This window comes from Fukomys damarensis, unplaced genomic scaffold (genome assembly GCF_012274545.1).
Source record: "Fukomys damarensis isolate Sample0158 unplaced genomic scaffold, DMR_v1.0_HiC HiC_scaffold_2, whole genome shotgun sequence".
NCBI classification, from domain to species: Eukaryota; Metazoa; Chordata; class Mammalia; order Rodentia; family Bathyergidae; genus Fukomys; species Fukomys damarensis.
In genome coordinates, this window is record NW_022900914.1 from 62,306,891 (window position 1) to 62,378,979 (window position 72,089).

General features: G+C 37.6%; 1 pseudogene and 3 gene segments (V, D, J or C); all 4 read right to left on the reverse strand.

Annotated features, from left to right (window-relative positions):
• Positions 1–2,934: 2,934 nt before the first annotated feature.
• Positions 2,935–3,457, reverse strand: LOC104872568. The segment is given in 2 exon segments: positions 2,935–3,257; positions 3,383–3,457. Coding segments are annotated over 2 exon segments (378 nt in total).
• Positions 3,458–8,585: 5,128 nt separating this feature from the next.
• On the reverse strand, positions 8,586–9,367 carry LOC104872569 (annotated as a pseudogene).
• Positions 9,368–22,418: 13,051 nt separating this feature from the next.
• LOC104872570 lies at positions 22,419–23,032 on the reverse strand. The segment is given in 2 exon segments: positions 22,419–22,789; positions 22,984–23,032. Coding segments are annotated over 2 exon segments (420 nt in total).
• A 30,535-nt stretch (positions 23,033–53,567) lies between these two features.
• On the reverse strand, positions 53,568–54,085 carry LOC104872561. The segment is given in 2 exon segments: positions 53,568–53,893; positions 54,016–54,085. Coding segments are annotated over 2 exon segments (378 nt in total).
• Between the last annotated feature and the right edge of the window lie 18,004 nt (positions 54,086–72,089).

A 72,089-nucleotide genomic window follows, 5' to 3' on the forward strand; every position in this document is an offset into this window, starting at 1 on the left:
CTTTGAGTTGCATTTTCTGATTCTGAATCTCATTTCCTCTAAATCTGCTGATTTCCACAAAGAAGTTATACTTTTTCTTTTCTTTCTTTTTTCAGCATCCCAGTGACATAGATTCATTAACACTCCTCTTTGTTCTTGGAAAATCTCTCCATAATCAGGGAATAATCATCATTCCTATCCATAGTCCACCTACAATCACGTAGGCCATCTCGTGAAAGTTTTTGGTTTGGAGAAGCTAGCTCCTACCCACTGGTTGCATCACATCAGTAAAATCCCCTAAGCTTTCTTTGCTTTAGTTTCCGCAGATGTGAAACTGTGTAAGCAGTGATACTAACTTCAGAGCATGTTTCTGTGTGTTTCAAGCATCTTTCATCAACAGCAACAGCAGGTCCCAGGGTTGATTTGTCACTCCCATGTGCACAAGCGCACTTGTGTTTTGGCTCAGTCTATACCATATCCCTCGAACCATCAATCGTGCCCACACTGACATTTCTGATGTATTCATTCCTCTAGCCATTACTGAAATGTTGTCCTAACAAAGGCAAGAGTATCACGGCATTGTCTTTTCTTGTATACTCCTGACTCAGGCTTTTGTTTTCACCTTTTTGCTTTTTCCCCAATCTCATGCCATGCCTTGAAATACAGAAAATTTACAACTATCATTCTGGAATCTGCTTCAGAAAAAATTTTTCAGGATAAGGTATTACTTTCGCAGAATATCTTTGTGAGAGGCATCTTCTGTAGGCCAGTGTTTTGCAACATGGGTTTTTACTATTGATTAGTCAACAAATTAATTTGCTCAGTCACAATAACATACTTAAATGAAATAAACTAAAATAGTAGAAAATAGAGTAAAATAGAATAGAATAGAAAATCATAGGATGGACAAATGGACTAGCAGTGTTGCTTTGTGGACATATGTACAGGTGAGTGGGTACCTGTGTACTGGCATTCCCAGAATTTGAGAATCTCTTGTTTAAGAAACATCTCCATTATTGTGAGTTGTGATCACTTTTCTTATTATGAAAAGAAAGCTTCAGCATTATTTTTATCATGTCAGTTTCTAAGTGTCACAGATTAAGTTGGGGAAGACTCACAGACAAAAGCATTAGAAGCAGTTGTGACTGCTAGTCTGTGTTTCTGCAGATGTTGCTGGTAGGGAGGACAGAGGAAGCAAAGATGCTAGATTTCCAAGCTCTACTCTTCTCCATAGTTAGCTTCACACTAAAGATGTGCAGATGAGAACATAAGGATCTATGACACAGCTGAAGGGAAATTGTATTTGTTTTATTCAATATGTGTTTCCTGACATGGAGTCAGTTGACAGCATATTAGATAGGGCGGAAATATCGAAGAATCAATAACAAATTTTTCATTTCTCTCCCTCTCTCTGTTTTTCTCCCTTCTCTCAAGTAATCATCATGATCAAATTAAATATGTTCCATAAGTTCAAGATTATTTAATCTTAGATAACTATAGTAATCATTGTCCCATCCCTGGGCACAATACTCAACACGCGAAACTTAAAGAAGGTGAAATTTAATTTGGATTTTAGTCTTGAGGGATTCAGTCCATAGTTACTTTCTCCAAGGGAAAAATATGATGGAGGAAGGGCATGGTAGAAGAAAACTGCCCACCTCATGGTACCCAGAAAGTGGAGTGAGAAGGGATTCAAGGACAAGAATTCACCCTTCCAGGTTATGACCCAGTGACCCTCTTCCTCAATCCAGGCCCTACCTCCCACAACATATCTGCACCCCCCTTGACCCAATCACCTTACAAACGCCCCACCTTCTGAATAGTAAGTCTGTTGGGGAACATTTTAGATCTAAACTACAGTAATAAGTGATTCATATGATCCATCATTCTGACTAAATTAAGAAGAAAAACTAATTATCTCAGTTGTAGCTGAAAATTCATTTCTGAAATAGTCAGAAATTATGATCAAACTTTCAGCAATCCATAAATGATGAAAAAATACCTATGCTTATAAAGTGTTCATAAATCTCTATAGAAAATATCATATTTATTTTACCTCTCAATTTCTAGAAAAAAACTAAAATGTCCACTATTACAATATCTATCCAAAATTATACTGAATTTCCTAAAACATGTAATAAGGTAAAACAAAATAATAAAAAAAGAAAGGCATGAAGTCTAGAAATGAAGGAGCAAAATATTTTTATTTGCCAATAAAATCTGTACAGAAATTCTTAGGCTCTGAAAGTAAATAACAGAAAGAATAACTTGCTAATATACCAGCATACAATGCACATTCTTGAATGTCTGTATCTATTCTCATGGTATTTGCAACATCTAAGATCTGGAGTGGGCCTACACCCCGCAATAGATTAGTGGATAAAGAAAACATGGTACACATTCAAAACTGAGTACTACTCAGCTATAAAACAGAATAAATTCTTGTCATTTGGAGAGAAATGAATGGAACTGTAGGACACTACAAAAATGAAATGAACCCTCTAAAATACAAGTATCAATTGTCCTGACACATATAGAAACTGTAACAATAAAGCTAATTAGAAATAATAGTGATTAATAGAGATAAGGAATGATGTTAGGTGTAAGGGAGAAGAGTACAACGTAGAAGAAAGGTAGATGTGTGTGATCAATGTATGCTGTGATCATGTGTGGGAAACCCCAGTGAATCCCATGAATATGTATAATTATTGTCAATAAAATATATCAAAAATTTGATGCATAAAGTACCTTAGGTACTATTCCCTGCATTTGAGACAGTTCCTGTGCAGAATTTCTATAGTGACTTCTATTATGCTGTATGAATCTCAACTGATGTCATGATCACAACCCACCAGGAGTAGGCTTGCTGCATCTGAGAAACACTCTCAGCTGACTGTGACCTCAAGAGGAGCAGCTGGGGCAGCCCAGGCTCACACTTCTGCTTTCCTAGGGGGTTTATGTCATGGCTTGTATCACTGTGGGAGGGTAACTATCATACTGCTGACAGTGATAAATTCCAACATCTTCAGGCTCCAAGCTGGCGATGGTGAGAGTGAAATCTGTCCCAGATCCACTGCCACTGAACCTCGATGGAACCCCACTTTCTAAGCTGGATGCCCTATAGATGAGGAGTTTAGGAGCTTTCCCTGGTTTCTGCTGATACCAGTTTAAGTAATCACTAATGCTTTGACTGGCCTTGCAAGTGATGGTGACTCTGTTTCCTTGAGAAGCAGACAGGGAGGATGGAGACTGGGTCACCTGGATGTCACATCTGGCACCTGATATTGGGAACACAAATACAAATATCCACATGATTACTCATGTTACAAGAGCACTTTCCTAAAGACCTAGGCAACACTGACCATACTGGACTGAGCATAATTCCAGTTTTTTCCTTCCTTACCTGGGAACAAGAGCAGCAGGAGCCCCAGGAGCTGAGCAGGGGCCCTCATGTCCATGCTGTGTCCTGACTTGCTCTGACTCCTGCACAGGCTGTGAGCAGCCTATGAAGAAGTCCTCTGGGGAGTGGGCTGTGCTCTGGGCACATGCAAATCAGTAGGGGTTGCATAAGGTGAACTGTTCATTTTCACTCTCTTAACAAGGAAACAAAATCTCAGACACTGTGTCCATCCACTACTCTACTCTCTCAGATTATTTCTGAGCCAACTAAATGCACCCATAATCCCTGATCTTGTCCTGGAGTGGAAGAGGCTCACCTGTCCTTACCATTCACAGCAGGATAAAGCTTGTGGTAAATAAACCATAAAAGGTGACTGACTGCTGTGTAGGTCTCAAGAGTTTTACCAATTTTTGAATTAATTAATATTTTTAAGTGAAGGTGTATGATGAAGGAAGATATCAGAGCATCTTTATCTGGTAGAGCTGGAAAAATCCCAGTTTGTGAAGATTACAATGAGGTAAAATTTCTAATTACCTGGGTGACATTTGTGGCTTTGGAAAGTGTGAAAATATAGCCTGTGAATTTAGTGTCAGTACAGACTTTCAGGTACTATAATAACTGTCCAGAGTTTGGAACATTGGCCTCAAACCCCGGCTGAGAGTAGAAAAACTCTTGAGTACTGCACCTGAGGACCTGGGGGGACCAGACGCTCTGCCCATGGGGCTACTTGGCAGGGCATCCGGGGAAGTAAATTGCTTACCACACATGGGCACTGAAGCAAGCCAAGAGTCTGGAGCCACAGTGAGAGTCTGAGGGACTAAACCACAGGGCTGGTCCTGCTTCTGTGGGTCCAGGTGTTCTCAGTAATCTTTTCATTGATTCTCAGAAGCCAAGATCTTGTTAGCGCCAAAGAGGAGTGTTAGCAGATGTCCCACCCAGACCCTTGTCTTAGAAAGAAACTAAGAACATTTAAGATAAATCATTTTCATAGTTCTATGAGCTGCATGTTAAATAATGCATATAATATTTTATGTTTTATTGATATAACTATGGATAGTGCATCAATATTAGGAATAAATAATATATACATATATATTTATGTGTTAATAGATATATAGTCATACGCTGGTACTTGACTGCATACATAGCATTTGGTATTCCACAAAGTTTGATGTGAAAATTTTGTCCTAGCATTTGTTACTACTCTTTGCAGCTCAAACAATCTGTTTAATGCTCATCAACTTTGGTACTCATCATGTCTTCATAAAGCCAGTTAAAGGTGAATACAAAGTGTAATTTGAATTAACAGTATAATGTATGCTTTAAAGCTTTGATAAATTGAACCTGAAGCTTTAAAACTCAGACTTGTTGCACCACACTGGGATCCCTTTTCTAAACTCAGGACCCACCTCTGTCCTCATAGAGCCAAGTTGTAGCCTGTCCCAAGTAGATGGATGGCACTTACTGGCCCAGGGGAATCTGTGAACAAATAGCAGTAAATGATAGGGAGATGGACAGATGCTCTGTGGATGAAGAGGAGACAAACTTTATGTCTAAAACTTGCTCAGTGTCAGCAACTTCTCTCCTACTGTCTCCCCTCAAACAGGGCAGCATCTTCTGCTTGGTAGTTGGATGGTCAAAGCACAAAGCACTCCACAGCCTGCTGGCAGCCTCTCTTCTGACCAAGAGTGACATTGGAGTCTCTCTGTCCAGATTTCCTGGTTCACATGGCTATTGGGAGTCTGTTCATGGTGAGTCAACTTTGCCACATGTACACATTTCTGAAAATTTGTCGTGTTTCTTTCTAGTCTCCAAAACACCACAACTTACTACCAGTGACCCCTCTACAAGTATTCATAGAACAAAATCAAAACTCTGGGTTAATGATGATGTGTGTTAGAAACAACTCTGGAGGCATAAACTGCCACCTACTGAGCCTGAAGAAACTGATGACTGATTTCATAGCAGAGATTTTAAAATCATCTACTGTATGATCCAATAGATGCTACAGAACAGATACACTAGAGGTGCTGAGGGGTAAAGAGTGTGGAGGAAGAACAGATAATAAGATTTGATTTCACAACTGTCTTCCAGCCTAGCCTGAGACCTTTAGCAGCTGCCACAGGTTGAAGCAGCAACCGGGGGGAGATTATCACCCCATGGTGACAGCAAGAGAAGCACATGTCTCAATGGCAATTCCATTACTGATAGTCAGAATGACATTAGTCTGTTATCCATGAAAGCATCATGTCCAAGAAGGAGCATGAGTGAGCAGGACCCTAGGAACTGTGCCTGAGTTCTGGTGCCAGCCTGTGATGCTGTTGACACTTGGATGAATCCTAGATTGGATGGTGACCCTGTCTCCTGAGCATAAGGAACAAGGCTAGAGATGGAGGACAGCACAAGGTTCCTACTGGCATCTAAGTTGGAAACTGTGTGAATATAAATGACAAGAAATTCTCATTCAAGTGTACATGGTTTTAAGCTGCAAGGAAAATGGGGGCAACAACCAAGTTTCCAAGGAAACAATGGTAGTAAATGCAAACATAGTGAGAATGAGTCCTTCTTTCTCTGCAGCCATGATAGTAGGAGAAAGAGGAGAAAAGCTTTGTCCTCAAGCCCATGAAGGATCTGCTGAAGCATTCTGGTAAGGGAGAGTCAAGCTGATGTAAGTGTCTCCTTGGACTCCCAAGTGAACCAAACTTTACTGTGCTCCCTGTCTTAAACAAGAAACGTTTCTTTTCTTCTAGTTCTGGAGACTAGGAATTCCTGTACCAAGCTCTAGAAGTGATTGTTCTCTGACTCTGGCTCTCCTCTAGGCTTGGAGGTCACCTTTTTTCTGTGTCTTCTCCTGACCCTGTGTCTTATATTTCTGAGCACTGCTCTGTAAATCATTCAAAATATTCCCTCCCTCCAGTAAGAGAACTCTCTTCTATATTCTGTGAACAGGGTCAGTAAGTGGGAATATACATGCATTTCCCTAATTTGTGGAAGCTAATAAAAGCCACAAATATTGAAGAGATGTTGTTATTATATAAGAAGAAGGAAATAAGTAGGTGGAGAAAAGAGGGAGGTTAATGGGATGAAATATGTGATCAAGATGTGTTTTATGCACAGATGAAATTATGCCACTAAAACAACATGAACCCCATTAAATTGCTTAAAGAAATACAAAATTTCAGTAAGATAAAGAGAACAATTTGAAAATATCTATTGCACAACATGGTGACTATCATTAATAATAATGTGTTGTATTTCAAAAATTACTAACAGTTGACTTTAATTGTTCTCATCACAAAAAATAAGTACATGAGGTAATCTATGTACTACTTAATTAGAGTCATTCAACAATGCACACATTTTTCAAAATAAGATGCTTGCACAATAAATATTTAAAATGTTTGTTAATTAAGAAACATAAAATAAGATATTTGTATAGTGGGCTGGTGTGTGTAAGAAAAGGAAGGAAGTATCTTGGCATGGTGTAGATTACATATAGGCACACGTGCACAAACATATGAATGAGTAAAAGAGCTGCATGTAAACACACAATAAATCTACTGGAATTTAAGATGGATGGGCTGTATCAATATTGATTTCCTCTTGTGATAATGTGCTATGACATGCAAGATGTGATCTGTAGGAGAAATTATTTGATGGGTATATGAGATCTTTCTTTGTCACCTTTAAAATTGCATTTGAATCTACAAATATTTCAAAAAGTTTAAAAAAGAAAAAACTGCACAGCTGTATATTAGTGGCAGCAGAAAACAATGGCAGAAATGAGAATTATGTGATCTAAATTTCCAGAATAGGAAACCTGTCTTATTTGAGCTGAAGTCCACCTGGCATTTTGTTCTCCTCTCATATTTATCAAATTTGAAACTCTAAAACATTTTTCACTTGGCATGGAATAAGAAAGCCAACTGGGAAAAGAAATCTCCTAGTGCAGTCTGTTTTTACAGAGGACATTTCCTGAGATCTGATGCAGAAGACAGAATGGATATGCTGGGGTAAAAAGATAGAAGTCTACATGTACAATGAGTATTCATCAAAGCTGTGCATATAGTCATTCATATATATGAATATCTCTCTCATATGTGTGTGTGTGTGTGTGCGTGTGTGTGCTTCAACATGTCATTGCAGCTTATATCTTCTCTGACACCACCACGTGGTCTCTGCTGGGTGACTTTATTGGGGCAGAATGAGTTTCAGAAATTTCCTATGGCTACCTTGGGTTGAATAGGAAAATAGTGACATAATCTCAGTTTTCTGGAGAGGAATTTTAGACAGATGCGTCTAAGGATGAACAATTCAGAATGTGACCTCTACTATCTTTATGAAAAGAGACATGCATAGAAAACAGAAGAACTTAGGATCATAAAAAATACCTGGTTCAAAATATTATGATAGTAAAAATATATCAAGGTTGATATATCCAGCTTGATGGTGTACATCCGTACCCCAGACTTATGGGAGGCTGAAGCAGAAAGATTACAAATTCAAGGCTAGCATGGGCAACATAGAAACTTAGGGATTGTTTCAAAGTGAAAATTAAAATAGGCTTTTCAGAATCAAAAAACATAAATGGAATTAATTAACTAATTAATTCTTTAATAAAGATTGAGAAGCCTCAGGTGGGTGTGGTGGCAAGTAGCTATAATACCAGTATTCTGAAAGGTTGAGGCAGGAAGTTCAAAAGTTTGAGCCCAGCCTCAGCAACTAAGTGTTTACTGACATTTAATCTTAAAGTAAACAATGGAAAAAAGGACTAGGTGTTTTGCTCAGAGTAAAGACCTGGCACCAGAAAAAAGAACCCTAGTAGCAATACAAAACAGTATTTTGATAAACCTAAAGATATACTCAACAAATCTTGCACAAATTTGGATGGCATTTGTGGAGATTATATTTAATTCACAAGTTTTTAAAATTCATACAAGACTGGGGTTGGCTTTTATTCAATTCTATCATCATTAGCGGGATAGCTACTCCCATTCTCCATTGGCCTGTGGCATGCTAATTCTCTTTCAGCTGCCAGGTCAATAAACAGATGGTGTTTGAGGTTTAACTGAGTCACTCTGGTCCACAGCTCTCAAGAGCAATCTATTTCCCTCTTTCTGTTACAGACTTGAGATTCTGCTGTGCTGTTCCCAAGACAAGAAACACATGAAGGCAGCTGGGCTTCCTTGGTCAAGAAGGTTTGTGTTCAAGAATGTATCACTGTGGGAGGATATTTTAGACTTTGCATGCAGTAATAAACTCCAGCATCCTCAGCTTCCACCCTGCTGATTTTGAGTGTGAAATCTGTCCTTGATCCACTGCCACTGAATCTTTCTTGGGACTCCAGCAGCCCGGTTGGAAACCTCATAGATCAGAAGCTGTGGGGATTGGCCTGCCTTCTGCAGGTACCAATGCAAATAGGTACCATAGCTACCTTCAACACTCTGACTGGTCCTGCAGGAGATGGATGCTGGCTCTCCAGGGGTGATGGACAGGGAGAGTGGACTCTGGGTCATCAAAATATCCTCACAAGATACTGAAATAATGAGAGAAAATTTTATTTATATTCACAATAATCCTTTTTTGTGGTGTTTTTACATTATGTAATTTTTGTGATTTTGATGTACACCCTAGAAATATTTAATTTTTAAAAAGAATTAAAAATTTCAAGACACTTAGTTCATCTCCTACCATTCCTCTCTGTATCAGAGTCTTCATCAGTGTTAAAGTCTTAGCTTCTATTCTTTTTATTTTTTTTTCCTCACTTTCACAGATGGAAACAGCATATGCACTGTCCTGTAGGGTAAGCAGCTCATCTCACTAATGCACAGAACACACGTGGGCAGCAGTCAGGCCCCAGACCTCACCTCTCGCCCCATCTCTTCCCTCATCTCCCCTGTCCTTACCAGGGATGCAGAACATCAGCAGCCCCAGGAGCTGAGCAGAGATCCTCATTTTGAGCTGAACTGAGGAATCTTGGTGAATAAAGGCAAGAGTACCGTTGAGTTTTTATCTCAGTCTTGCAGAGCAGGTCCTCCCTGGGGGACACTATGCAAATCCCCAAGTGGTGCAGCTGTGTGAGAAACAAAAAAACGGTGTAAAAGTGGAAAGGGACAATAGAAGGGCCTCTCCTGTGAGCAAAGGGAGCATGTGCGTGGATTAAAACAAGCAACTTTTCAACAAAGCCACTTTTCACTGATACCTACACCCTCAGGTTAAGGAAAAGCATACTCCCAAACAAATTTTGAAATTTAACACCTCAATTTCTTATTCTCAGAGATAGTCACTTACAATTTTCAAACTCCCTTACATATAATCTAGGATTTAACAAAGAAATAAATACACCCTAGATAGTGGATCCAAGATTTTTGTTAATGAGAATTTTAAAGAAAGAATGAAAGAAAATTTGAATACTAACAGTGAAATTATTAAGAGCTCATGCACTTTTGTGTTTATATTATTTGTCTATTTGAAGTAACTTTAAATAGTTTTAGCATTATAAATTATTCCCAAACTAGCAATGTTTGTTTTAATATACCTTTCCTCAGCATTTCTTTGATGTTATCTTATATAACCATAATATAATAATCAAAATCCAAAAATTAGAATTGATGCAATGTTTAGATGGCACTGCTTTCTCAATACTGCATTTTTAAGTTTTGGGATCATTTCCAAGATCCTATATTAGAATTGCCATCTCCCCTTTATCGCCTCCAATCTGTGACAGTTCTGTTTGTGTGTCTTTCATGACCTTTATACTTTAAAACTATAGTGAAGAAATCCTTTTAGTTTTTTTAAAGTACCTTCTGCTATATTTTACTGATTACATTCAAATTGCATATTTTGGATAAGAACATTACAAAAGGAATAGTCCTCGATGTGCTATATCTGGAATCAGACATAGTCAATGTACTAATTTAATGAAAATGAAAAATGACAAATGATTCTCTAGTAGCCATTTATCACTTCAAGGTAGACATTTCAAAAAAGAAAAACAGGAATAAGATTATTAAAGCATAGAAATATATATCAATGGAAAGTTGTTATTAAAAATTTGGATAAATGAATGCAATTTTTCTAGCAGTTAGAAAGCAACAGAAATTGAATAAATGAGTAAAAGCATGGAAACATTTCAAACTGGGGAATTTGAAATCTTTTGGTGGCATATTAGAATTCACGCAGTTGAGACATAACTTCCAACTATAAAATTCTGGGTCCATATTTAAAGATATGTGCCTCACCTTATCTTCAACAAAAGGACCAAAAACTTTCCCTGGAAGAAAGATAGCCTCTTTAATAAATGGTTCTGGATTCTAATAAGATTACTGACATTTAGAAATTTGAAGAAAGGAGCTAAAGGTGTAGGGAAGGTGTGATGTGTAGGGAAAGAACAAAAAGGGAAAAGAAAAAAATGTGAGAGAATGAAAAGAGGAAAATAAAGTGTTTGTAGATGGGGAGGGGAGGAGGGGGTGAAGGGAGGGCAGAGGTAAGGGGAAAAAATGAGAATCAAGACTTGCCATGTAAAGGTACATGATCCCAACAATGAATGTAACTGTACTGTATCCCTAAAATGTACCAATAAACTCAATAAAATTTAAATTAAAAAAAAATGGTTCTGAAAAAACTGGCTTTCTATATTCTAAAGACTAAATCTAGACTCATGTCGCTCACAATATACTAAACTAAAATAAAAATGGATCATAGATCTAAATATTTGTGTGTAGGCTTTTTTTTTCTTGGTACTGAGGTTCAAACTAAATATTAAAACAGAAACACTAAATCTTCTGGAAGATAGATAGGTAGAATTCTTGAAGACATAGGTATAGGCAAAACTTTATGAATAAAACCTTGATCCCATAGGAAATTTTACAAATTATCAACATCTGGGATCTCATATTATTAAAAAGCTTTCAAACAGCAAAAGAAATCAACAATATAGTAAAAATGCAACCCACACAGTGGAAAAAAATTTTGATAGCTGTTCCTCAGACAAAGGACTAATATCTAGACTATATTAAGAACTAAAAAAAAAAACCCCAAATTTAAAGACCCAATCCAAAAATGGACACCTGAAATGAATATACACTTCTCAGATGAAATAGAAATTTCAAATAAATGTATGAAAAAAAATGTTCACCATCATTGGTCAATCGAGAGATGTAAATTAAAACAACACTGAGATTCCATCTAACTCCAGAAAGAATGGCTATTATCAAGAAATCAATCAATAACAAATGTTGGTGGGGCTGTAGGGAAAAATGGAAGCATTCCCCACTTTGGTGAGAGTGCAGACTGGTGCAATCACTGTAGAAATCAGTGTGGAGACTCCTCAAAAAACTGTAGTTAGAGGTTCCATTGGGCCAAGTTATTTCTTTTCATGGTATTTTCCACAACGAATTAAAAGAATAATACCACAGTGATACATGCACACTTATATTTATAACACCACAGTTTTTAATAGCTAAATTTTGGAAACAGCCCAAATTGCCATGAATAGATAAAGAAGATGTGGGATTTTTTTATACAATGGAGTACTGCTCAGCCGTAAAGAAAGATAAACTTGAGACATTTGTAGGTCAATGGATGTACCCTGAAACCATACTCTTAAGTTAAATAAAACACATGTGTTTTGTAAATAATGCATTATATGAATTTAATTAATAATAGATTAATAAACAAACAATGCATTGTGTATAAATAATAAATCATTTCATGGTAAATGAGAAACCAAAAGTGTAAATAAGGACAAAAATGTATAATACATAATGTGAAATAGGAAGAAAATATTCAAATGGGAGGAGTACTGTGGGGGGATTGAAGGGAAAAGAAAAAGGAGAAAAGAAAGAAAAAATGGAAACAAGTTTTTGTAAATAAACAGGAAAAGAGAGGTTAAAGGGAGGGAGGAGATAAAAGAAGAATCAAGATATATCATGTGCAGTTACATGAGGTGAATGTGATCATTATCTGTATCTCAAATGTACTGATAGAATTAATTAAATAAAAAAGACCTGTGGCTGTAATCAGGATGTATGATCAATATAGACATTTTAAAGTGAAAATTTAATTTAAAATGTATTACAGTGAAAGAATCATTTCAATTAATCCCCTCAAAATATTCTCTTTCACATTAAACACATTTATAACCTCATATCTGCCCTTTTCTGAAGCTGTTCTGAAAGTCTTCCTTCATATAATTAATTGTACTATCGTGGCTGTTTTGATGTTCTGAATTGATTCAAATCGATTTGCCCTTCTCGATCATTTTCACTTTGAGGAAAAGCCAGAAATCACACAGTGCTAGACCGGGTGAGTGAAGTGCATGAAGACCCACCACGTAGTTATGAGTCTGCCTCTCTGCAGGCTGGCATTCAGGGGCAGCACTCACCACATTGTTTTTTAATCACAGTTCATAAAGTTACTCATGAAAGTGGGCTCCCTGAGCTGCTTCTGAAGGTAGCAAGAACAACTGGATAAGTGTGTTGGAAGTGAAAAGCAGAATTTTTTTGAGGAAAACTAATGATAATGTATCTTTACTGAACTATTTTTCAAATGTCAGTATTTACCATGGACTTTTTTTCCCTCTCATTGAGTTTATTGGTACTTTTATCAAAGCACATATATGGCACTTATCTAGAAAGGTACATTGTAGGAGATTGCACTTTAGACCATTCAGACCAAAGGGATTGTGCCTTTTGACTATTGTGTAAATCATGCAGTTGGAGTATATAAAGAGGAGATATCAGAGAAGATCTAGTGAGACTTTACTGGATATAGTCAGTCTGATTTGGAAATTTAGGTGAAAATGACAGCATAAAGTCTTTTTTATTATTGATTTTACTGGTACTTTTTAAGTACAAATGACAAGTTCCACTAATGTCATATTTTGACTTTTAGTAGTGAATATAAATTTGAGTTTGTTAAAAACCATTTAGAATTATGCTTCTGGTTTATGAATATATATCATCTAGGCTAATTTCTGTGTAGAGTTATCTGTGGCTTATTTGTATGACACTCTTGCACATTCTGCAGACACTAGACTGCAATCAACTGAGAGACCCAAAGTTACACTGCTTTGGATGGGATTATACACACAAAGACTCGCTCCCCACTGCTGCCCACTGAGGATACTTCTATTGTATGTGACAGTTTGTCCTCGAGGGGGAATTCAGATCCAACCCCACTGAGGCAGCCTATTCTGTGAGGCTCTGTGTCATCTGGGATGAGTTCCTGGCTCTCAGTCTTTTGTGACAAAAGCCAGTTTTATTTTCCAAATAATCACAAATTATTGCAAACTAGAGAATAAACCCATGGACAAATATGCTGATAAATGACTCAAGGGAGGCTCTGTGCATATGAATATCTCCTGAGTAGATTTCTTTGTAAAATTACTGAGAAAAATCTACATTGTTTACACAAAGAAATTCCAGGAATTTCAAAATGTGTTCTACATCTGGCTTATCTGAACCTATTTCTAAACATTGATTCATTCTTTGTGTTTCTTTTTTCTAGGAAGAAATAGGAAAAAATCCTATAAAACTTTTCACTGAGCTATAATATTAAGAGAAGGACTTTGCCCTTGGAATGTTAATCTCTCTGCTGAGCCCAGTTCTCCACCATCTAGCCGCATAATGTGAGGCAGTAATTCCTTTCTCCAACTGAGCACTCTGTGACTTGTAAGCTCTTTATTTCCTTTAAGTTTACCTCTCAGTTTTTATCTTGGGGAAAGGGGTTCCTTCCCTGAAAATAAGTTATCTATAACCTACAGCTTGCATGAAATTTAAGAATATTCTTCCAGTGTTGGCTTCCTAGTATGACTCCCCGAGAGAGTTAATTGAGGCCCCAATCCCTTTTCAGAAGTATGATATACACACATCCCAATATGTGGTTTACCTTTTCACTTTCTTTCAAGTGCCAATGAAGGCAAAAAAATATTTTTTTTCTCATTGAGTTTATTAGTACTTTTTAGGCATACAGAACAGTTACATTTATCATTGGGATTTTGTACCTTTACATGATAGGTCTTGGTTCTCATTTTTCCCCTTGTCCCTGCCCACCCTTCACCCTCTCCTCCCTTCCTATTTACAAAAACTTTATTTCCATTTTTTAAATTTTCTCATTTTTTTCTTTTCCCTTATTTCCTTTCCCTGACCATTCCCACTTCCCCTACACCTTTAGCCCTTTACTTCCTATTTTACATTGCGAATTATAACATTAAGATCTTATTTACAATTATAGTTTTTCACACCAAAGAAATTATTCAGTATTTACACATGTGTGACTTACTTATTTCACTTAAGAGTATGACCTCAATATGACCTCATTTTCCTATGAATGACTCTAATTTCTCATTCTTTAAGGCTGAGTAGTATTCCATTTTATAGAAAAACCACATCTTCTTTATCCAGTCTGCAACTGACAGGCAATTGGGCTGTTTCCAAGTTTTAGCTATTACAAACTGTGTCGCTATAAAGATGGGTGTGCATATATCATTGTAGAAGGATTCTTTTAATTCTTTTGCAAAGATACCAGCAGAGGGATGGCTGGTTCAAATGGAACCTCTAATCCAATCCCAGTTCTTTGAGGTATCTCCACACTGATTTGCACCAGTCTGCACGCCCATCAACAATGGAGAAGGGTTTCTTTCGCCCCACAAACCTACCAACATTTGTTATTGGTTGATTTCTTAATAGCAGCCACTCTTTGTGTGGTGAGGTGGAATCTCAGTGTTGTTTTCATCTGCATCTCTCAAATGACCAGTGATGTGGAACATTTTTTCATATGATGCTTTTACTTCTTTGTCTGATAAAGGTCTGTTTATTTCAGATGCCCATTTTTGAATCAGGTCTTTATATTTTGGGGGAACTGATTTTTTTGAGTTCTTTAGGTATTCTAGATAATAGTCCTAGGAGCAGCTGGTAAAATTTTTTTCCCACATTTTAGGTTGTCTCTTAGTTCTATTGATAGTTTTATTTGCAGTGTATAAGCTTTTTAATAAGGTGAGATCCCAGTTGTTGATTCTTTCTGCTAGTTCCCATGCTATTGAGGATTTGTTCATAAAGTCTTGTCCTATGCCAATGTCTTCAAGAGTTCTGCCTGACTTATCTTCCAGAAAATTTAGTGACTCTTTTCTAATATTTAGATCTTTAATCCACTTGGATTTTAGTTTAGTGCATGGTGAGAGATAAGGGTCTAGTTTTAATCTTTGGCAGGTTGAAATTCAGTTTTTCCAACATCATTTATTAAAGAGGCTATCTTTCCTCCACTGAAGATGGTCAGCCCCTTTGTCAAAGATGAGGTAGCTGAGTACATCTGAAGTTGTTTCTGTATCTTCCAATCTATTCTACTGAACCTCAGGTCTGTTTTGTTGCCAATACCATGCTGTTTTTATCACAGTGGGTTTCTAGTATAGTTTCAAATTGGGAATTGTTATACCTGCTGCCATGTCTCTGTTGGCTAGTATGGCTTTTGCTATTCTAGGTCTCTTCTGGTTCCAAATGAATTTTTGGATTATCTTTTCTAGTTCTGTGAAATATTCTGGTTGGAATTTCAATTGGCATTGCATTGAATCTGTAGAGCAGTTTTGGTAGTATGGCCATTTTCACTATGTTGAATTTTCCTACCCAGGAGAAGGGGATAGCTTTCCATTTTCTCTTTGATTTCTTTTTTCAGAGTGCTGTAGTTTTCAGTGTAGAGATCTTTTGCTTCTTTTATTAGATTGATTCCTAGATATTCATTTTTTGGGATGCTATTGTGAAAGGAATTGTTTTCTAATTTCTCTCTCAGTGAGTCTGTTATTTATGTACAAGAAGACTATTGATTTTTCAGTGCTGACCTTGTATCCATCTACTCTGCTGAAAGTGTCAATTAAGTCTAGAAGTCTTTTGGTGGATTTTTTTGGGTCTTCAATGTAGAGTATCATATCATCAGCAAATAATGACAGTTTAACTTCTTCCTTTCCTATCTTTATTTTATTTTATTTATTTATTTATTTGTTTGCTTATTTATTTATTTTTGGTACCAGGGATTGAACTCGGGTCCTTGCACTTGCAAGGCAGGCCACCGAACAGCTGAGCTAAATCCCCGGCCCCCTTTCCTATCTTTATTGCTTTAATTTCTTTCTCTTGTCTAATTGCTGTGGCTAATGTTTCCAGAATTATTTTGAACAGGAGTGGTGATAATGGGCATCCTTGTCTTGTTCCTGATTTTAACGTGAAGGTTTTCAATTTTGGGCCATTTTATATGATGTTTGCTGTTAGTTTTTCATAGACAGCCTTTATTAAGTTGAAATATAGACCATCTATTCCAATTTTTGCAGGGTTTTTATCATGACTTGGTGTTGAATTTTGTCAAATGATTTTTCTGCATCTGTTGAGAAGATCGTATGGTTTTTGTCCTTGATTCTGTTAATATAGTGTATTACATTTATTGATTTACATATGTTGAACCATCCTTGCGTCCCTGGAAGAAATCTGACTTGGCCAGGGTGTATGATCTTCTTGATGAACCTCTATATTCTATTTGCCAGTATCCTATTAAAGATTTTTACATCTATGTTCAGTAAGGAGACTGGCCTGTAGTTCTCTTTTTTTAGTTGGGTCTCTCCCCAGGGTTTGGGAATCAAAGTAACACTTGCTTCCAGGAATGATTTTGGAAGTATTGCTTCCCTTTGTATTTCATTGAAAAGTTTAAACATTAGTTGCAGAAGTTCTCTAAATGTCTTGTAAAATTCAGTGGTGAATCCATCAGGACCTGGGCTTCTCTTCATTGGTAAACTTTTCATTACATTTTTAATTTCACTGATTGTAATTGGGGATGTTTAGATTTTTTAAAATCTTCATTCAACTTTAGTAATTCATACATATCTAGAGATCTGTCCATTTCTTCTCTGTTTTCCATTTTATTAGAGTACAGCTTCTCAAAGTAGGTATTGATGATCCTCTGGATTTCTGCTGAATCTGTTGTGACTTCACCTTTTTTGTTCCTAATTGCATGCATCTGAGCCTTTCCCCCACCCTTTTTTTTGACAAGGTTAGCTAAGGGTTTATTACTTTTATTTATTCTTTCAAAAAACCAACTCTTCAATTCATTTATTTTTTGTATCATTTTCTTAGTTTCCATTGCATTCTTTTCTGCTCTAATCTTTATAATTTCCTCTCTTGTATGAGCTTTGGGTTTTTCTTGCTCTTCTTTTTCTAGGAGTCTGAGATTCATCATTAGGTTGTTTATTTGAGCTCACTCTGTTTTCCTAGTGTGGGCATTCACTGCTATGAATTTTCCACATAGAACTTTTTTCATTATGTCCCATAGATTCCTGTATATTGTATTGACATTATAATTTTTTTGTAAAAACTGTCTAATTTCTTCTTTAATTCCCTCTGTGACCCATTGATTGTTTGGGAGGGTATTGTTCAATTTCCATGTGTTTGTGAAGTTCCTACTATTTCTTATGCTATTGATCTCCAGCTTAACTGCACTATGATCTGGTAATATATATGGGATAACTTTGATTCCTTTGCATTTATTCAAACCTGTTCTATGAGCTAGTATGTGGTCTATCTTGGAGAATGACCCATATGCAGCTGAAAAGAATGTATAATCTGATTTTGTGGGGTGGAATACTTTACAGTTATCTATTAAGTCCATGCATTCAAAAGCTTGGTTCAGTTCTAGTATTTTGTTGTTCATTTTTTGCCTAGATGATCTGTCTAATTGTCATAGTGGGGTATTTAGATGCCCCACTACAATTGTATTAGTGCTTATTTAGTTTTGCATGTTACTTAATATTTGTTTTATATAGTTGGGGGCCTTAATATTTGGTGCATATATATTTATGATTGTCATCTCTTCCTCTTGAATTGTTGCCTTTTACAAGGATGTAGTGGCCTTCTTTGTCTCTCTAAATCATCTTTGGTTTGAAATTTACTTTGTCTGCAAAAAAGATAGCTACCCCTGCTTTTTTCTGGGCTCCTGTTGCAGGGAGAACTGTTTCCCATCCTTTCACTTTCAGTCTATGGGCTCCTTTCTGCACTAGGTGTGTTTCTTGTATACAACATATTGTTGGATTTTGCTTCTTAATCCATTCTGCCAGTCTATTTCTCATGATTGGTGAATTGGAGCCATTGACATTGATGGTTATAACTGATATGTACTGACTTATTATTGTCAGATTACTGTCCTTTCGTTGACTCTTTTTCATTTTTCCCCCTCTCCTTTTAGTTTCTTGCCTTGCCTATTTGATTTGGTCTCTTGGGCCTCATGGTGTTGTGACCTTCATTGTCTTTTTCTAGGATATTGTTTAGAATTCCTTGTAGTGCTGGTTTGGTATTCATGAAGTTTCTCAGGTGTTCTTTTTCGTGGAAGTATCTTATTTCCCCATCCATTTTGAAAGAGAGTTTTGCAGGAGGTTGTTTTCTTTTAGGACTTGAAATACCTCTCTCCAGACTCTCCTTGATCTGAGAGCTTGTGTTGAAAAATCTGCTCTGATTCTGATGGGCTTGCCTTTTCATGTGATTTGTCTCTTTTCTCTTACTGCTTGGAGTATTTTTCTCTTCTTTTGGGTTTCTGGGATTTTTTTGATTTTTTTTTTTTTTTTTTTTTTTTTTTTTTTGGTACCGGGGATTGAACTCGGGTCCTTGCGCTTGCAAGGCAGGCCACCGAACCATTGAGCTAAATCCCTGGCCCCACTGGGATCTTGATTATTGTACGACTAGGTGTAGATTTTTTTTTAATCATGGCTAGTTGGAGTCCTATATGTTTCATTTATCTGTGTGTCAAATTCTTCCCTTCTGTTTGGGAAGTTTTCTGTCTTTCATTCTGTAAACAGCTTTATTAAGTCCCTTGTATATTCTCCCACTACTTCATGGATTCCTATCAGTTTAATGTTATTCTTCTTTGCATCATCTTGGAGTAGCTGAATAATTTTCTCATGATCCCTTACAGATTTTAATGACCTCTCTTTTCATAGTCACTGACTGCAATCCTGCCTTCTATATCTGAAATTCTATCTTCACATTCATTTATCCTGATGTGAAAACTTTCAATAGAGTTTTTAACCACCTGGATACCTGAATCTGTTTCATGGATTCCATTTCTTTCCTATGTTGGGCATTCATTGTTTCCATTTCTTTCTTATTCTGGGCTTTCATGGCTTCTATCATGGTTCTGCCCTCTTTTTTTTTTTTAATTTTCTGTTCTGGAGTCTCTGATCATGTCTTTCATTTTGCTCATCATCTCTGTAGTTATCTGGAAAATTATTTCTGTTTTGAATTTTTGTAGAGCCTGATTGATTTGTTTTGTTACTTCCTGTGCTATGAGTTCAGGGTGTCCTGGTGGTTGACTCTCAGACTTTTCAACCTCATTTCCCCTAGAATTTGCTGTTGGTGAACTGGAAGTCTGTCTTTGTGTCTTGCTTAAATGTTTTCTCATTTTTGTTTATGTTGTTGGGTTGTCCTTGGTTTAATTCCTGGATTATTACTTAAATCTTCCTGATAAAGTTTTGCTTTAGCTTTTGAGTCTCTAATGACTCATAGATATTCTCATTTTCATAGTATCAGGAAGGACAACTCATTAAATCAATCACAACCCTTTAGTCCAATTTATACAATCAATAACACAATAGGATCAAGCACAGCTTACAAATTGACCACTTGTGTTAGTCATTAATCTATCACCTTTTAAACATGTGAATTAACATTTAGAAATGGGAAGAAAGGAGCTAAAGGTGTAGGGAAGGTGGGATGGGTAGGGGAAGTGTAAAAAGGGAAAAGAAAGAAATGTGAGAGAATGAAAAGATGAAAATAAAGTGTTTGTAGATGGGGAGGGGAGGAGGGGGTGAAGGGAGGGCAGAGGTAAGGGGGAAAAATGAGAATCAAGACTTGTCATGTAGAGATACAATATCCCAACAATGAATGTAACTGTACTGTATCCCTAAAATGTACCAATAAGCTCAATTAAAGCTGAAAAAAAATGTGAATTAAAGCAAAATCAAGGAGTAGCCCAAAATATGTTTACAGTGAATAAACTCTTCAATATAGCATCTTTACCCTTGCAATGGGGGCTTAGACAGAGTTAGGATGAGAGGAGTAGACAGAAGAATTGGAGAATGTTTCTAGTGAAACCAAAGGACATAGGATAACCACACAAACTTTAGGAAGCTGTTGATGATAGGAGTGAAAGACAGAGTGCAAGAATAAGAATAAGAATATAACAATTTAGCAGTAATAGGGGCTTACTTTGCTTTGAAACTATTGACCCTTGAGTGAAGGAAAATGAGTGAAGTAAAGAAAATAAAGAAAGAAGAAAAAACAATAAAAGAAGAAATACGAGTAGGGCAGTAACAGGAACAGGAAGGGAGATGGAGAATAATATGGGGGAGCAAGAGAATGAGTTTGAAAAAAACAGACAGAAAAGAGAATTTGCAGAGTGGGATGAGGAAAAGAAAGAAGAAAAAGAAGTTGAAGGGCCTCTTTCAGACTATACCTTTGCTGTCACAATAGACAATGTGCTTAGCCATGTGCAGAGCTAAGTACTTTAGTCTTAGCTAGCTGATGGCTGACCCCTGAGATTCAGGCTGAATTCAGACTTCAAGGCCCAAATTGAGCTCCCTGACCTCCTGTGGCCTTGAACTCTGCAAGGTTGTACTGCCGGTTCCCTCTGCCCTTTCTCTGAAGACATTCAAAGTTCTGATGGAAGGTGGTGATCTTTTCAACTTACCAACTATGGAGATCTAATGTGTCTTTCTTGCAGTTGTTCACTTCTGTTCTATCTTCTGGAGCTCAGAAAAATGACCTTTATGAGCAGCTATGTCTGTGCAGAGTGGATCCAAGAACTGGCACAATCAGGAGGTCTGAGAGCATGGGGGCAATGGGTGGATATTGCAGATGACCCGTGTAGCCAACCAGTCCTCACCAGTTGGCTTGACCCAAGCTGGAGTAAGGACGGGATCTCTGCAAGGTTGACCTGGACCTTTCTGGATGCAGGCAGTGAGGGCAGGGTGAGGGCAAGCCCACCAGCTGGCCAGCCAGTCCTCATCAGTTGGCTTAGCACAGGCTGGAGCAAGGGTAAGAGCTCTGCATGTCTGACCCAGACCTCCTCCTTCAGAGTTGCAGGCTGGGGAAAGTGTAGGGTGAGGACAGGCCCACTGCACTGCTAACCAGTCCTCACTGGTTGGCTTGTCACAGGCCAGAGCAGTTGTCCCAGATCTCATTGCTTAAAATCCTACTTTCATCATTGCATTGCTTTACCACCTTACCAAAGAGCAATTAACTATAAATATAATGATTTGGTTTAGGAATATTCATTTTATTTCCATTAATCATTATGCCAGAACCAATTAATTTTGATTACTTAAACACCGTGATTAAGATTGAAATCCCAGTCTGGAATATAGCACTTGCCTAGCATGTGTGAGATCCTAGGTTTCATTCCCAGCCACCACCAAAAAAACTTGAAGTAAGAAAGCTTGAATTGTCTAACTACATTTTTCTTTCTCAAGATTATTTTAGCTATTTTCTGTACCCTATATTTCTATACTAATCATAGGATAATACTGATAATTATAGAAAAAAAGACAGGTGAGATTTTGAAACAAATTGCAATAAATCTGCACCCCAATTTGAAAAGTTTTGTATTTTAATAATACAAAGTATTTCAACCTACAAAAAGGATGTCTTTCTTTTCTCAAGCCTGCTATAATTTCTTTCCAGGCTATTTCATGGTATTCAGTGTACAAGTCTGATCAAATCAGTTTTATTATCCCTATTAACCAAATAAGGATATTGAGGCACAAATACCCACTATTACTCTCTACATTAACATGGGATATTTATATGTTATTCTAAGAGTTCATTTACTTTACAAAATATGCAGATAAGATTCTTGTTATTCTCTGATATTTTATCTGGGAAGAAAAGCCAGTCTAAAAAAAAAAAAACCAAAAGATGTGAATGAAGCATGATTTTCTCTTTCTTAAATTTCCCTTTCAGGTGTCAAAACAAACCCAAAACTGCAGAATAGCTGACTTTAGTTATGGAGGAAGCAATTATACCCCCAGGGAAGGAAGAAAGTGAAGGCAGATGAGACTGGTAAGGTTTTTGCTGGGGACTGAGTTACAGTGGAACCCAGAGTAAGCTTGTTGACCATAATAAACTGCAACATCTTCAGGCTCCAGGCTGCTGATTGTGAGAGTAAAGTCTGTTCCTGACCCACTGCCAGTGAACCGGGCCGGAACTCCAGTGGTCCTGGTAGATGCACTATAGATGAGGAGCCTGGGAGCCTGCCCAGGTTTCTGCTGGTACCAAGCTAGGTAGCTGCTAATGCTCTGACTGGCCCTGCAGCTGAGCGTGGCTGTTTCTCCTGGAGACAGAGCCAGGGAGGCTGGAGTCTGTGTCATCACAATTTCTCCAGTTGTACCTAACACAGGAAATGAAATAAGAATGTCACCTGTGCAGTCTATATCATGCCTACTGTCTTAACAGTAGAACTAGGATTGTTACAGTGCAGTGAGCTTTAATCACTGTGCTTGCTGAAGAGAGGAGCCAGACCACAAATCCTAACAACCAGGAAAGGGTATCACAGACAGGCAGAACCATTTCACGCCCCCTCACCTGGGAGCCAGAGTAACAGGAAGAGGGGGAGCCATGCTGGAGCTTCCATAGTTCACTCTGGGTCCTGTCTGATGCAGATCTTCCTCAGAGCTGTGGCCCAGGCATTGATATGGGCTCTGGGCTGGAGGGTTAGTTGGGAGGAGCATGCAAAGCAACTAGGGAGGGCCAACCCAGACTTCCAGCTGCAGAGACACTTGCCTCCTCTACTCTGCACTAGACCAGCCCATGCCAGGTGGTCATTTCAGAAAAGGGTGCTGGCCAAACTGAGGGTAGAATGTTTCTCTATGCTCACATAATTAAATCACTGGTTTTCTGCATCACTGATCTTGTAAACAAGCCATATGGTTTTTGATTTTCGTTAGGAGCCTGTAGGGATCAAAGTAGAAGTTTGTGGGTCCTCTCTCTCTCTCTCTCTCTCTCTCTCTCTCTCTCTTCCCCTCTCCCTCTCCCTCTTCCTCTCTCTCTCCCCCTCTCTCCCTCTCTCCCTCCCTCCTTTTATGTTTACTCACCTCCAGTAGTTCATGCTGACACAAGGTTCAAATGAAGAGTCAATCAGCATGCCATTTCCTACACATACCTTATATTTGTTCCTCATTTATATTTCCCAAAGCCCATGCAGTAATGCCATTTTTGATAAGACTGTGTTAAGGGCAACATTTGTAAATCCCAAAAGTGTGGAAGACTGCCTATGCACAGATGAGCAGGTCCTTCTCCAATCGCACTGTGTAGGTGATGACATTGTTGTGCAAGCAGAGAACTTCTCTGTGGATGATCCTCTACTAAGTACACCCCTCCATTCTGCAAAGTGCATAGCATAACCTAAGCAGACATCCTCCCAACTCTCCTTAACAGTTTTGAAAATCTCAGTACATAATTCTGATATAAGTGGAACCCAGAATGATTTTCCTCACATTCCTCAGAATTGGGCACATGTGAGGCCTGTACTTGGTTTAAGGGCCTTCCTATACAAAGGGTAAGTAGCATTTTGTGTTATATTTCCCAGTTCTGAGCCTCATTTCTTATAAATCTGATTTTCTTAAGACAAAGTATTTTGCTTTGTTAACCTTTAGGTCTCAAGAAAGAAGTTTTATTAATGCTACTTCAAATCCCAAACAAATCTTCATTCAGAAATTAGAGCTCCATTTGTATTGAGATATTATCCATCCAGTGGACTTATCTTTACCCCAGGGGGTCCTCAAGTCAACTATCCTGGGTGAGAGTTGAGCTACATCACTTATTGACTGCGACTTGTTTTCATTGTCTATTCTATGAAACTACCAAAATAAAAGTATCTATCATGACTTTACAGTTTAAAAAAGATAAAAATTTAGAACAATATCCAACACATAATACGCACTGCTATCATTTTGTTAATATTTAAATATTTATATTTGAGTTGTAGTTAAACAACTTAGCAGAGATAGAGAAAAGGGTTAAATCTAAACCAAACATTTTAAGTCCAAAATTATGTTAAGTTCTAGGGGACATTTTATTCTTCATTAATCTACTGACAACTTCTAAAATCCTAGTTATTTTGTCTTTATTGGTAAATTGTTTCATTCCTACCTAGACCTACTCTATATGTTTCTCCTCAATATCTATGATAAAACTCTGTCCATGAAAGTTTACCATTTCATAACACTATTATTTCTTTTAAAATAATCTTCATTTTATATTTTTAATATTTTAGCATTTTCTTTAATACTTATAGCATCTGTTATATTAAAAAAGCTATCACTTTCACCTTGAGGATTATTTTAGTATAATTCTTTCAAGGTCTTTATCTAGGGCCTTTAGAATACGTCACACAAGAAGAATATTTTTTAGGTTAGTGTTTTATAAAATGCACTAGTGTACCATTTGAAGGACACAGAAATGAATTAGTATCACATCCAGATAGTCAATGATCTAGCATTTTGTTATATTAGATAGATATGTAGATAGATATAGACAGATACTTACATACATGCACGCATACATATATAGATCTAATACAGACTATGGTGTGAACATGTGTGTCACTGGCATTCCACATTTTTAAGGCTCCCTGATGTAAGCAATATTACAGGTTCCTTGCCTCTTTTCCAGTTATAAAAAAAAGTACAGTATACATGCAATGACTCTTAAACTGCTTTCTGGAATAAGGGAAGAAAACATTCACTGAGATGGAAACCAGAAAGAGGAGAGGCTCATCCCGTGTTTCTGCCATTGTTATTAGGTGGGAGAGATGGAGTAGAAGCAACTTGGAGACTACCAAATTCTACTCTTCCTCTTAATTGCAATTCCAACTATATACCACAGAGGTTGCCCTAGAAATCTACAATTGAAGAAGACATTTTAGTTCTATTTAGATTTTTTTCCTGAAACATGATGCTTTGAGTCACATACTGGTTGGGACTGGGACATGGAACAAAGGAGTAGAGTAAGCAGAGGAGCATCAATCTCCAGATTATGGTTGTCAGACCAGTGGAATTTAATTGGAAGGTTCTTGTATCTCATTAGTGGCTACAGGTTTAGAGTGCAGGGAGAAATGCATGAAATTAGGCTTATTCCTGAAGAATACTAGGCTATTGTGTAATGAAAGAACTACGTGTTTTTTGTCAAATAGATCTTTATCTTTACACCCACAGACTTGTGTATCCAGTTTGAATCAGCACTTGCACTATTTACATGCATTGTATTTGTAAAGAGCAGGATTTCTATAGAAGGCAAGAAAGGTGTGACTGGAAATGGATCGCACTTTTGTGAAGGCAAGGCTTTGCCACACACTTTCGACTTCATAAACAGCAAACATGGTGAAGGGTGTGAGACTGGAAAATGATCACATCACATGTGCCCTACAAACCCAAGAAGAAATCAAAGCCAATGTGTTTTCATTCACTTTATTCAATAGATTTGTCCTGATGTGACTTTTGATTCTTCCCCAAATTAAAATCCTCATGAAAGTAGATGTTTTAAATTAATTAAGAACATTGAGACAGCCAGGAGAGTGCAACTGAAGACACTCACAAAAGACTTCCAGAACTGTAACAGAAACAGCCAAAAAGAATGGAATGAGTATGCTTGAAGGAAGTATAATTTGAAGGAGATTAACAGCAATGTGTCTTTTACTGTAATAAATACTTAAAAATTCAAATATTTAATGTACATGTTGATCACATCTTATAATTTCTAAATTATGGTTATAAAATGAAAGCTATAACAATTGTCTTTCCTTAACTTTAAAAAAATATTTTGTCTTATTTAGTTTTCCTAATTTTAAATGACATACCATTTTTGACTTTTATTTGGAATAGTGAACATGTATTAAACCTACATCTTTGATCTTGTGTACAAGACTAACCAAAATTCTCAATTATTGACTACAAAGCTAAAGTGGAAAGAAAATAAAGGTTTTGCAGAAAGATACATAGTTCTTTAATGTTGGAACTGAGATGATGCTGAAAAAGTTCTTGCTCACAGGGCTCAAATGCAAGAACAGGTGTGAAGACATTATGCAGCTGACCTTTGAACTTACTGGCTATATACATTGTTAACCATCATTATTAAAAAAATTTTTTGGGGGGGTTTTTGAGACAGAGTCTCATGATGTAGATGAGACTGACCTGGAACTCACTATGTAGCCCAGGCTGGTCTCAAACTCACAGTGATTCTCCTGCCTCAGTCTCCTGAGTGCTGGGATTACAGGCACATACCACCATGCCCGGCTAAAGAGAAAAATTTAATTATAATAGATCACACTGATTTTAAGTATATAATTCATTAAATATACACATATAGGGATTACAGGCATGTACCACCATGCCCGGCTAAAGAGAAAAATTTAATTATAATAGATCACACTGATTTTAAGTATATAATTCATTAAATATACACATATAAATGTATCCTTATAAATACTTGTTAACCCAAATATATAATAAAACCCATAACTTTCAAAAGTACTTTTATTCCTTCTGAGATCAGTTTCCTCTCCATCCCACCTATCATGTAATGTGAGATCTGCCTATCACCACCAAGGATTAGAACTTATTTTCTAGAATTTCATGCAAAAGCAACCACACAACATGTGTCTGCTTTATAATAGTATAGTTGTTCTGTAAATACTTTCATGTTCTATACAACAATAATTTGTATTGCCATGTATTATTTAATAATGTGGTCATGTCAGTCTTTGTTCCTTTACCTACTGATGACCATTTGGGCAGTTTGCACTTCAGGCTACAATGAGTAAAGCTATCAAGTCTTGCACCAGACTTTATATAAACATATGTTTCCAGTTATCTGTGTAGCAGTTCTGCAAATAACTACTGGACTTTATGACAAGTTTTAAGATTCTATCAAACTGTTCTCCAAAGCAGTTGCTTGGTTTTACATTCCTACCGGGAATTTATGTGAGTTGCAGATGCTCCCACTATATAATTTTTAAGATTTCACCTGACTGACTTTCAGCAACAACCATAATAGGAAGAAGAGTTCATTAGGAAATCTTATTATTACCACTTTTATTATTGCACTTTTTCTGTGTTTGATGTTTTTTAAGGTATTGAGAACTTATTTTTCTTAAAGTCTCTCACCAAACAAGCAATTAGTGGGGAATGAAAGAGGAGTTATTGAGAAGTAAAGAAAGGACAAACATAACACCAGAGGGGATGAGGAAAGAGAGAATGGGGAATAAAGACTCAAAGCTTTCCAGTGACTCTGTATGGAAGTGGAAATTTTCCTGACTAGTAGAGGTAGAAGCCAATCTATGCTCAGTGAAAGGGTGAGTGCCAGTTTTGTTTGTTTTTCATGAGGAAGAAAAGCTGGAGTTGTAGTATTCTACCTACATATCTGGTCAATCTTAAGAGTCTAGAAGGTTAAAATTTTTCCCCAGAGGAAAAATAATTATGATAGACACCTATATTCAGTCCCAAATAAATCAGTAGCCTAGTGACTTCCAGGATACAATCAATCCTGTCCAAGATCTTATTCTAACAAGTTTGTTAAGTCAGGATATTCACAATAATACTAGAGAATACATGGGATGTCTTGGCAGTAAATGATGTTGTTTATTGTTTATTATTATTGTGCTCCATAAATCAGCTCATTCTGAGACTGGCTTTGGAAAAGGACACAGGATAGGGAAGTTCTTGTCTGCTTTCCAGATTAGAGAACAAAAAATCCCCAATCCATGCCATGCATTCTCTCATACTTCTATGTATGAAAATTTCTGGAGAAAGTTATCCCCTACTGACCCCTCACAGTTGAAATCCACAGATGGTGGGAAAAGGAAAAGTAATAAGAAACTACAGTGTTTTCAACAAACACAATAGATCTTATGCACAGATAGTTCTTTCTTACCCATGACTTTAGATTTGTGGGTAAAAAAATGACAGGAAATTGCTCTGAGAGTATTTGTCAGTTGAAGCACTGGGACACCTACACTTATTAATGCTGGATTTTCAAATAGACTAATTTACCATGATAAAGTCAAGGTGATCTCTTGCCTTCACTATCCTTATGCAGGCATTTGACTTCCTGCTGGTGAACCTGATACATCATGAAAGGGCCACCAGTTTGAACAGAAGAATGTGCCCTGTTAGATTGTATGGCTTTGGAGGTGGCTGGAATGTAATTTAATATACAGTTTCCAGGAAGTTCCCTATAAGGACTCCTAATAAATTGTTTCTTAAATGTGCTGTGAACAATGTCATCACCAAGTGATTATTTACTTATGCCCATTTTCTCAGATAATTAGAAAATAATTTCTGAGACATTATTATAAAAATATTATTTTAATTTAGTAAAATCTATAAACTGTAAAATACATAGACCATCATACTGACCACCTAAATAATATTTATGTATATATTTTACTGACACAGTACTTTCCCTGCTGAGTGATCATGGATACCAATCATCTCCAATTTCTCAAAACTGTGTGCCAATTAAATACCAATAAAACACCTTGTTCATCTCTACCTCAGGCCTCTGGCAATCACTGTTCCCCTTTTTGTCCTTACAAATTTGTTTACTCTGTATACCTAATGTAGGTGAAATCATACAAGACTTCTCAAGTCTGGATTATTTCATGAAGCACTTTGTTTATCCATGCTGAAACATCCATTTATCCATGCTGAAACTTCCATTTATCCATGCTGAAACATCAATGACAATTTTTTCTCATTTTAAGTATTTCCTACAATTCGTGTCCCAACAAATACACCTTGGTTGCAATATTATTGATTAAATCATGAGAGTCACCATCATGTCTGTTGTGCTGGAACTGTGGAGAAACAAAGAGAGCTACAGTGAAGAGCAGTCTCCCGTGCCACTTCAAATACAACCTCTTAGTAACCATCAAAGCTGAGCTACACCTGAGAACTGTTTTCAGAAGGTGGAGCAGCCCTGCTCTAGGATTGCTGCTTGTTTCCTGTGTAGTTTATGTTATGGTTTATATCACTGTGGGAGGATCTTGGTAACTCTCTTGGTGGTAATAAACTGAAACATCTTCAAGCTCCAGATGACTGATGCTGAGACTGAAATCTGTCTCATATCCCTTGTCAATAGACCTCAATGGTACACCACGTTCCAGAGTCCACGAATAGTGGCTTAGGAGCTTAGAATGTTTCTGTTGATGCCAGGATGAAAGTCCACAAATGTTCTGGCTGGGATGGCAAGTAGTAGTGACTCTCTGTCCCCTTGCATTGCAGGCAGGAAAGCTGGAGACTGGAAAATCTGGATGTCACATCCGGCACCTGATATTGGGAACATAAACAAATATTCACACAATTATTAATATCATAAGAAGACTTCCTTGTAAAGCACAGAGTGCTTATCACATTGAGCTGAGTAAAGTCCCAGTGTTGTCTTCTTTACCTAGGCCAAAGCAGCAGGAGTCCTAGGACCTGTGTGGAGACCCCCACACCCATGCTGTGTTGTGATTGGGACTGACTCTCGCTCAGGGTGTGACCAAGGTTATGAAGTAGTCCTTGGGGCAGTGGGCTGTGCTCAGATTTGTCAGCAAGGAGCTCATTTCTCTCTGATGGCCCCACAGACAAATCAGTCTGCCTCCCCATGAATAGATTCAAATACTGATCTTTTCAAGAACATGACATTTTTCCTTTAAATTTTTGTCACAATTTTATGCTAATGACTCCACGAGGTGGAACTAAGCAAAACAAGGGGATACTGAATGCTTAGGATACATACATTGAAGAAAAATATTAGTATTTATCCACTCTTTGAAGTACTTTGGATTTCTTGGCACACTGGCAGAGTATAACTAAGATGAGAGTAGAAAATAACCAATTAAGAGGTACAGTCACTGTAAGCATCAAATGTCTATATGGTCTAGGAAGGAATTCAGGACAAAAGACTTTACCTTCTCTCTTTTTAGAGGAATGAAACCCATCACAACAGCTATCTCATCTCTTGAGGCTTCTCTAATCTAATTTCTGAGATTACTGTGCTTCCCTCCTAATCTCTGACCCTGCCCAGGCCTGGAAGAGGCTTGCTGTCCTTACCTTGCATGAAGACAGAGCTCAATACAACAAGGGAAAAAGGACTCTGGCACTTGTGTAGGATTAAAAAACTTCAATTCACTTTAAGTATCACATTATCCTTCCCAGTTAAGATGGGTGTCAAAGGGAGATTTGAAGGAAATTTTTATCTCTGGGGTTGGAACAAGAAAGACTTAAGGAAGACAGTGAAGTTTTTGATCCCCAGGCAGAGGCTGCAGAAACAGAGAACACTGGAGTGTGGCTCATGAGGGGGCTCTGCAAAGACTGCTGAGGATGGTCCTGCCACATGCTCAAGTTGGGCAGATCCATGGTTTGGGGATGGGTATCACGGGGCTCAGCTGACATCCTGCGGTTTCATTGTCCTCTTGAAGGATTAATATAGGAAGGAGAGTTATAAGACATTTATTAGTGTGGCCTGAAAAATATCTCTTCTGCTCATTTTTTCTTCCCTGAACCTTGTTGTTGATATGAAGATAACCAGACTGCTTTCCGTGGTATTTTTAGACATTGAAAAGCTGTGGTCACAGTTTAGGAGAATCTAGCAAACTTAAACATGTCAGTCTTAACATGAGCCAGGAGGAGAATGTAGTTTTGAGTGCATGAGTCTGATCTTCAGGTCTCCAGAGCCTGGGGGTAACTTGCAGGTTTGACACTTTCTCCCATGTGAGTGGGGAACACTTTGCTACTTGTCCTCCTAATGCCCAACAATGTCTAGACCACACTCCAGGAATCTAGGTCTCACTATTTTTTCTTTACCAACAGAATCTTTTTGAGGTATATTTTCCTTGTGAGTTTTCTCTACAGACTTACATAAACTTGAGTGACATTATATGAGATAGAACTGTTTTTTCAATCCAAATACCTAATAATTATAACATTTTGAATGTCTATTGTCCTGTGGATATGGAATCTACTATAAATATGGACTGCGGAAGGAGGTATAAAATTATTACTAGAAGAAAATAGTAAGCTATGAAAGAGGGTGGTGAGTTATTAATAATACTCTCCCTAAGGTAAGTCTGAACTTTGGCATGTTCCAGAGACACAGGTTAATCTCTCTCTGACATTCTTGTTGTGTACATATTCTGTCTTGTGGAAAAATGTGGGGAGACTCTCAGAGGTTTCTCTTGGTTTTGTACAGCATAATTTTTAGAATAACATGTACTATTTATACACCATGGAGTATAAAGCCATCTCTGCCATAAAGAAAAGTAAACTTGAGTCTTTTGTAGGAAAATGGATGCTTCTTGAGCCAGTGATGTTAAGTAAAATAGATCCAATGCACATGTTAAAATATCACATCATTTCTCTTATATATGAGAAAACCAGAGTCAAAATAAAGAGCTAAGTGAACCATAATAAAAGAAAAATTCCAAGATGTCCTAAACTTAATCACAAGTGCGGGAGGGTAGGAGGATGATATAAAGAAGATATCAGCTGACAGCTACCTAACAAATCCAACAAATATCTGTTCCACATTCCTAAAATTTATTAAAAATTTAAACAAAAATCTGCATCATAATCTGTCAAAGTCATGTGCTTTGGGTGCCCCGGGTAAGGGAAGCACAATTACCAGGACACAGAGGATGCAGCGATGAATAAAATAATTATAACTGCATGCTTTATTTTAAGAGAGCTAGTCTTTTTATAGAGACTTAGAAGCAGGATATATTAATCATAACATCATGACATTATCTTAGTACAGACTTTTCACAGACTTCTTACAGACTTCAGGATGTTGAGATAATGTCTGTCTCCCACTATTCTAAGAGCCAATATTATGGTTATGAAAGTACAAATTAAAATTCTTACATATAAAACCATTAGGAGACAAATAGTCACAAGGCCATTCCCTTATCCCAAGACATATTTTGGCAGAACATTAAGATGCAGGAAGAGAAAGTTTGCTTTCTCTTCACTTGGCCCGCCAAGCGTCCAAGCACCTCAAGTCACCTCATAGATCAAGGGCAGGACAGCATAGTTTGTTGACTATATCTCCACAATAACCCACCAGGGAAAATGAATATTAATTGCTATGAACATTCTAGCCACTAACTTCAACAATCTATGACAAAGATGTACTTCTCATTATGGATTACAGTGCTGTTACCAAGCTTCCTGTATTTGTGTAACCTCACAACTCTTCTCTACAGCCAATGTAGAGCTGATGTGAAGAATTTATGGTTTTCTTTCCCAAATTTTCATTGAAAAAATACTTGAGCTTTAGCTCCAGACATGTTTTCAAGTGGTATCCAGAAATGTCATGGGTAGTTGCAGGCACCTGTTTTAGAACCTAGTCCTATTCTGATTGCCATCTGTATAAGTTTTATAAACCCTTCTTATTTCATGGAAACATCTTCAGAACTTTGGTTGACAGGCAGTATCCCTTTTCCATCTGCATGTGATGCCTCAGCATTCTTGGATATACTAAGTGGACAGAGGTAACTGGTTTTCAATTCCCAGCTCTGCCTCAGTATCAAAGTCACTCCTCAAGGGACGTCCTGGTGCCTACCAAATGATTGTGTGGGAGGGGACTGCCTCTTCCATTTTCCATCAGTCAAAGTCATTCTGGAATTTTACAATTACTTGTCAAGACAGTATTTATAGAGAGATTCATTGTTTTTCTTCAAAACTATGTTGAATAGTGTGTCAGTGCAGATTGTTTCTGATGTTGTTATTGATTTTATTATCCACTATTTCTTCAAATATGAACTTGTTTTCTTCTTTTTTTTCTTCCTTCTGTCCTTAGTTTCCATTTCCTAGTTATTCACTGATTAAAAAAAATCCTTTAGAGTAGAAATTAAAGATCATGCTAGAAATGGATATTTTTAAAAACCTTGACACTGAAATGCCATTTGAGAGTTAAGAAATTGTTTAGGAGTGTTATGTTGTCAAGAAAGGAAGATTTTAAGGATTAAAGCTGCTTGAAAAATCTTTCCTGCCTGAAAGGCTTCCCCAGAAATTGATGTTTCTCTCCTTTACAGACTGAAGGGAGAGTACCTCTGCCTGTACCCCAAAGCCTCCTTGTGCAATCAGCGCGAGAGGAAGGCTATGCTCTGGGTGCAGCACTGGAGGGAACTACATAGTACTGGTGCTACACTGCCATCTGCAGGAAAGGAGTTGTTTTGGTTGTCTGATCCACTGATTTGTGTCAAATGCTAGGGCTTCAGGAGTGATCATTCTTCATTCGAAGCTGGATCCATGCAGAGTGGCCATGTGAGCTTTGATAAGGTGAAAATTGTATTAATGGGTATCTGCATAACCTCACCAAAAAGCTGGAAAACCTATGTGTTAGATCATGTTAATTGAGAATTCCTTCCTGAGCTTGAGATAAATGATCACTAAAAAAAGTCATCATTACCAAACTGGGCAGATTTTCAAATGTCTATTTGTAGCTTTTCCAAATCAGTTTTTCTTTAGTCTTTCAGCTGTATTTATCCTACTGTCTTATAATTTTACAAAAGCAGTACTTTGTGTCATTGAACTGTCAATTTCTTTTTGCAATAGTGTGTGAGCTACAACCCTGGAGTTCACCTTGTGTAATTTTCATCCTTTCAGCACATCTTTACCTAAAGCAGTGGTGTGACATCAGTCCAGAACAAAAGTCTGAAGATTGCCAAGGCAAATATGTGACTCTAACTGCATGAATAATCCGGAAAGAGTAGGAAGTGTCTAGATTAACCTAGAATTTTAAATGTACTTATCATGAATACATGCATGTATTAATATATGCTCCAATTCATGTGATATTCACAGACCATGAAATGAGTATATATGCACTGACATGTCCATTATATATAAATAGCAGCAGTGGTGCAAAAATTTTGCTTGTTTTATTCCAATATTACCATGATCTAATTATAGAAAGAGTACAGAAGAGAAGTGCTTGGTGGGGACAAAGTACTGTAGGAGGTAAGCTCCCTCTTCCTTACACTGGGAGTCAATGTCCAAGCAAATCACGTGCAGAGAGAAGAATGTAACCATAACATCTGTACCAGTATGAATGGAATAGGAAAACATTATGTCCAATAAAATAAGACCAACACACAAAGACAAATGCCACACATTCTCTCTCATATGTTGAGGACAAAAGCGTTGGCGAAAAAATAGAAGATTGATTAGGAGAGGTTAGGAAAGGGTGGTAGAGGGTGCTATTGTGAGCAGTGGATGCACGTATGGGATTATGGCACTGAGTCCCATGAGTAGGTAAAATTATTACATGTTAATAAAAATAATCAATATAGCATATTGATCTAAGGATATCTACCTTTATGTTTTTCTATATGTGTACTTAAAATATGATAAAAGTGTTTAAATTGATTGATACAGAGACACATAGATGAATACATGGCTTAATAGTTATATTCATGTAAAATGCCTAAATTAAATTGAAATTAACACAAAAAAGCAAATATTGTACAAGATGAACATGAGGCAATATTTTTTCTTATTATTTGCTTTAAGAAATTTTTTTTCTGTGTGTGACAAGATCTCATTATGTAGCCCAAGTTGGCCCCAGCTTATTGTGATCCTCCTATTACATCCTCCAAATGCTGGGAGTAGAGATGTGAGCCACCATGCCTGGCTACAAATATTTATTTTAATGAAAACTAGTACTTTCATACTTTAGCAAGAGAAACTATATTCTAAGAAATTGGTATTTTTGGAGGCACTGAGTTTTTCCTTGTTGGTGTTTTTAATTGAAGCAAAATTGCCTAGACTTTCCTGGTAAATGTAGTGCTTGTATATTGATATACTCAACCTGAAGTAAATACATTGTTTATCTTTCCATTATTTTTCTATAATCCTCTGTGTTCAGGCTTTAAGTTGACTCAAATATTATACCTAGAAAATTTTCTCTTTATTTCCTACAAAGTCTCTATTTCATGAAGCCTTTTTTAGTTTAAAGAAAAGACAATGTCCTTAAATGCCCCCATAGCTGTTCAATTATATTTATTGTAAACCTATGTTTTTACTGTTTCATAAATTTCTGTCTTTGGAGCTGTTGACTGCTCTACACATGATATATATTATATATATAATCAATGCCTCACATAGTATTTGTATATATTGCTGTGATGGAATGAATTGCTTGATATAAACTGTAGTTTGTCTATTAAATGATTTTCAGAATCTCAGTGAACCGGTGTTTATTTCATATGGTGACAGGTTTATGCAGACTTTCTAGGTTTCAGATGATTTGAGTGATAACCTTTTTTTCAGAATTGGAGGATGAGTGAAATTGTTTTTAAAGCAATGTTTCTAACCTCACTGAGTTGATCAGAAAGGTCAACAGGATGATCAGTGGGGCATATTTGTATTCATTCAACTCAGAGCCAACCTCTTGACACAATGGTGAATTTAATCCAAATTAATCACAATTTACGCCTGTCCTCGCTGATGGTGAACTGATTTCACATGCCTAGAGTGATACACATAGGTGAAAACTCAGACCAATGAAGAGTTGTAGATATGTGTTCAACCCAAGGGAAAAATATCGGAGCTGTTGAGAGAAAGGTGGAAAGTCTGTCTCTTCCCAAAAATGCTGCCTACATTCTTGCTGCTTCGCATATCCTCCTTATGACTACACAGATTGCAGATCTTTTTATTAATATGTGGTTGAAACACATAATAGTTACATCCATCCTGGGTAATTGGTACCTGTCAATATTATATTTTAACCGGTTTTACTTCAACTACTCCTCTTGGCCCTCCTATCTCCCTCTATCCTCACATCCCTTCCCTAACTCTATAAAGTCTACCTCCCCATTTCATATCTGTTTCTCATATAAGAGAAGCCATATAATTTAACCTTCTCTGTCTGATAAACAGTGGCCTACAAGAAGAGCGAATTGAGAACAAAAGAAGAATCATCCAGAAAAAATGCATTTCCAGGCAGAGAGTTTGTCTTTGCATCACAGATTACATAACAGAGAAGCTATAAACATGTTGTCTTTTTTTAATACCCTTTCCCTCTTCTCCCTCCCATATCCTTCCATCTCTTAGTCCTGGTCTCTTTGCAAAGGATCTACCTCATTTTCTATTATCTATCCTTTATTTTGCTTTTTATTTATATTTTGGGTTTCTCATGTAAGAGAAATTGTGTGATATTTAAGCTAGTGTGTCTTGTTCATTTCACTTATGCTCTCAGGATACATCCATTTTCCTACAAATGACTCAGATTTATCCTTTTTTTATGCCAGAGTGGTACTCTGTGACATAGTAATACCACATTTTCTTTACTAATTCATCTGTTGATGAATGTATAGGCTACTTTTATGATTTAGCTATTATAAATTTTGCTGCTATAAAATGGTTATACATCTATTACTGTAATATGATATATTTAAATCTTTGGGGGAAGATATCTAGAAAGGGAATAGCTCAGTTGAATAGAATTCCTCTGTTTAGGGTTTTCAGAAATTTCCTTTGTGCTTATGTTTTAGGTCAGAAAAGTCTTGCTGTCTTATGACCATCTACAGAGATCAGAGAGTCAGAGACTTTTAACTGGAATTCCTTTGTGGAGGATATTAAGCAGAGCTCAGCTGTTCAGGTGGCCATGACCAGTTTTTGCCAATTGCCTCAAAGATCATTTTTGAAGTTGTTAGAATTCCTTTTACACTCATTTTTTAAAGTTGTTAGAGTAAAAGTAATTGAAGTAAGTCAGAGACTTTTGGCAACAGAACTTTATATCAAACATAAATTTACAGATGTACTAAAAAATCAAATATTGTTTCTTATTTACAAGTATTAGTCTGTAAAAACTTTCCTCAAATTGGTAATTTCCAACATGAATTCAACTTCTATAGCCACTTCCCTGCATCGTTTTCACAGTTGTGATGCCCAGCTGATTTTCTGACAACTGTGGGCAGAGAGCAGGCGTATAGTAAACTATCACTCAGATTTCCCTGTCATCATGACTGGCTGCTCGCATGACTCTTGGGCCCCTTCCCTCTTCCTCCTGTTTCTGACAAGCAGTACTGCTGCAGGAGATATGAAAGCAACTTTTGGTGTCTGAAAAGCATTCAGGGGATGGAGAGCAACAACCTATATCTCCAAGTTCTCCGCCATCTGCTTTTCATACACATTCAGAGACTCTGATGTGCTGCTCCCCAGACCATCAACCATGAGGCCAGCTTTGTCACTTCAGGTGCAAAGATTTATGTCCGGGGCTGTATCATCACTGTGTGAGGAAAGTAAGACTTTGCATGCAGTAATAAACTCCCAGGTCCTCAGCCTCTACCCTGCTGATTTTGAGTGTGAAATCTGTCCCTGATCCACTGCCACTGAACCTGTCTGAGACCAGAGGCCTGGTTGAAATCCGAATAGATCAGAAGCTGTAGCTACTGACTTGGCTTCTTCTGATACTAATCTAAATAGATAATTCCATTACTATGTAGGAGGCTCTGACTAGAGCTGAAAGAGAGAGAGAGAGAGTGATAAGCAGGGAGATTGGAGACTAGGTCAACACAATATCCTCATTGAATCCTGAAATAATAAAAGAGAAATACAGTCACACACTAACAATGTGTGCCAATTTTATTGTTTGTATTTTGTAGTTTATATCAAGCTAACCTTTCCTAATTACAGCATAAAACATAATATTTCCAAAAAAAGAATTTACTACTGTATTTACAAGACACAAGTAATGTCCTTGGGACTCAAAATCTTCATTAGGGTATAAGTAGTTTTTAAGTGGTTTCAAATTTACAGAGAAGAAAATATCAAATTCATTTCTCTGGGGCAAAGAGTATGTACCTCTAATACATAGTCAATAAAAACATAAGAAATAGGACCCTGCTCTCTCTCTTTCTCTTCTTCATCTCCCTCTGTCCTTAATAGGGATCCAGACCATTAGCAGCCACAGTAGCTGAGCCAAGAGCTTTATGTTGAGAAGCTGAAGTGAGGAACCCTGATCAGTCACAGAAAGACAGAGATTTATTTCAGCTCTACCAGGGAAGGTCCTCCCTAAGGTTCCATATGCAAATCTCCAGGTGGGTGCAATGGTTTGTGATTGGGGTAGTGGCAAAAAAACAACAGGAAGATGGGGATATTTCCCGTGGGCAAAGTGAAATATGAAATCCTTTGAAATGAAGCAATTTTAGTCAGACAAACTTTTCCCCAGTTATGGGAAAAAGACTCTGCAGATGAAAGTTTAGGACAAGGGCTTATGCATTGGACCTGTAACTCCTAGAAACCACAGAGAATGTGGAAGTGTAAAAATGAGTATCTAGGATTAATCTGAGAGATCAATGGCCATATGGTAGGGTTTTTTTCCAACTAATCAGAAGAAGGAAGCAGTTTTCACCCTGACAAGTACTGATGAGTAGAAGGCTCCCAATAAAATGAGGTCTTGAGACAGATAAGAGTTGTCTGGTACCTGCTGTTAAAATTTTGATGAGGAGAAAAACATATATATATTGTATATAGAGTTAAACTTAGGGAAGGAGAAATGTATAAATAATTTTATGCCTTGGGCAGTGAATATAAAATTACTAGAAATGAATTGTGACACTTTGATATGTATCTGATTTATTTTCCTCACATATACCTGTTTAACAAAAGGAACTTTTTCAGGGAAAAATTCAACATTGATAATAGTACAGAATGATCAAGGAATAACTCAACATCATTCCTGTGAATAGTGTTTGGAGGAACCCTTTTCACATAGTCTTTCTGGTCATGGAGAACAGTGTCCAGTCAGGGTCTGATTTCCTGTGTGATCTATGTAAGAACTCCAACCTCCAACCTCTGCATGTGGGGACAGTCACAGTCTTTTGTCCACAGTGCACCATAGAGTCTGTTTCAAAGAAGAGAGAGACCTCATTCCACTGTGGTAATGTCTCATGTCTCTTGTACCTGCAACTGACATTTTCCTGGGACTTCATTTAAAAATGGCAACTGCAAAATAAAAAAAAAAAAAAAAAAAAGAAAGAAGAAAAGCCGGGGATTTAGCTCAGCGGTTCGGTGGCCTGCCTTGCAAGCGCAAGGACCCGAGTTCAATCCCCGGTACCAAAAAAACAAAGCACCAACTCTTGTGTGTCAGTGTGTCACACAGCTAACTATTAAAATAGGGAAACAACCTGATAATTAATTCATGGATAAATTTCCTGGGTCACAGGGAGTTCCAGAAAGGTTCCGTGCATGTGTGTATGTTCTGAGTATGTATTTCTCTAAAAATACTGAGAAAAACTGGTTTGTTTATGCACATAATTTTTTAAATCCTAAAAGTCTTTTCTGATTCTGCATAATGTGAATCTGTTCCCCACCTATGAATTCTTTGTCCTTAATTTTCTTGGTTGCAATGCAAAAGTAGCCGTATAAAATCATACATTTATTTAGAGATAAGGGGTGGACTTTTTCTCTATGAACACTCATCTCTCTGCTCAGCCCAGCTCACCACCATCACTTCTAAAGTGAAGCAACAATTCCTTTGTCCAAATTACAGTTTAATAATTTTAAATTATTTATTTCCTCTAAATTCTTACCCTCTGAAAGGATTTCAAACAATGTCTTAAAAAAACCTCAGCTCCTTTAGAAGGTCAATAACACTGTTTCTGTGCACCTTTTACTCAGACCACCAGGAAAAATTCATTTTGTACATATTTTTCCCTTTGGAAAGTATCAACTACAGCATAATATTTGTTAAATTTTATGAAGTATAATGTCTCTGGATTTTTATCTTTTTTTTTCTTATCTTTAATGTTATAGCTAAGAAAGATATTTTGTTTTTATATTTGAGAAATTTTTGCCAAATATGAGTAAAGTCACAAAAATTGTGATATGATTTTTCTTGTAACATGTTTACTACTTTTTCTTGTTACACTCAGATCTTTGTAAAATTTTATATGAATTTCACATGTGTGCAACAGGGGCAAAAATTCAATCTTGTTTATGCCCATATTCAGATGTTCCAGATCAAATTATTTTAAAGATATTTTATCCATTGAATTATATTCTACCCTTACCTAAATTCAAATAATCATTAAATATAAGAGTTTTCTTTGGGAATATAAGTTCTATTTCATGAACCAACATGCTTGTCATTATGCCAGAATCAAACACTATAGATTACTTAAGATTTATAGTAAAAATTTGAAACTGGTGTCTGAGAGTATAGCAAAATGGTAGAGATCATGCCTAGAAGATAAGAGGCCCTTGGGTTTCTTTTCCGATACCACAAAATATAGAATAAAAAGATTTGAAATAAAGTATGAGTCCTTCAATTTCAATTTTCTCTTTCAATATTATTTTTGCTATTCTGTGTCCCTTGTGTTTCTATGTTAATTATAGCATCAGGTAGACATGTAAAAATAAGTAAAGAAGACAGCTGATTTTTTTATATAGATGGCATTGAATTCGCACCTGCAGGGCAGTCAGAGCATTAGTAACTGTTTGGTGTGGCACTAGCAGAGACCTGGGCAACATCCAAGGCTCCTGATCTTGGCGCATCCACCAGGGCCATCTGGGACACAGCATGGTTCAGTCCCAGTCCATTATGGCCACACGTTACTCTCATAGCAGCAGCCTTAGGGTGCTGCAGTTCATCAAGGTCAGGAGGCTACAGTAGGGACCAGAGTGACTGATCCCCCAATGAAACCCTCACCAGCCTCCTCCAAAGGAGAAAGTCTTTACCTTTTAATTATGAATAATAGTCATTTTAGTATAATATACATTTTGTATATGTACTAATGCCTAAATCAACATTCCAATTAGTTCTGCCTTTTAGATATTTTAATAATGTGTCTATAAACTTGAGTGCACCTGTAATATCTTCCTGTTTTCAGTTTTTAAGAGGTATATGTCCAAAATTGAATTTCTGAATTATATGACTTATTTACTTTTAAGTTTTTGAAGAATTGCTATTTAATTACTTCTTTGTATAACTAAGATCCAGCTCCTTCTCCCTCTTTTCTCTGTCCTGTTATGTGTTAGTTCCATAAAAGAGAAGATTTACCCTATGTACAGAAGACACCTGGACTTTCACAAAGATAAATTTAACATTTTATCTTAGGCAAATTATCTCCATCCAGACTCTGGGTCTCCATGAAATTTTTGACATGTTTCAGGTAGGCACTTCTATCTGATATATGATTTTAAATCAATATCACAAATAAAAATTTTGTAGTCAAAGGTGAAACTATATCTGGCCATAGACATTAATATTTATTGTGAATAAAAAGTAATCTTACCATTTACAGCAAGAAAATTGAATACATGTTCATATGTAGTCATATGTCCTTAAAGATAAATACAATAACCATTAATAAACGTATAAGTACACATATAAGAACTGTTATGTTTATGTGCATATACATGTGTAAACACACATGTATACAACTATTTATCTAATTATATATTTATTTTTAGCGATGGAGAATAAACCCAAGACTTACATACTGAGTTACATCCAGAGGCCTTTATTTTGAGAGGAAGTCATACTCTACTCAAATTTCTGGTACTCTTGCCACATCCTTCTGCAGTGCTGGGATTATAAGTGTGTGCCAGCCCACCTGACCATATCAGTTTATTTATGAATTAATTATGTATTTCATAATTTATGATGTAAACATCATATGAAATATATAAGTATGTTAAATATTTTATATATATATTAAATTTGGTACATTTTTTGTAAATAAAATTAACTTCCTGTAAAGGGTGGGGAAAGGAAATAAGGGAAAAAAATTATGAGAAAAGGAAAAAATGGAAACAAAATCTTTGTAAAAAGGGGAGGGGCAAGGAAGTGAAAGGAGGGCAGGTGTATGGGGAAAAATGAGAACCAAGGTCCTTCATGTAAAGGTACAAGATCCCAATCATAAATGTAACTGTACTATATACTTAAAAAATACCAATACTCTCAATGAGAAAAAAAATTAACTTCCTCTTTTTATTAAAACATTGCATATGTTCTGAAATTTCTTCAGTGTTCTAAAGCTCTTTATGTATGAAATCCTTAGTATTTGCTTTTAAGCTATCAGTTTTATAAAATTAGTATATCTGTGTGCTAATATGTAAATCTTTTACTACTCAGCTCTCTCACTATGATTTGTAAACAGTCCTGAGAAACTCAGTGGTCCTAACACTGAGCATTTTTTGTCCTGTTCGGAGACATGAAGGACCCTCTGTCCTGCTGTTCTGAGCAGAGAAGATATGACTGTTCATTCTCTGAGAACCTAACTGATTTCCAGTTTTTGGATGGAGTTTCATCTGGGCCCAAGCTGCAGGGCTATGAGATTTAGAGTGACATACTCTGGCAGGTGGAGGTGTGAACAAAATCCCCATCCAAGTTGCTCTGCCAAATTCAACTCCAACTGTCCCTAACACAGGTTCTAGTGTTTTGCTATATGTTTTTAATTTAATGATTCTTGACATTTCCAAAAATCTTTAATATACTTAGTCATCAAGGTATTTGATCCCTCTATGGGAAAATAATTTTTTAAAATTTTATTATACAAAAATATTTTCAAATATACTTTTACATTAAAAATAAAGTTCAGAATGTTTAGAGTATGTGAATTTAAATACATATTTTCTTAAATAGTTCCATTGAGAGAAATCACTTTAACTGAATTAAAATAGAAGGAAAACACAGCTTCTCCCACATGCTGTGGGTCTCCTGAGATCTTATTAAATCTCCATCATCATTCAGCAGCCCCAGCGGCAGGGAATCTGTGATTCTGCATCCATAACCTGCTGTCAGGGACAAAGTATACTGCTGGAAACTGACACATTTTCAGTGGAAAAGTCATATATTTGGAAAACAATTGCTTAAATTAATAAGGTTGTGTTTTTTTATTTTGGTTTTATTATTTTTCTTTGTTCATTTATTTCTTTGTGTTGTTTCTGTTTGGTTTAGGAAGTTTTCTGAAGAATATGTTGATATGAAACTAGATGTAAAATTTTTTATACATTTTTTATAATTACCTGTCTTTTCCAGTTTTGTCTGACTTAAGGAAGTGCTTTATTTATTCCAGGGTTCACAGATTTTACTTGTAAATGCATTTGAGCATGTTTTGTGGCCATCTCCTAACTGAAAAATCTCTGACACTTCAAGTGACAGTGACCCTCCTGGGCTGTCCACAGGCATCTCACCATGATTGTCATCAATTCTGAAGTACATTTCTTTGAAACACTTTTCCTTCCATGCTTTGCTGCAGAGATGAGTATGTAGAGATAAACCTATGAGCATGGAAAGATGAAAGAGGATTTATCACAGTTGAAAATGAGCAGGCAGATATACAAACAGAGCAGATAAGGTTGAAGATTCAGATGGAGAGGTGTTTCTAGCATGTGACAATAAGAATTGCATCGCTGGTTTCTCTGAAAGGCAGAAGATCATATGTTGAAGAAGCCCATTCCTTGGTGCTACACCACTCTGGAATCAATAGAGACCACCATATCTAGTATTAGCTTCTCTGACTTCCTCAGGACAATAAAAGCTGTCCTGTACATTATGTCTCTGTATTAAAATTTCCCTGCCTGGAGATGTTATGGATAAGCAAGTTAGAACAGGATTATTATGCTGCACATGGACCTAGCAAGTTACCCGTGGATGCTTTTAGTTTGTGGACTCTCATCAGAGATAGTTTGGATCCCCCACATAAAAAAATAAATAAATAATTTTAAAAAGTTAGAACAATAGAGATGTACCACACTCTGTGCCAGATTTGAGCCCTTTATTATAGCCAGTGGCCGAGAGGGGCTAGTTCCCAGAAGTTTTCTTGGCAATGGGAAGCAGTTTAATTTCTCCTTTGAAATCATGCTTTCAGTTGGGGAGGGCTCAGGAGAGAATATTTTGTGGTCTCAGCAGAGATAGTTTGGATCCCAGACATAAAAAAATAAATAAATAATTTTAAAAAGTTAGAACAATAGAGATGTACCACACTCTGTGCCAGATTTGAGCCCTTTATTATAGCCAGTGGCCGAGAGGGGCTAGTTCCCAGAAGTTTTCTTGGCAATGGGAAGCAGTTTAATTTCTCCTTTGAAATCATGCTTTCAGTTGGGGAGGGCTCAGGAGAGAGCCATGCCAAGTTAGTGGAGGGCACAAGGGAGTTTCACACACACTAGGTGAGCTACAAACTATCCTGCAACTGCAATGAATTTATTGCCAAGCAGGAAGGATGTGTGGGTTTTGGGTGCTTTGTTCAAATGCAACACTTTGTTCAAGCAAGGGCACAAAATGGCACTGAGACATACGGCTGGCTGTCACAGAGAAACTGGAAAGTCTTCTCTTTTACTCTGAGATACTCTGAGATACAAACGAAGGTAGAACCCTAAATCCTCAAGACACAGAACTCTTTCATTCTAACAGAAGACAGTTGCCATGTTTGTGCTGAGGCTGAGGAAGAAGAAAGACAATTAAAGCACAAAGGGGATTCCCTGTCTCTCTAACAAAATCTCGAAATGACTTCCAAAGCCTGGCTGCATCTTGGAATGTTCTCATCAGGTAGAGATAGCACAAGCAGCTGGAGCATTCCAGCCTCACACTTCTGCTTTTTGGGTGGTTTATGTTATGGCTTGTGTCACTGAAAGTGGTCTAGTGTAATCTTGTTGACAGTAATAAGTTCCAAAGTCTTCAGGCTCCAACTGGCTGATGGTGAGAGTCAAACCTTTCCCAAACCCACTGCCTTGGATCCTCAATGGGATCACAGAGTACAAATTGGATACATGGTAGATCAGCAGTATAGGTACTTTTCCTGGTTTCTGCTGATACCGGTCTAACTCATTAATGCTCTGTCTGACTGGCCCAGCAAGTGATGGTGACTGTGTCTCCAAGAGATGTAGACAGGGAGGATGGAGACTGGGTCATCTGGATGTTTTATCTAACACCTGACATAGGAGAGATAAAAAGAAAAATCCACACAATTAATCATACTGTAGGAAAATTTCCTTGAAGAGGTATGCAGCACTGACCTTCTGGGGTGTGAAATTACCAGTGAAATTACCCTCCTTACCTTGGAGACAGAGCTGCAGGAGCCCTAGGAACTGAGCCAGGCCCTCAGGTCCTTGCTGTGTCCTGACTGGGACTGACTCTTGCATAGGGAGTGATGAGCTTATTGAGAAGGGGAGTGGGCTGTGCTCTGGACATGCAAATCACGAGGGTCTGAGTAGGACTGTGTGCAGCTACCAGGCTGTCTCATTTCAGTGAGTCAGGAAAACTCAAGGGAACCAGGTCCAGATATGACCATGCTCTACCAGACTTTTTATGGAGTCTATAGTTCTCACTGGGGGCCATGGGACAGAATCAGTCTTAGTTTGTACTGTGGTTAGTGCTTACCTGTTTTTTTCATGGTTCTTTGCTCATCTTTCTGTTTTTTAATTCACAATTCTATAATCACGACCCTTGGATATGGTAGGACTTAAAAAAAAAAGTGCAAGTATTTCATGGTTAAACTACTATTGTATAATGAAATTTATAAACTTTTGAAGTTTTTTGAGTTTCTGTAGATGTGACACATTGTAGCTAAAATGTGAAGGAGGAACAGAACCAAGAAGTCCCTTTCTTCATGCCTCAATCTCCCCAAACACATATAAGAAGCACATGATCCTACCTATTATGGTTTGGATCTAGATGTTCCCCCAAAGCCTCATGTGGTTACAGGCTTAAAATAGAGTGTGTGAAGCTGGAATTCATTCATGATACAATACTATGCTCAAGGGCATTGAATTAGGGGTGTGAGTGCTTCCTGCTCTAATTAGTCTAAATAAGATAAAAGGGGTGGGGAAATGCTATTAACTCTCTTCTTACCTTTGCTGCTTTGTGTGTGACTTCTTGTTTGCTCTGCTATGCCTGTTTCTCATCTGTGCCTTGGAGCCAGCCAATTATGGACTGAAACCTGTATGAAATGTAAGCCAAATAAACCCCTTCCCCTTTAACTTTTAGTGTCAGGTATTTTGTCTCAGCAATGAGAGAAAAATAACTAATACACTGCCTGTGTTCTTTTAATGTGGTGAAAGGGTCTGGCAGTCTCTTCCTCTTCTCCATCTGCAGAATAATTTATAATAATTTAAAATCCAGTGAAAAAATTGCAGCAACATTTTAAAACAATAAACAGAAGCAAAAGAAGAATTTCAATTATTGGCAAAGTTTGATGACAGCAAAAAGACCCATATTTCCTGTATTTTTCTCCTTTACCTCTCTCACCACAGGGACTTTTCAGTCTTGGCTTTTATGCCTCATGTCCTCAAGAACATTACACCATTGCTGTACATCAAATATTCTCATAACAACCCAAGGAAATAATAAAGGAGCAAAACTCTTTACTATTGTTTTATAGGGAAACCAAAATCTTTCACAGGAAGTGTCCAGGCTTCTTTCTCTTTTTTCATTTCATTTCTCAGCAGACCACATGGGCCTCATAGACCTTGCATCTGCCTTGCTCTGAAAGATTCTCCTTGTCTTTACTTTGCACAGTGAGATATTGCTGGTTCTCAATAAACCAAAAGAATTCTGAGATGGTTGTGTTGCTATATAAAATACTCACCCTAATTTTTTTTTTATTGAGTTTATTGGTACATTTAGGGATACAGTACAGTTACATTCATTGTTGTACTCACCCTAATTTAATGTTGCTCTGCATATGTGATTAAAGCAGATTATCAGAAAGATGTGAAGGAAACATTCATGTGGACAAGTTGGAATAAGCCAGGCCCAAAGATGTCATGCAATCAACGGACCTCCTGGAAATAATTTAAAATCAAGGTGAGGGGTGTAGATGAGCTTCTTTTCATCCTGTCAGAAAATTCACAATAAGCGAGCAGACAAACAGGGAAACAAAGGAGGCCAAATAAGATATAGGACCAAGGCTTATGAAAACCAAACCAAAAGAAGAACCAGAGGTCTCACAAGCACTTTCCTCTAGGTTTTCTTTCTTTTTTTTTTTTTTAAACCAAAAGGATGACATCCTGACCAAGGAGGTTCAGGAGGTCTCCCAGCCCTTGTGGCGCGCAGTCCATTAGCAGATCTGCCTGGATCTCTGGGCCTCCAAAATGATCCAGATCACAAATTACCAGTTAACAATTATGAGACATTAACAGGAAGAGAAAGATACAGAAGCAAAACAAAAAGAACAAGCACTCACTGATTGGTTTGTAAAGCTTCAGTGCGCAATGCAGTAGGCGTCTTTCAGGGGCAGCTTCATCTCTAGCAAGCGTCTCATAATCAGCATTTAACCCTCTCTGTGGCCTATTTAATTTTGCTGTTTTTTGACACTGTTTTCCAAATTCAGTCTTCTACAAAAGGAAATTGCCCTGCCAGGCAAGCTCTAGCTATTTGTTTTCAATCAAAAGGAGGTAAAACATCAGTTGTCAGAGAATCAAGCATTGCTAAAGTAAAAGGGGCTGTGGGTCCATATTGGCCCCAAGCCATTTTCATTTTTTTTTTAAATTGTTTAAAAGGAATTGGAGCATGTTGATGAATGGGGTTTTCCTGAGCATTTCAAGCCATCAAAGACTGGGCAGATAAGGGAAAATCCAGATGAATCTTTTTCAATCTTTAAAGCTTGTTGTAATCTTTGTTGAACAGGGGACAAAAGAGGTTGAGAATTGATCCTAACAGGTTTTTAACTTTTAAGAAGCCGTGAAGCTACAGCAACCAAAGAGGGCTCTTTTTTAAAAAAATTATTTATTTATTTTTTTATGTCTGGGATCCAAACTATCTCTGATGAGAGTCCACAAACTAAAAGCATACACGGGTAACTTGCTAGGTCCATGTGCAGCATAATAATCCTGTCATTGTTTTGCTACCTTCCTCCAAGTATCTAAGTTTACAGTGCCTTCTTCAGGGAACCAGGGACAAACCATTTCTACAAATTCTAAAAAATGACACAATTGCTGGTGCCCTACTCTAGCACCACTGACACGCAGTAAATCTTTAAGCATATGTACAAAAAGTATGCAACTATTGCCAGCTCCCATTTTTAATATTTACAAGAAAATTCACTGCTCCTTTCCTTTTCATTGAGGCCTCGTTCTTCTCTGCGGTTTCCTTCACTGGATCCCTCGATACTCAGGTCCCTGTTTGGGCGCCACTTGTGGCGGTCCAGCCGTCACATCATGAACATGCCTGAGTTGGGGAGTGAGGATTGAGAAAGGAAAGAACACTCATGCCTGAGTGGAGACCAGGAGAAGTCTGATTTATTTCACAGAAACAGCTCCTTTTAAAGGCACAGCAACAGGAAGCACCTGACTCCTACAGATAACATCAGACCTTTGGCTATCTCTTCGAGTTTCTCCCATCACAGGGTCAAGAACAAGTTTAACATGTCCAGTCCTTACAAAGGAACAAATGTTAACAAATGCTAATTAGGAACATCCTGACCACACATTGTGTCATTGCCTTGATTATAAAGAAAGAAGTTATCTTTCAAATGTTGAATGCCAGAGGACCATGACTTGCTCCCACGAGAGAGTAACAATGCTATTAAAATCAGTGAATTCCACTGACAGAACCAGTGCATGGTCCTCCATCTCTGATGTCATTGCATTTTTTTCACGGATCTCACAGATATGACTGGGAATGGCTCTTGACTGACATATATGTATCTTGTCATGCAGCCACTGAAAATATCTTGTTCAGTAGTGTGAAATGTACTTGAGAAGCTAAGATTTCCAATGTAGGCCCATTGAAAAAATCCAGTTCTACCAGTTACTCAACTAATTTTTCTTTCAATGCTGAAATCTTTTTAGTGTTAAGGCCTGAAATATAGTCAAAATAAGTTGAAATTGACTACCTTTTTTTTTCCAAATGATTGTAAGATTCCGTCCTTGAAGTTTATCCAGTGCTGTCATTCCCCTTGGTTAATGACATCCTTGCTAATGGCAGTGATTAACAACACTCCAGGTTAAATCTTTCCAACTATCTACAGAAAAAAATTTCAGTTCTACAAATAATTTAAATGCAATAAGAATCACTTGGATTAGCTTGGAATTGTAGGGTCTTTTAAATACAAAATGCATCTCTTAATTTTTCCTATTTAGTAATGAGTGTCTCTGGTTCCCTATGTCTTCACCTATAAAGGAAGAAATTCAAGTCGATAATCTATGCACACATGATGATGGTATTACAGCTCTCAGGTAAATTTATTATATAATGGAGGTAGTCTTAGTATTCATGTATATTCCAATTTGGGACAGTTCTGCTCAAAGAATTGTGTGTTAGCATATAGAGTATGCATTATTTACATATATTCCAACCTCTATTTTCTAAAAGAACCCAGAAAAATCACTCCATTTAAATTAAATAAATGTATCCAGTGATATTATAGTGAATATATTAAATATGATAATACCTGCAGGACAAGGAAGTGCTTTTAAAATATCATTTTAAAGTAACTCAATTTCAAATTTTCTTCTGATATGCATTCCCTCACCAGCCCAATTGTTATGCTCTGCACACCCATTGAACACACAGAGTTTCAATCATGGTTTAATAATCTATCCTTCAGATTGATTTGTTTGTACCCATATATTTATTTTTTGTTAATAGGTCAATAACATTCAGATAATAGGTAATTGTCATCAAGATAGTAAGCAGGTGGTCCTTTAAGTGAAAGGAAATCATGTATTTTGTTGCTGGCGTAGACTCAATGGAATTTCCAAAGATTGAAATGTCTGAACACTTTTTCATTAGGCAAATTATTTTTATTCAGAACTCATGGACCTCTAACAAGTACACACTAATAAAATGTCATATTTAATATGTTGCTATGCTTACATACTATAGAGTGACAAGAGATTTGAAGGAAATATTTTTCTACTGGGTTGGAAAAATACAGATTCTGAGAATGAGATGCAGTCAGATTTCTAGTAGTTACTCAAATGACAATGCTGACTTTGACAAAAATAGAATTTCAGCCTTTTAATTTGAGATCAACTCAGATTTTCAGGAAGTAGAAAAGGATAGGTTTAGATAAGGGGCCTTACATCAGTGCTGAGTCCAAGACTATACTGCTGAGAGCTGCCAGGCTTTGGCCCTGGGCTGTGGAGGAAGCAGCTTTTGTTCTGAGCTATGAAGCTGAGGCCCTCCCTGCCCATGGGCTCCCTGCCAGGGACCCAGGGAAGGAAAATGATCAGCACCCACTGCTGCTTATCGAAGTGGAGAGCTCTGGAGAAGGAAAGAATGTGAGTGTCCTGGACTGCAGGGGTAGCTGGTTCTTCTCAACACTGTTTTCTCTGGTCCCTGAAGGTCAAGAAAAGAACAATGTCAGCAGATGTCCCTTGCCCACATCCCCTCTCAGTCAGCCTCATTTCTGCCTAGCAAGGGAAGGAGAATCTGTTAAACACATGTGTACATGAGGTGTCCTTGGTCTGTTGCCTGTCTCTGCATACTCTGTACTCTTCTACTGGACAGTGTGGCTGCCCTCATCCCAGCACCGCAGTCCCGCACCTGGCTCTGCTAGCACTTATCCTACAGCTCCCTCAGGCCTGACACCTGTTACACATGGAGAATCATCTGATATTTTTCATTTCAAAAAAGGATGATGTTGAGGTTCTTAAATCCTTGAAATAATACGATGTCCGTTTCCTTAAGTTTTTGTGGTTGCTGTTTGAATAATGCTAATGATGTTGTTGTTTCATAATAGCCTGGAATTTTCAAGCTAGAATATTTAGAAACATTTTTTTTGTTCTGAATTTTATGTTTGTATTGCAAGTGATATAAGTGCTCTTTTTATATACATGCTAAAATTTTTCACTCTGTTCTTGGTATATACAAACAAGTTTCATTTTTATGTATTGTTTTTTAATCCTCTGATTTGCTATTTGTAGTGTAAATGCTCATAGTTTCTCTATATCTTAATTTTTATTTTCTGTTGACATAACCATTTTGTCTCTGAATTATGATAGTGTTCAATATTTTCTTTCAGGTACTCTTACTCTTTCTGTATCTGCCTTATTACATTAGGCAGTCTTGTATATTTTTAAAAGCTTTCTCACAATTCAGTGGGAATATCAATGTCATTGGCAAGGAACTTGTTCCTGTACTGGCCTGTGCAACTAGGTGAGAGGCAAAGTGCAAGTGTCACAATGGAAATCGTAGCAGTGGAAATCTTTTCAGCACTATCTCATTCAGAACCACAAATTTTCCATAAGATAACCAGAAGAGGTGCAAAGCTGATCAGACACCTTATCAACTGCCTAAATGCAAGCAGCTGGTATGGGCAAAACACAAAAAAAAGTCTCAGAGAGGATTTAGTTCCATGGTGAATCTCTGTGGGGTGCCTGCTACTATACTGAGAACAGCAATAAATGGTAAATTAATAAAGCTGCAGATCTCTGATGGAAAAATAAAAGTCTGTTATTAGCTTGATGCCAGTGAACTGTGCTGGAGAAATTATGAAAGACAATCTTTTATACACAGCAATGTGTTCAGAGATGACCATAGCTACATAGATTAGAGGAACTAGGCTCTGAAGCATCAGTGAAAGACATCATTTCAGTGAGGACTCCCACATCCACTATCCCAGACTCGGTCTCCCCTGCCTTCACAAATCCAAGGAACCTGTTCTCATTCTCTTCATCCACATGGAAAACATTTTGGGTTTTCCCTGTTTATTAGTATCACACAACTGGGTAGAGTGTAAATGAATTACCTTGTGAATGTTTTATATCCTTTCTTTCCCAAACACAAATATGCTAATTATGAGAGAAAACAAACCAGATGCTGTATTTGAGAATCTCCCCCACATCTGATAAGATAGCAATTTAACATCAATCTTTCTTAACTAATACTAGGTTCTTTCTTTTCTATAATGACAGATGTATCATGGTACAATGAGATCCAGAACATACACACTTCAGTTCTCTTTCTTGTGTAAGTAATTTTCTTGGACTACTGCTGCATCATGTGGAATGTCCTAACATTACCGAGTAAATTCCAAAGGGTATTTTGGTTAGAAACATAGTGTACAACGAAGGACAATGCACATAGTAGAGAATAATCATTGAGAGCAGCTTGTTCAGTGATGTGCTCCAGATTGGACTTTTATTGGAAAACTATTTTTGCTAAACTTGGACCATTTAAAGTCCAAATATAGGACTCACTCAACTGCTTTATTATTTTTTATTTTTAATTTGTTTTCTGGAGAGTTTGTTTCTGTTTTGTTTTGTTAAGGAAAATTTCTCAAGTCTATATTGATATGCAACTCTAGGTTTGAGTGTGTGTGTGTATATATATATATATATATACATCTTGTTATTCATTCTTATTTTCAGTTTAGTTCATGACTTAATGATATTGCAGGATATGATCAGGTAGCCACCAATAATAAATGGAGAGACTCAAGCAAATTTGGAGGCTGATCCCTAACTAGAAAAAATCAGAGAGTTAGGGCAATAGGATCCAACTTACATGGTCAGCCATTAACTCCTATCTCAACATCACTTCTGAAGAGAAATTTCTCATGCCCACTCTTCCTTCTGCACTTTGCAGTAGAGCTAACTAAAGAGAGGTGAATGTATGAGTTTTCAAATACTGAGTAGGTTTTGTGCTTATAGGAATCAGTAGCCAGATATGGGATCAGAGGTGAAGGTTGGAAACTCACACGAAGACTTGCTTCAGGTAAGTGACAGAATCCTACCTCTAACCTTGGTTTTTATCCACAGCCAGAAGAATACAGTTAGCTGACTCATTCCTTCCTGCTATTGCAATCTGGGAAGCACCACAGAACCCGCCATTTCTAGTATCAGCTTCTCTTACTGAATCAGGACAAGAAAAGCTGTAGTTAAGCATATAATTCATTATATTAAAACAATTTCTGCCGGAGTATCTTCAATAGCTACTCTTTTGCTCACTGAGTTCCAAATGAAGCAATATATATATAATTTTGCATTATGCAGCAGAGAAACCTCAGGTACCATACTCTTTCCTTTATATTGAGAAAGTGGTTACCACTCAGGGTTGCTGCTGCTAAGGAGAAGAAAAGGCAATGACAGTGCAGAAGAGAACCCCTGGCCCCATCTACCAAATCCTCCAGTGATCTTCAAAGCCTGGCTGCATGCAGAAAACATTATTAGCAGGTAGAGACATCAGAAGGAGCAGCTGGGGCAGCCCAGCTTCGCACTTTTACTTCCCTGGGAGGTTTATGCTATGGCTTGTATTACTGTGGGAGGGGTTTCATAACTCTGTTGACAGTAATAAGTTCCAACATCTTCAGGCTCCAGGCTGCTGATGGTGAGAGTGTAATCTGTCCCAGATTCACTGCCACTGAACCTCTGTGGGACCCCGGATTTCAAATAACTTGCAGCATAGATCAACAGCGTTGGAGCTTTTCCAGGTTTCTGCTGATACCAATTTAAACTGCTGTAAATGTCCTCACTGGCTTTGCAAGCGATGGTGACTGTGTCTCCCACAGAGCCATACAGCAAGGATGCAGACTGGGTCATCTGGATGTCACATAGCACACCTGGCATAAGAAACGTAAACACAAATATCCACACACTCAATCAGGCTTTCACAAAACTTCTCTCATGCACTAGGAAGTACTAACCACACTGATGTGAGCAAATCCCCCCAGTCCTTCTTTACCTGGAAGGTAGAGCAGCAGGAGGCCCAGGAGCTGAGTCGGGGCCCTCATGTCCATGCTGTGTCCTGACTGGGACTGACTCCTGCACAGGGGGCGAGCAGCGTAATAAATCTTAGGGCACAGAGCTGTTAACTCCACCATGCAAATCAGCAGGGGCTGGGTGGAGATGGGCACAGCTGCAGCTCTGCCTCATCTCAGTTAAGGGACCCAAGTGCCAGGCAATTCCAGGATACTTCAGATTTGTTGCAGAGTCTGTTTCTGCCTGGGAGCTACAGGGCAGAGTCACCGGGAACAGCAGTGTGATTAGTGATGCCCTGCCCTCCTCATGGTTCTGCACATGCTTCTATCCTATTTACTACTCACAATTCTCTGGTAATGACCCTTGGAATAGGGAAAAAAAATGAGAGTGCGATATATCATAAAATATAAGTTAAAATATAAAACAAGAATGAAGATAATTTTTTAAAACTCTTTGAAGTGGTTTAAGTGTCTGTAGACATTGACCACAAGGTCCTAAAATGCCTTGGTAAGATATAAGCCACTATGTTTTCCAGCCCTTTGTGCCTCATTCTCCCCAAACACACACAGACACATGATACTGCTTGTGTTGCTAATGAGGTCAAAAGCTCTCTAAGTTTCTTTCTCTCAAATATATTTTCTCAATAATTTACTGTAATTTAGAAACAAGTGTGAGATACAATATCAGTCAATAAACAGACATCAGAATTTTGAAGAATTTAGAATAAATGTAGCATTTTTATGACAGCAGGAAAGATACAATCTCTTGATAATTTTTTCTCTTTTGCATCTGTCACCCCATAGAATCTTTAATATTTAGCTTAACACCTGGTGTCCTCAATAGGGCTTTACTGTATCTTATAGCATCAAGTGCTATAACTATTCCTAGGAGAAGTTCAGGGCAAATCTCATTACCATATTGTTTTTTAGGGGACTCAAAATTATTTATGACATCGGTCCACTGTCTTCATACCTCTTTAATCTTATTTTTCATCTAATCACATGTGGCTCATAATCCTTCCACCTTCCTTGTTCTAGAAGAGTGTTATTGTCCCAGCCATGTGTAGTGAGACAGAGCCGGTGATCAATAAACCAAAGAAAATGTGATATGGTTATTGTGTTGACATTTTAAAATATTTGCCTGAATTTAATGCTTATTTTTGCTAAGTCTTTTGTTGGATGGACTGAAGAGATATGAAGGAAACCTTTATCTTTCCCGGGTGCAATAAGCCTCCTGATAATGAGATGAAATCAAATGTCTAATTTCCCAGGTGGCTGTGCTGGTGTTGGCAAATGTGGAAATGTGTGTCAATGTTTGTGAAAGTGAAGGAGAACAGACCTTCTAGCTGTGAAATGAAGGGAACAGTTTGGGGACAGGGGCTGCAAACCAGGGCTGAAGTCAGACTTGCTCTGCAGGGAGGTATAGGCTAGGAGAAGGCAGCTGCTGTCCTGAGTCTGGGGCTACAGAATAGATAAACAAAGTTCTCAACACCCACAGGCACTGAACCAGGCCAAGACTGCAAGGCCAGGAAAGTGTGTGAGACACCAGGACCTCAGAGTGGGGTGCAGCTCTTCTAAGTACCATCCTAACTGTCCCAAGGAATAGAGAACAAGAGGAGGATCAACACATTTTCCCTTTGAGTCTTGTTTTAGTCAAATCCTGATCTGCTTAGAAAGATGAGGAGCCCTGGAAAACATATACATGCATTATGTGTCTATTATATTCATATAATATGAGTATTAAAGAAATAAACAAATGATTTATTGCATCAGTGTACGGTGTATCTTTTTAACTTCTGGCAAGTCGAGAATGGACGCAGAGGGCTCCTAATTGTTGCATCACCGCCTTCTCTTTCCCAAAGCAGAGCCTGAGCATCATGAAGCGTAGGCCCTGCCCTGATACCTGTGGACCAGCAGTTCACCCTGGGAGCAGAACTGGGACACAGATCTGACATCACATCAGGTTTCCCTGCCCACTCCCTGCTCCTTTTCTATGGGACATGCCAAAGTGTCTTCCACTTTGCTGAATGGAGTCTTCAGTGTGCTGTTTCTTCCTCCTCTGTATTCACAAGGCCACTTCCTCTTGACAGCATGGGGCTGCTGTATCTTCAAAACTGCAGCATTTGTTTCCAGCATGTGCTTGCCCAGTACAGATCCAGGATTCAGACTCAGCTTCTTGACTCTTCACAGAAGTTTCAAGTTCACAGGCTTTGTCTGTTGAAGATCAGAAACAAACAAAATATTCAGCAAATGGCAGATGTTGTCCTTGTGAGCAGAGTCTCAGTAGAAATGTGAACCCAGAGATCTGGAGAGAGAGAGAGAGAGAGCAAGCTCCAAGATCTTAGGGATTCCCTGTTGATAAGGGAGCAGTGCTACTTTTATGTCTCCTGCGTTGCTTAGAGCAAGCCTCTGTTCTTCATTTATTATGGTGTTTCCTTGCCATCTAGTGGCACATTTGGAACATCGCGATTTACAGTATTTTCAATTTGGAGTCCTAGCACGTCTGTGATTTTATAATGCATTTTCATGATTCTCACAACATTTCATCCACTGCTGGCTCAGATTCTTTGGGAGGCACAAAGGATTCCTCTCTTAAATCAGCTCTCCAAATAGTTAAGGACAAAATATGATCACTTTACTCAGAATTCTGAAAAGTGAGTGGTCTTGACGATGAAATCTCTAGGTTGTGTCATATACATGACAGCTTCAAGATGTAGTTTGGGCAAAATGCTTGGGCCCTGAGCTTTCCAGAAGGGGATTACAGTAGGACTTGGACAGAACATAAGGATTCCAGGAGTGGGTCTGTGAACACAGCCTCAGTTTGTCCAATCCCTAAACACTTCTATTTTGACTGCCAGACAGACAGCTAAGGCAAGGCTCCTGTGCAGACCACCCATGCTCAGCAGGGATGTGGAGCAGGTGGAGCAGCTGAGCAGCAGAAGGTCTCAGATGCACTGTGGTTCCTGAGTCTCACCCTCTCCCTGTGTTATCCCAGTCTGCATGGATGGTGAAGAAGGGAACAAAATGAACTCTGGATTCAGAGAGTACCCTGCATCACAAACCACCTCCTTCCTTCAAAGCTGTCCTTGAACAACAGTTCTGACAGCACGTGTCAGCCAACAGTTGCTTTGACATTTCAATCAAAACACTGAAATTGGAGGATGGAGTTTTATGACTGCATCCATGGGACACCACAGGTCAACAACAGTCAGGAGATTTATTCCTGGCTTTGTCATTCAGGGCTGTGATTCTGATGCTTTCGACATCATGCATTAGAAATGTTTGCATGGATGGGACAAAACAGCTGAATTTAAGGCTGGAATTTAAAGGGGACTGCTTTATTTTCCCACAAGGATTCTTCAGGTGGCTCCATCCATAAACACCTGGCTCCAAGAAAGAAATTACACAGTGACAGGGTATGGGAGAAAATATTACAACATGGGAGGACTGTTTTAATTGAGATCTACTTAAAGTGTAACATTTCTGTATGATTACACCAAAAATATGGGATTCATTTTTAGGTAATGATGATGTCATATGAAAATAATGCATACTTAAGTGCTTATTTACTTATAGCAACACAATGCCACTTAGTATTTAGGATAAACTCTAAAAGTGAAAATAGATTGTTGAAGGTTTTCTTTTTATCAGTATGTTTGTTCTTTGTAGTGATTATATTCATCTAGAGAGCTGGTACAAGTACATAATACATCATAAATCTTCATACATCTCCTTCCCTGCATTTCCAGATCCTCTTACTATTTGTAAAATATCCATCTCCTCACTTCCTATTAGCTATCTTTTATTTCACTTTTTAATATATTTATACTTGCTTTTCTCCCATACATGAAAGAAACAATTCAATATTTAAAATTCTCAATTTGTGAAAGAGAAAAACCTCCAGTTCTGAGATATATAAACTAAACTTCTAGTTCTCCATCAGATTCTTTATCATTTATTTGCAAAGGTCAGTTTTGGATTTTTTAGAACTCCCTTTTCATTCAACAAAAAGGTATAGAAGCAAAGCAGAGATTTATGGGGTTAGAATCTTGTGACCACTATGAATTTACAAGGAGATTCTTAGATGCTTAAACCTCAAGCTTGTTTTTATTAGTTATTCTAGTGAGGATACTGTATGGAAGTTAATTAACTGGGCAAAAATCAAAATTAAAAAGGAAAAAGGGAAAAGAAAAAATATATGAAAAGGAAAAACATGGAAACAATGTCTTTTAAACAGGAAAGGGTGGAGGGCCTGTAGGGAGGGCTGGGGAATGGGGAAAAATAAGAACCAAGAGAAGTAATGTAAAGGTATAAGATGAATGTAACTATTGTATACCTAAAAAATGTACAAATACATTTAATAAAGATAAAAAATTCCTTTCTAGTATTAGTCAGTATTATGTCTTGAGAATTACATTGCAGAATGGTAACTTCCCTCATGTGTTCAACTTCTCTTTCCAGGGATTTTAGAAGGTTGGTGGTCATGCTGACAAAATTTCTTGACAATCGTGGCAGCCAGGGAAGAACAGGAGCTGTCAATGGAGCCTCCCTGTCACCTTGGTCAGTTGATCAAAATTACCAGGAGCACAGACCACCTCTCTCTCCTGCTGTTTCAGACACCCAAGCCTGCTGAAGAAGACGAGTCCTTGGCTGAAGAACAGGAGGGGGAGAGAGCAAGAATCCCTCACCCTGATTTCCCCAGTACCCACCTCTCAGTCAGGCCTGAAGTATCTGCTGTGCTGCTCTCCAGACCTGTGACAGCTGCTCAGCCCCACACAGAGAGGTTTACCTTTGGGCTGTATCACTTTGTGGGGAGCGTACCAATATTGCTGATAGAAATAACCTCCAGCATCCTTAGCCTCCACCCTGCTGATTTTCAATGTAAAATCTGTTCCTGACCCACTGTCAGAGAACCTGTCTAAGATCCCAGAGGCCCCTTTGGAAACCTCATAGACCAGAAACCATGAGGATAGGCCTGGCTTCTGCAGCTACCAATGCAAATAGGTAGCAGAGCTACTTGCAACACGCTGACTGGACCTGCAGGAGATGGAGCACAGCTCTCCCGGCTCTCCAAAGCTGATGGAGATAAAGGTGTGACTCTGGCTCATCACGACATCCCAACTGGATCCTGAAGCACTAACAGAGTTTAAGTTTATGTGCCAACATGGTGAGGAATTTGCTCAATCTTCCTTGTGTTATTTATTTCAAATTAGCTTTCTTATTATCATAAATTTTTTTTCTAAAAAAAAAGTGCTACTGTGTTTACAAGGCACATTGATCCTCTTTTTTATTTAAGAATTTTAGAACATTGGTCATTGTTAAGAACCTCCTACTCTCAAAAGGTAAAATTTCAAGTTCCCATCCTTGAAGCAAAGATTGTGTCTCTAACACATGATCACAATAAACACAAAAAACATTACAACCTTCCACTTCCTCCACTTTCTCATCTCCTCTGTCCTTACCAGGGATGCAGAGTATCAGCAGCCCCAGGAGCTGAGTGGGGAGCCTCATTCTGTGACGCTGAACTGAGGAACTGAACAGTCAATACAAGGTTAGAGCTGAGCTTTTATCTCAGACTTGCAGGGAAGGGCCTCCCTGGGGAACTCTATGCAAATGCCCTGGTGGGTACAGTGCTGTGAGACGACCTTGTGATAAAGGGGAAGTGACAACAGCAAGGTGGTGCCCCCAGTGACAGGAAATATCCCTTACAGAGAAACAAGGAAAACAATCAGTAGAATTTGTCTTCGGTAATAAGAAAAGTTCTTTTAGAACAAAGTTCATCTCAAGGACACGGGACGTTGAACCAGCTATTCTAGAAACAGGTTCCCAGGAAATGTAAAGCTGAGAGGTAAAGATTTATCTGAGAGCTAAGTTACTGTCCTGTTTGTTCTCCCAGCTCTTCTGGAGAAAAAGCCACTTCCGATTTCACAAGTACAGACAGGTAGAGGGCTCCAAATCAAAGGTGGTTTAAAGCTAGCTGTGTAATTGTCTGGTATCTGAATTATCAGGTAAAATTCTTGAAAATTTCTGACTCAAGTGTTAGAAACTGCTTTTCCCTGAGACCTAAAATCATCAAATACTCTCTGTTGCGTGGCTTGAGGAGGAGAAAAACATGTCTCTTGCGCACAAAGGACAGATCCTTTTCATCAGAGGAAGAACAGAATTGATTTTATACCTCATGCAGTGAATATAAAATCATTTTTGGTTAGTTTACATAATGTACTTAATACCTTTTAATAATCTCATGTATACCAGACTAACCATAGGGATTCTTAGAGGAATAACTTCCCTTAATTATAGCATAAAATTAATAAGGAATAACTTCGTATTATGTTATTCTGCCTGGTGTTTAGAGAAAATTCTTTTCTTACAATCTTTCCCAACATAGAACCTGGTCCTATCAGAGTAAAGTTACCTGCTCATTTTGCGAATTCAAGTGTGTTATCTGGACTTTATGTGGGCAGACTTTGGCACAGACTCCAGAAATAAGCTTGTAGTTTAGAAAAAAAAAACAATGTGCAGAACAGTCAATAAACAGATACTATCACTGACTTATTTATGCTGAACACTATGGAGTTTCTTCAATAGCACTCTTATTGAGAGCTGTGTTAATTAGAAGTATTATAGGCAGTCAGATAGGGCTAGATCCTGGAGAGAGTCTGGAAAAAGGTGAAATACGTTACGACTGCAGCTGGAAACACATCTGCTTGAGATCTAATATGAAGACAAGATGACCAGAATGATGTACTACCTCAAAGGACAAACACTGGGCCTAAGGAAGTCTATATAGATATCAGTCATCCTTATGAGTGACAGAGAACTCTGGACCCACCATTTCTTAGGAGAAATCTTTGTTCTTTCTATCCACACTTGTTGCATGACATGTTTCACAAATGGATCACTATTACCTAAGTGATTATAGTGTAACATTTTTGGATGATCTTGGTTGTAGCCCACTCTGTACCCAAAGGGGTTTTACTGAATAAAACTTCCCTATAGAGTGGGGTCCATAGCTACCCATTCAGGACCCCTCCTGTCTTTCAGGAGCTGTCCTATCAATAAATTTCTTCCTACTCTTAACTTCCTGTGTTCCCAGAATTCATTCTTCAGTTTTTAGAGAAAAAGAGCTAAGCATATCAGACAGCAAATAGGTTGGGAGATATTTCCTATTTCAACGCCAGTATTGTTTCCTGTATCGGTACCCCACACTGACCCTTTATACAAAAGGAAAAGGAAAAGGATGATGGGAAGAAAAAAATGAACAGGAATCTACTGTGGTTCACAGGATAATTAGTAAATCATAAGTAGTAGCTGTTTTAGATTGAATGTTCCTGTCCCTTTGATAGGCATACATTAAAATCCTGTCCCCTGTATTGATGGTATTTGCAGGCAGGGCCTTTAGTAGACATCATTAGGTGACATCATAAGGGTGCTGCACTAATGAAAATATTAGAGGGGTCTAAGAAAAGAAAGAAACTGGACATCTTCATGTATACCTTCCCCATGAAAACATAGAGGAAGGTGGCCATCTGCAAAGAAGGATGTCTCTTATGAGGTCTCCAATCTATCAGTACCTTGATCTTGGGCATCTTAAGCTCTGCCACTTTGAGAAATCAGTGTATGCTGTATAAAACATCCAGTCTATGAGCTTTTGTTGTAACAGTTAAAATCGAGTGACATAGTTATCTGTCAATGAGATTTTTTGTTATCTGCCACCACTGATTAGACATAATGTATTAGAAGGATAAATCAGAAATTGTTTTATGATTTGAGAGGCACTGCAACCAATACCAGGGCCTATAAATGAAGTTTGTTTTATCAACCTTAGGTGTTGCATGGCTTTTTACTTGACAGCATGTTATATCACAGAGGGAACTGCAAGCAGGAGTCTGCTTTGGGAAGTTGTCTGGCTTTGCAGGTGATTCCTTTTGAACATGTTTTCTAGGAAGATGTTTATCAATGCCCCTGATAAACTGTTAACCTGTCTTATCAGCTGTGGCATCCTAAAACTGTTATTTATTTAAATTTTATTAGATAGTTGGGAAATATAATAATGTCTTCTTAGCCAATACAAATTTCATAATTGCATTAATTTTTTAAAGCCCTCTGTTTTCTTTTTATATGCTGAAAACATATTTTATATTATCTTATCCAAGATTATTCTGTGTCCCTTTATATCCTGGACACAAGAAAGAACAATAGTCTACCCCATGCAACCCACAATATTCACTACTTTGCTAGGTTCTGAAGGAAGCTATTGTGAACTTTATTATGAAAGATGCTTCTTAATCTTCTTTGCTAGTAGAACTAAGCATATCAAACATCCCCCCATCTTTGTACTATAAGAAGGTGCAGGTGAACAAGACTCAATGCACCCCACCCAACCCCATATTTATCTTTTACTTTTCATGACATGGAAAATTGTGCAGAAAAGAGCCACACTGGTCCTTGAGGTCACTGAAGGTCTGCAGACTATCTCCAGTTACCAAATACCTGATATTTTGGCCTGCAGTCCTCTTGTGTTGATTACATCCCCATTTCCTGCTTTTGAGGATGCTTCTCTTTTCATGGGCAAAGTGAATGCCTAGTGAATCCTGTTGCCTGCTATCAGAAGTATATTTCTCCTGACACTTGAACTCCCTGGCCTTAGTAACAACAGCAATTACTATCACTTCAAATAATGCAAATATTTCCATCCTTTTCTCAAAGCCATTGAATTCCAAATTTATTCAGTTACCCCTCATTTCAGAAGTGTTTGACTTTCCCTCTGATTCACATGACTACGAGTTCAACAAAGAGCATTTAAAAATAAATTGTAAAGGAAATAGGAAAGAAGAAAAAGAAAAATATTTACCATAAATAAACCTATTGGTGGCTGACTCATATTTATTAGCTCATATTAATTATTGACACATTAATTTCCTTCATATTCCTTTCATTTTCTTTCCTTCCAGCATAACTTTCATTTTGACAGAGGTTAGAATTCTCATGTTTGTGACATTGTGAGTCCTGGAGGTAATTAAGATTCTGCCTATCATATGCTTTCCTATAGAAAGTTTTTGAAAATGAGCAAGAGGAAGAACATGCGTGGCTGAATCTCTGACAGTCCAACTCAATGGCTTTCTTGGAATGGAAGAGTGTCATTTGATCACAGAAAATGGAGGAGGATTCAGGGGCTGGTTGTATTCTAAGCTTGTTTCTCATATCTTTCTGAACTGAATTCATACTGATGAACACAGTTCGACTTCATCCGCTATAGTGACTTTTCTAACATGAAATGATTCAATAGCAAAGTTAGGAATAATGATCAGAATATACCTTGAGGTTCTCAAATCTCAATTTGACAAAGAGGTTGTGTCAGGTATTCACCTGTTCTTGTCTCACTATACATGTCATATTCCCTGTGCCTCAATATCCCTTCAAGTATTCCATAAGGTTTCGCTAGTTGAAACAGCAGTAAATTGAAATATTCAGAGAGTCCACTAGGTTCCTATTAATGTTTACGTACTTCTTAACAATATATGATAGCCCTAAATCCCTTTGACTGTTGAGATTAACGATCTCAAGACACATTATAATATTATGATACAAAATTATCCTGTATAATAATCAGAGTTACATGGCCATAGCTTTTGAAAAATTTCTTAAAATTTATTGAAAAGATTTTTTACCAATATTTGGCATAAGAATTGCCTACCAGAAAAATATAGATTTGGATGAATAGGAAAAGGAAAATTTTAGTTTATTGCATAGGTAAATTACATAGTGAGGTATTCACACTCCTTATTTGCCAGACACAAATATTCTGTGAGAGAAAGAACATCAGACAGGAGTAGTGTCTCCGAACCTCTCCCTCATCTGGTGGGACAGCAATTAAACAACAAAATTTTGGCATCCTTGCTTCATTGATCCTGGATACCTTCCTTTCTCTAAGGACAGCTACATCAGTGATATGAGGAAATCCTAAGCATATGTACTTTGACTGTCTTTTTGCTTTAAGTAAGTTCTTGGGTCAGATACTATACTATGTAGAATATCCTAACACTGAGTAAAGCATTGCAAAAATTCCAAATGTATTTCTGTTAGAAATATGGCTTACAAGGAAGAAAAATGCATATACCAGAAACCAATTACAGCCTTCCATGTGTTGAAATTTATTCTAAGTAATTATTTTGCTAATGTAATCTGCTGACTGATACAAGGCAAAGTATAAGGGCTCAGAGAGGAGAGGTCATTTTTCTTTTTGAGTCACATGTTTAGAAGTGCTATTGGTCACGTGAGCTTCAGTTAGATGAAATCCACTCTTGGATCCCATGCATGGACCTTCTTCTCTGAAGGATGACATTTAATCATGAGGCTCCCTGGGATGATTAGGAATGGTGAATAACTGGCCTCTATTTATTGTATCAGCATAACCATTGCCATCAATTTTCCTATGATGTGTCTTAGTATGTGGTTCTCTTGGGAAGCCATGGCTACTAACCTTGGTATGTTTAGACAGTCCAGTTACAGCAGTTACCTGACTGATTTTTCCTCAACCCTGAAGTCCTTTTACTTCCAAGTTCTGAAAAACTGTCAAAATCAGTATTCAATGTCATTGCATTGACTCTTTCTTTACAAAATCATAGTAAATGCAACAACACTTGAAATTATTCAGGGTTGCAATTTACCTTGGTTAAGCCCATCTTTCACTATGGAATGGATTTGATATCAGCCCAATATAAATCTTTCAAATTTCTAGATAAAAACCCTCTCAATTCCAAAAATAAACCTAAGATTCAGTTAGGACTCTGGAGTGTATTGTTTTTCTCTATACAAATAAATGTCTTGATAATTTTTCATACTTAGTATTTATTATGGAGTCTCTTGGACTCCATGTTTGTTTATGTACAGAAGGAAAAAACTGAAGCACACTATCTACAGCCAAATGAATTTCAGAGCCTCTATCTGTTCAAGTCATTAGGCTACTGGTGGATTTAGGATTCCTGCTGATTCTACTTTGAGTTACCCTTGAGGAACCTATGAATTAGTACCATTGTCCTTCAAGAATTCCAGAATTAATTACCTGAAGAATGTTTTTAAAAATAATTATGCAAAGCATAGCCTAAAGAAATACACCTTTATCAGTTGCTAGTTAGTGAAGATGTATATTTCTGAGGTTTCACTGTGTCCTATAATTTCTCAAAAAAAAAAAAAGTAGATTGACTCAGTCCATGTAATAGAAACATGTCAACTTCTGATAAAATGAGTGCATTCAATTCAAGAATAATGTTTGTAGTATAAAGGAATATCCCAATGGATGAATTGTCCCCATTCAGATTCTGTGGGCTTACATGAAATTCTTAACATAAGCACATAAGCACTTCTATTTGATAAGTGACTTTAAAACAAGAATCACAAAGAAAAATCTACTAGTCAAAGCTAAAACTATATCTGCTCACAGACACTGATATTTGTTGTGAATAAACAGTAATCTTACCCAGCTAGAATAAGAAAATTGTATACATGTGTGTATATATGTAGTACATGACTTTTAAGATAAATGTGAGTGTAGTCAATCATTAATTAAAAGTATAAGTGCACACATAAAGCTATATGCATATTTTTCTTTGCAAATGATTTTGTTGGATTATTTGGGGGGATTTTTATTCATTCAGTTTATTGGTACATTTTAGGTATGCAGTATGATGGCATTTATCACTGGGAATTTGTGTCTTTACATGACATATTTTGGTTATTATTATTTTTCCCATTCCCCTGCCTTCCCTTTAACCCTCCACCCTTCCCTATTTACTAAGACTTTGCTTCCAATTTTTTCTTTTCTCATATTTATTCCTCTCCCTTCTTTCTTTTGCTCCATGAAAAAGTTTCATTTCCCTTTTGGATATTTTCTTCCTATTTCACATTATCTATTATACATTTTGATCCTCTTTTATACTTTCACTTTCTCACACCAGAGAAACTATTCAGTATTTACACATGTGTGTCCTATTTCACTTGAGTATAGCCTCAATATGCACCCATTTAGCTATATCTCTAGTTTCTCATTATTTATGGCTGAGTAGTGCTCCATTTTATAAAATAACCATATCTTCTTTATCCATTCTCAAGTTGATGGGCAATTGGGCTGTTTCCAGATGTTAACTATTAAAAATTGTGCTTCTATAAACATGGGTGTGTATATATTGCTGTGGTATGATTCCTTGAATTCTTTTGGGAAGATATTCAGTAGGAGAATAGCTGGATCAGTTGGGACCTCTAATCCTAGTTTTCTGAGGTATCTATATACTGATTTCCACAGTGTTGCACCAGTCTACATTCCCACCAGCAGTGGAGAAGTGTTCCTTTTCCCCATAACCCTACCAGCATTCATCACTGGTTAATTTCTTGATAGCAGCCATTCTTTCTGGAGTGAGGTGGAATCTCAGTGTTGTTTACATTTGCATCTCTTGAATGACCAATGATGCTGAACATTTTTTTATTGCCGTTTGTACTTCTTTGTCTGAGAAATGTCTTTTCTTTTCATTTCCCCTTTTTAGGATTGGGTCTTTAAATTTGGAAGGTTCGATTGTTTTAAATTCTTTGTATATTCTACATAATAGACCTTTATCTGAGGAAGGATGGTAAAAATACTTTTCACATTGTGGGTTGTCTCTTCACTCTGTTAGTGGTTTCTCTTGCTATGCAGAAGCTTTTTAATAAGATGAGATCCCTGTTGGTGATTCTTTGTGCTAGTTCACATGCAACTGAGATTTGTCATGAAATCTTTTCCTATACCAGTCTTTAAGAGTTCTACCTAATCTCTCTTCCAGTTGGTTTAGTTTTTCTGTTTTAATATTTAGATATTTCATCCATTTCAATTTTAGTTTAATGTGTGGTGAGATGTATAGCTCTAGTTTTAATATTTGGCAAGTTGAAATGCAATTTTTCTAGCTCTATTTAGTAAAGAGGCTATCTTTGGTCCAGTGAGGGTGTTTTGCTACTTTGCCAAAGATGATGTGGCTGAGTATGTCTGGAATTGTTTCTACATCTTCTAATCTTTAACACTGATCCTCTGGTCAGTTTGGTTTTTGTTTTTGTTTGTTTGTTTGTTGAAAAGCAATTCTAAGCAACAGAGACAAGTTAGGGACTATCACAATCCCTAACTTGAAATTATACTACAAAGCTACTGTGATAAAACTATATACATAGATATGTGTGTGTGTGTGTGTAAATACATGTGTATTTATTTTTATTTACTGATATTTATTTATTTTGAGTAGGTAAGAAACCCAAGACCTACACAATGAGCTACAACCGTACCCTTGTTTCTTTTGAGAGAAAGTCAGATTGAGGTTCAACTTGTGATCTTCCTGCTACAGCTTTCTGGAGTGCTGTACTATAAGCATGTGCCTGGTTCGATATCAAATGAAATATATATATAATTATGTTAAATATCATAATATGTACTATATATGTTATATTTTCCATAAATGAAAATAATATTCCTCCTTTTATTGAAATGCTGTATATGTTTTGAAATTTCTGCAATGCTCTATAGATTTTTATGTATAAAATCCTAAGTATTTTTTAAGCCATCAGTTTTATAAAATTAGTAGATCTCTATGTGTGGATATGTAAATCTTTTATTGCTCAGCTCTGCCACAGTGATTTGTAAACAGTCCTGAGTATCTCAGTGGCTCCTAACACAATGCATTATTTGTCTTGTTCAGGAGCCACCACCTGAAGAATAATCTGCCTCACTGTTCTGAGCAGAACAGACTGAGCTGTTCTCCTGTTTATGGATGGAGTTTGATCTGGACCCAAGCTGCAGGACAGTAACACTCAGAGTAGTACACTCTTTGGCAAATTAAGGTGTGAACAAAATCCCCAAACCAAATTCAAATCCAGTTTTACATTAAAAATAAAGAAAATGTCTGCTGTAGAGCTGGGACTAGAGGTTCCATTTGACCCAGCCATCCCTCTGCTTAGTATCTTTCCAAAAGAATTAAAAGAATCATACTACAGTGATATATGTGCACCAATGTTTACAGCGGCACAGTTTGTAATAGCTAAAACTTGGAAACAGCCCATTTGCCCATCTGTTGGAAACTGGATAAAAAAGATGTGGTTTTTCTATAAAATGGAATGCTACTCAGCCATAAAGAATGAGAAATTACAATCATTCATAGGAAAATGGATACATATTGAGGATATACTCAAGTGAAATAAGTCAAACGTGTAAATATCGAATAGTTTCTCTGGTGTGAAAAACTGTAATAGTACACAAGATCCTAAAAGGATAATTAATAGTGTGAAATAGGAAGAAAAGGGCTAAAGGTGTAAGAAAAGTGGGAAGGGAAGGGGAAAGGGAATAAGGAAAAAGAAAAAAAATATGAGAAAATGAAAAAATGGAAATAAAGTATTTGTAAATGGGGAGGAGAGGAGAGGGTGAAGGGAGGGCAGGGACAAGGGGAAAAAATGAGAACCAAGACCTGTCATGTGAAGGTGCAAGATCCCAGTAATGAATGTAACTGTGTTGTACACTTAGATTGTACCAATAAACTCAATAAAAAGAAAAATAAATAAAGAAAATGTCATTGTGTTTAGAGCACAGTCATTTAAATAATTATTTTGTTAAATAGTTCATTGGGGGAAATATCTTTAACTGCATTGAATTTTAACTAAAACATAGCTTTTTCCACTTGCTGTGAGTCTCCTGCTATCTTGTTAAATCCCAGCCATCATTCAGCAGCTTGAGAGCAGGGAATCTGTGACTGCACCCATAATGTGCTCTCAGGGACAGGAGGATGCAGCTGGCAGCTGGACATACTTTCAACAGCAGAACTCTTACATGTTTGAGAAATGAATGATTAAATTATGAAGGTTTTTTTGTTTTTCTAATTTTTTGTTTGTAGGTTGTGGTTTGTGTTATTTCTGTTTGGTTTAGAAAGTTTTCTGGAAAATATGTTGGTTTGATACTTGATGTAAAAATTTCTATACATTTTTCATAATTACCTGTATTTTCCAATTTTGTTTATAACTTTAAAATGTTGCCTGATACAGTCTGATGTTCACAGATTTTACTTGAAAATGCATTTGAGCATTTTGGGGGCCATTTCCAACCTGAAAATAATCTGGGACTTCAGGCAACAGTGAGACTCCTGAGCTGCTGACTGTCAACTCGTCGGGATGACCATCAACTCCTGAGTATGTAGAGGTAAACTTATGAGTTGTGAAATACTGAATAGAATTCAGTACTTTTGAAAATCAGTAACCCATTATGCAGAGCAGCTAAGACCGTAACCTCAGAACCAGAGGTTCTCCTAGCAAATCACAAGGAGAATTGCACTTCTGGCTTTTCTCTGCAGGGCAAAGGAACACACAATGAAGAGGCCTATTGCTTGGTGCTACAGCACTTCGTGGCATCACCAGAGAACACCATATGTAGTATCAGCTTCTCTTACATCCTGAGGATAGTGAAAACTGTCCTGTACATAACGACTCTATTAAAACATTGCTTTGTGATGTTTCTGTTTAGATTAGACAACTTTCTGAAAATATGCTGATATGGAACTTGATGTAAAACTTTAGATTCATTTCTCATAGTTACCTGTCTTTTCCAGTTTTGTCTATGACTTAAGGATATTGCTTTATATGCTGCTCTGTTCATAGATTATAATTTCAAATGCATTTGAGCATGTTTTGGGGCCATCTTCTAGCTGAAAAAACTCTGAGACTTCAGGATATAATGACCTCCTGGTTGTCCACTGTAACCTGGCCACGATCACCATCAATTCTGAAGTACATTCCTCAGAAAACTTTGTTCTTCATGCTTTGCTGTAAAGCTGAATATGTAGAGATAAACTTATGAATTTTAAAAGACTGAAGAGGATTTAGTCCTTTCAACAATGAGCAGGCAGATACATGCAGAGCAGCAAAGCCTAACCCTCAGATGAGGAGGTGCTCCTAACAAGTGACAATAAAAATCACACCGCTGTCTTTTCTCCATAGGCCAGAGAATCATTCAATGAAGACTCCCATTGCTTGGTGCTAAGGTATGCTATGCGATCACCAGAGAACACCATATCTACTATCAGCCTCTCTGACTTCCTCAAGACAGTAAATGCTGTCCTGTACATTATAGTTCTCTGTATTAAAATACCCCTGAATGGAGAAACTTGAATGTCTTCGCTTTTACTCTATGAATTTCAGATGAAGGCAGAAACCTGAATGTTCGCACATAACACTCTTTCCTTTCTGACAGGAGACTGTTGTCATATTTACCCTTATGAGGCTTAGGAAGAAGAAAGACAATTACTGTGCAAAGTGGGTCCCTGTCCCTGCCAACAAAATCTCACAATGAGAGGCTGCATCTGGAAAATGTTCTCAGCAAGTAGAGATATCAGGAGGAGCAGCTCAGACAGCACAGCCTCATACTTCTGCTTATTCTTGTAGTTTATGTTATGGCTTGTATCAATGTGGAAGGGGAACTATAATCTTGTTTACAGTAATAAGTTGCAGTCTTCAGGCTCCAGCTTGCTGATGGTGAGAGTAAAATCTGTCCCAGATCCACTGCCCCTGAACCTCTATGAAACTCTAGAGTGCAAAGTGGATGCATAGTAGATCAGGAGTGTAGGCGGTTGTTCTGATTTGTGCTGATACCAGTTTAAAGCATTGCTAATCCTCTCACTAGCTCAGCAACTGATGGTGACTGTGTCTCCAAGAGAGGCAGTCAGGGAGGATGGTGACTGGGTCATCTGAATGTAACATCTGATGCCTGACATAGGAAAGATAAAAATAAAATCCACACAGTCAATCATACTGTAAGAAAACTTTCTTGAGGGGCCACGTAGCACAGACCCCACTGCGATGCATACTTCTCAGTGCTGTCCTCCTTACCTGGGAGCCAGAGCAGCAGGAGCCCCAGCATCTGAGTGGGGACACTCGTATCCATGCTGTGTCCTGACTTGGACTGACTCGTGTGAAGGATGTGAACAGCCTATGTATAAAGAAGTGCTCAGGGGAGTGTGCTGTGCTCTGGACATGCAAATCAGGAGGGCCTAAGTAGGACTGAGAACAGCTGCAGGGCTGTCTCCTTTCAGTAAGTCAGTAAAGCTCAAGGGACCCAGGTCCCAAACATGAACAGGTTCTACAAGACATTTCATTTGTTTTTGTTTGTTTGTTTATTGTGGTATGGGGATCAAACTCAGGACCTTGCCCATGTGAGGCAGACATGGTGCTACTGAGCTAAATCCCCAGCCCTCTACCAGATTTTTTGATGAGACTGTGGTTCTGTCTGGGAGCCATGTGACAAAATCAGCCTGCAGTTAGTAGCGTGGTTAGTGCTCTTCTGTTTTTTTCATGGTTCTTTGCACACCTCTCTGTTTTTTTAATTCACAATTCTCTGGTCATGACTCTTGGAGATGGGAGTATTTAAGAAAAACATGGGACTATTTCAAGGTTAAAATATGAAAACTGTAACAAATATCATGGAACTTATGAATTCTTAAATTGCTTGAGTCTTTCTAGACATTGATGGCTAAAATGATTAGGTAAGACCTAGTCCACTATGGCCTCCCTTTCTTCATGCCTCAGTCTCCCCAAATAGAAACAGAAGCATATGATCCTGCCTGTGTGTCTGCCGGTCTCTTCCTCTTAAGTATCTTTCAGAGTAATTTAAAATAATTTAAAATTCAGTGAGAAAATCTTTAGCAGCATCTTAAAGCAATAAACGAAAACAACTGTTGGAGAATTTAGAATTGATGTCACAGTTTTGTGACAGCAAAAAACATTCATTTTACCTGTGTTTTTGCCCTGTACCTCTGTCACCACATGGACTTTTCAATGTTGGACTTAATGCCTCACGTCCTCGGGACTACATTGTCTCTACACCTCAAGTATTCTCATAACAATCTCAGGAAAACATACTGGAGGAAAACTCTTTGCCATTGTTTCGGAGAAGAACCAAAATCCTACATGGTAACTGTCTATCCTTCTTTCTCCTCTTTAATCTCATTTTTCAGCTGAACACATCTGCCTCATAATCCTTGCATCTGATTTTCTCTGCAAGAGACTT